Source organism: Camellia sinensis, chromosome 4 (assembly GCF_055761805.1).
Source record: "Camellia sinensis isolate YWXY chromosome 4, ASM5576180v1, whole genome shotgun sequence".
Classification (NCBI taxonomy): Eukaryota; Viridiplantae; Streptophyta; class Magnoliopsida; order Ericales; family Theaceae; genus Camellia; species Camellia sinensis.
Window position 1 is genome coordinate 155897160 of NC_138964.1, and position 72089 is coordinate 155969248.

The following is a 72089-nucleotide window of genomic DNA, read 5'->3' on the forward strand; positions in this document are numbered from 1 at the left end:
TAAGGATTTTTCAATCCTTGCTGGCACGCTCGCATTTATGATATTTTCCTTCGTAGGAAAAATAAGCCAACAATACGAAGGAAAATATCATAAATGTGAGCGTGCCAGTAAGGATTGAAAAATCCTTACAGATTAAATTCAAGCCAATTATCAAGCGATTGCGTTGATGGTTCTTTTGCCTTAACAAAGAGGACTTCAAAATTGCCAAGTGTAGAAAAAGGAAAAATTAAAAGAAGAATGAGGGAGACGAAAAAAGATGATTAAGTGAACAATCAAAGCAATAATTACTTACTTCTACTCCTATGCTTTGAAAATGAAGTGCATAAGATGCTTCAAAAAGGAAGTGCTGAAAATAAATGCTTCGAAATATAAATCTATATTAAACTACTCCTAAGATAAGGAAAATGACAAGAAACATTGAAGTCAATTATCTTTGATTTGAATTCTGGATCTTTTACAATGTAGCCATGAATGACTATTTATAGGCAAATATTTGTAGGAAAAAACTTCCAACAATAACTACCCAATAACCACCTAAAACTACCCACTCTTCCATTTTCATTCCCACAATGCCACATATCCTTCCATGTCTTCATAACTTCCTTTAACCTCCAATTCATGCTCCATGTTCTCTACTTTATTCTCCATCATTTTTTCGCATTTCATAACTTCTCATAACCTCCAAATGAGTAGGAGAATGCCACATGTCCTGCAATTATATAAATAATAAATAATAATAATAATTACAGATTTATGGTGCCAACATTACCCCCACGCGGCCTTTAAAAATGATGTTTACTTGAATTTTTGAAGGGCCGAGCTAAGCACATGACTAATCTAAGCAATAAAATGCTTTGAATAATATCAACAAAGTGCTTCGAATGATATAATATCACCAATAAAGTGCTTTGAATGAGCATGAAATTATGGCTAGATGTTGCGAATTATATATATAATTGAAGGGATATTATTACAGAAAAGCTTTGAAGGATAACCACATATTTTCAAGGCAAAGCTCATGATTCACCTTAGCAAACGGTTACACATGCTAAATAACCAACTTTGAAGGTGGTATAGAGGACCAAAATCATCATTCAGAGGTCAAAAGTGCCGACAAATGATGAATTACATCCTTGGAAATACTCAGCAAAGCTTCGAAAGTTTATAACCATCACTATTTTTTCTTCGAAGTTGTTAATGATGCAAGATGGAGTGCTTCGAAACTTACAAAATTATGACAAAAGGGCTTTTGAAGCAACTTGTGGCCAATATTGTGGTTATTCAAATTTTTTATATTTTAGTTCACACATAATTAATAAAAATATTAATTTTATGCTTCGAACCAATTATTAATTCTCCGAAGACACCAAAACCGTTATTCTTTGAACTAATTTTTGTAAAATACTAGTTACATTTTCATGTAACAAATGGCTATAAAAATATTTATCAGTAAAGCCACTAATTATCATGGCAAAATAGGCATTATTTGACAATTAATTAATTGCCATTTTACATATATTTGAAGGGAGGTACACATTTCGAAAGCCTTCTCGTTTCATGTTACATTTCGAAGGTGTTTATTGATGACAAAACCACCATTCGAAAGTCATGTATGTTATTAAAGGATCAAAGTTGTCCTTCGAGAGTGCTCACGACATCCCTTCGAACCAAATCCAAAGAGTTGGATTAACAACCCTCACATGTTCTTAATAACATGCTTCGAAGTGTCTTGGGACATGTTTCGAAGGTAACCACAAAACCAAATGGTGATGGTTTTATGGATCAACTAATAACCATATTTTTGGCCCAATATATTGCAATAACAAAATATTATTTGTTAGTCATTCCATCGAAGTCAACGTTTGATGTGATCCACAAATCCAATATGGATTTTGAAAAACAAAAATTATGGTATAGTGTGACCATGAAAATTCATACTTTTTGACATTTTGAAGAACAAAAATTTTGAATTCATGAACAGTGACTTGTTCATTCTTCTTGACTATGTTTGGTTTAAAAACATGACTTTCACCGAATTGATTTTCATAATTATTTAGCAAAGTGGGCTATTTTTTCATGTTAACCATTAATGGCTTATGAAAATCCCCCATAGGTATACTATTTTCATGACTTGACTCTTTAAAAAGTTTTTGAACCGCCCGAATCATGCATGGAACATTATTCTTAGCCAAATTTGGCTCAAAAACATGCTCTTTCATTATGTTAATTTCATAATTTGGCTCGTTTAACATGGGCTCTTGAACCCTCTGAGTCATTGATGAAATCAACTCTTTACTTTTGCTATTTTTAACCATGGAAAAATTTTAAAAAATTTCCCCAATTCCGACCATTAAAGCTTCAGTTAAAGACTTGGTAGTGAGAGTTGATAACTTATCATTCCATTGGCGAATTTTCATATTAAGTTGATGAATTTCTCCAATTAAATGGTGTCTTTTTTCTTCTACCAAATAATATTGTAAGGGATGAAAGTTTATTTCATCAAGAAAATGGATCTCTTCTTAAAGATTCAAAATTTTTTGTTTACGCCAATAGATTTTATCTAAGCTATTTGAAATGGATAAATCCAATTCATTTTTCATTTTTTACACTTGACATCCCACCGGGCGTGCCAAAAGTATATGTTGGTTTTTTAGCTTTCGAAAGTTATTATTGTAATTTTGAGCGTGCCTGTAAGCATCAATCAGTCGTTACAAAATATTAATTGCCAACCAATTATCAGACGATTGTGTTTTAGTTTTTTCAACCTCAATGAAGAGGACTTTTACTGGTGGCTTTGTTTAGGAGAATTAAGAAAACAACGATTAATATGAAGAACAATTGTAACATTTCATTAGGTAAAATGGAAGACTTACAAATATCCAAATTAGCCTCGTAGAGGTTTATAGTAACAAACTACTTGAAACTACTCCTAAGAACGAAGTGTAGTGCAGGAATTTGAAGTATAGAAATGTAAAGAACAAGAAATGTAAAAACTAGAAGGAAAATAAAGTAAATAAAACTGATTTTTTGGATCTGAGTCTGGGGGCTCTTTCTGGGGCCTTCTCTGCTATTTATACTTCTCAATGACAACCGTCAAAATGAACTTCTAACTGTCGAACCACCCCTCCATGATCGCTGGTGTTTCCTTACAGTTAGCTCCACTATGTCATATCTGCAGTTAAGCTACCCTCCTGATTTTGAATTTAAATATATGTATAACCGTTAAGTCACATCATCTTGTATCTCTTTGCTGATTCAGTGCTACATAGATATTTAATAACCAATACTAATTGTCACGTGTGTGATTACGATTGAAGATTTGAACTGCCTTCCTGTATTGCCCTTATCCTACCACGTGCTGGACTGTGATTGGCATGTACAAAGTATGTAGCCAACAATCGCTAACTGAATATAATGAAAATTAAAATTAATTTTATTTTAATTTATTATACTGTGTGGGATGATTAATATAATATCTCTTATTAATTGAAAAAAAAATGAAAAAAATAGCATTCTTTTATTTAGTCATTTTGATTAATTATAATTTTAGTATGGTTTTATTACTCCACATTTGGTTTTCTTAACTAACTTTTATTATCTATTTGTTATGTAATGATTTACATAATTTATAATAGTTTTCTAAAATTTTCTATGTTGTGAAGTATTAAAAATTTTGAATGATGTATAGTAAGATTTATATATACAAATTAAATAAAAATATTTTATTCATATTAGATAACACAACTAAATAGCATAATTTTTATTTTCTTTTATTTTATTCACTTTGTAAAATCCCGTGCTGACTACTAATTATATATATAAATGAATCAATTTAATTGTTTTGACACATCAATATGGACAATCAAAACAATCATATTAATCCATTTCCAGCGAGAGTCTCAATTTCAACATTGTTTATATATATCCAAAAAAAAAAATTGTACTAAATTATTATTCATGTCAACTCAACTCAAAAACCTCCAACAAATATAAACAATTAATTATTTAAATGAGTTAAAACAGCATTTATACTAGCATTTCAACATTACTAATCTAAAATAATTTGACATTGTAACATAAAATAATTAAAAATAATTAACAAATTTTTTAAAAAAAATTGTTAACAATATATTAGATGAACTTCACAATGTGAAACATAATATATTTAAATATAACTCGTGTAATAAACGAATTTCAAAATCTAAAATATAATTCATTTTTATAACATGATAGATGCCACATTAGGGCATGTTTGATTGGGTGGATTAGAGCATGGGATTAGGATTATTAATCCGTGGGCCCAATTATCTCATGTTTGTTTTAACATTTTGGTTTAGGATTATTAATCCAATGGATAATTAATCCAACAAATTTGTAGGATTATTAGTAATGGGGTAGGGGTGGGATTATTAATCCAATGGATATTAATCCAATTGGATAGTGAATCCTACACTAATTTAATAGGATTATTAATACTTCACTATTAATCTTTTGAATCAAACATGACCTTAGTGTATAAGGGAAACTTATAAACTTTTAACATAAGTAATTTTTTACCAAAAAACTGATTATAACTATATTCTCAAATATCTAATTTTGTAACAAGATTGATTATTAAAATAAAGATAAAATAAATTTGACTATACATATTACATAATAAAATTCATCTAAACCATGTTTCACTCAAATTATTCAATGTATAATTTATATGATTAATTCTATAATCGGTTATGGACTTGCTAGTTTTATGATGAGTTTTTATATTTATCTTTTTGTTTTTTTTTTCCTGACTTCATACATAACAAATTATAGTTTGACATAGTCAATTTTGACAAACAATGCAAGGGGAGAAAGAACATTCATTCCCACATAAACCTAAATGATTTGGTGAATGATTTGGGTTCATCATTAGTGACGATTTGGTTCACTAAAATCTTTCTCACCTACAGCTTGGAAATCTCAGCAACACCGCACCCCATCTGTCCAAAACACCACGCACGGCTTCTTTTTCCAACTCCTATGATGAAACCTAGGCCCAAAACAGCTTCAATTTCAGCAAAATCTGACGAATCTGAGACCTACCCATTTCATCTGATGCAGTTCTCTTGTCACTGAGTAGGCCATTTGTATCAGAAACCCCAAGGCAGATAGAGAAACAGCTCGTCTGTTTGCCTTCCCACTTCACATTCTTGGTGCAATTCTTCTTGAGGAATTGAGCTTCTAATCTTCATTGCCGTTAAGTGTCTTAAGGTTAGATTTCATATTGGTTGTCCTTAATTTCATGTGGGTTGTCTGCAATTCTCCCTTAATTTGGTTCTTCAATTTGGCCATGCACTGTTAGTGGGTGAAAAATAATGATTCTTTCTTGTTTACTACACCATTTTGGGATTAATTGTATATAACGTTGTAATTATTGTTTTTCTGTTAATGCTCTTTCTTGATTTTTGGAATATGATTCATTGATTTCAATTGGGGTTTTCATGAAATCTTATTATTATTATTATTATTATTATTATTATCATGGGTTTCTTTGCATTTACTTCTGGTATCTTTTTGAAGAGGAGAAGAAATGGTGATTGATAATTTTACATTTATTTGTGCATGCTATATCTGTAAATTCATGTGTCCATACTTGGTTACATATGTATGATTCTTCTAACTAGTCTTTCCAAGTTTTAGAGTTTCAAACTCCATTTCTCTAATTTGCATAATTGCAGGGTATGTGTGCGCACACACTCGTGTCTGTGTTGTATTGTATGCGACGGGTCCTATAGTTCACTAAAATCAATCAACTTGGATTTCCTTTGATTTCAAAGAATTAAACTGATTTTGTTTTCCTGTTTTTGCATCTTCTTTGAGGATTGGTAGGATAATTAATAAGAATTCCTTCTGAAATAATCTACACAAAACTATGTATGAAACCCTGAACAACTCTTCCCCCTCATTGTTTGATCTAAAGATTGTTGTTTATAGATCCTCAGCTGTCTAAACTAATTGTTGGCTTTTATTCCAACTTCTTCACACAAAAAAGGCAATGGAACACCTGTACATTTTCTAGGAAACTCGTCCTTTCCATATTCTGCAATTGTGTTATTCTATTTCTGTTTTTCTGAAAATGTTTTGTCATATAATCCATTTACAAAAAAGGGTAATGATAGCACCGGATCTTGAATTAATATACTCTTTTTGACTTTTTGTTGTAGTTGCTTTGACTGAGCGAGTTGGTGGCGCAACTGTTGCAATTGATCCACCAATGGGCTTTCGCCTCTCTTTTTTTCTGTTTCTGGCATCTCTTTCTGCAATTTGTGCTCAAGAAGCTGAAGATGCAACCATTGTAGTCAATGGAACTAAAGCAATTGCTAATACAGATACTAATTATATATGTGCAACGATTGATTGGTGGCCTCCTGATAAGTGTAACTACAACCAATGCCCATGGGGATCCTCATCCATTATAAATCTGGTAATGATTCAATGATTTTTAATATAGTTTGAAATTGATCAGCTTTCTAAAATTTGAACCATGTACTTCATGTTGATGAATAAAAACAATCAGAATATTGATTATTGTGTTTTCAATCTTGTCAGGACTTGTCACATCCTTTTCTTGCCAAGGCTATTCAAGGTTTGTGTTGCTGCTGGACCTCTGAGTTCATATCATTTAGGGTGGTAGCTGTTCTTATGATGATTAAAAATAAGCCCGATGAATAAGAATAAGAGTTCTATTTTTTCCGATATTTTCTGTATAATATTGCTACATTCGGGTAATATTCCATTTCTTCATTGGTTCCACAACAGCTTTCAAGCGTATGAGAATAAGAGTAGGAGGATCTCTGCAAGACGAAGTGTTGTATGATGTAGGAAATTTGAAATCCCGTTGCAATTCATTTACAAAGGCGGGAGAAGTGTTTGGATTTTCAAAGGGATGCTTACATATGGATAGGTGGGATCAAGTGAACTACTTTTTCAATAAGACGGGGTAAGATTTAGTCTCTTTCCATTTTTTCCTTCTGATTTTCTGTTTTGGGTTTTTGAGTTCAACTTGTAGTTTAATCCCTCGAGAGAGGGGGGGAAATCAGATAATGATGTGGTCAATTGGTATAAATTATCTTTCATAATCATTTGTTCTTCCATCATGATATTTGTCGAAAAGCCTCCATTGGTGGTCTGTTCGATTTAATGCGATAGAACAGTTCTTAATTGTCTCATCAAACTTTCTTTAAAAGACCTTTCTTGTGGCTGTGAGTAGTGCAGTTTCTTAATGGTGCATGTTTTTCCATTCTACCACTTTCTTTCAGAATTAGCTTCTGAAGGGGAAATGAGTGTTGTTGTGACCAATGCTGTCCATTTAAATTTCTTCAACTCTGAATCTTTTTTCACTACGCATCCCATCTTAACTTGTTCTTTATGGGACAGAGTGTTGGGCAACTAAGAAATAACATGTGCATAAATTGAGTCCAGTTGAGATGAGAATGATGGTTACATGGTTAGTTTAGAAAAAGATAGAATTGGAAATAAATATATTCGGGAAATAATAGGTGTAGCACCTATTGAGGATAAGTTGAGAGAGAAAAGGCTTTGATGGTTTGGTCATATACAACGAATACTTGTAAATACAACGGTAAGAAAGACTGATATGATCACCATAAATGGAGATACTAGACTGAGGGGAAGACCTAAGCTACATGGAATGTGGTAGTGAAAAAGATATGAATTTATTTACTCTAACTGAGCATATAGCCCTCGATAAGAGTTGAATTGTGAAAAATATTCATGTAAGCAATCTCAATTGATTAGAACACAAGGCTTAGTTTGGTTTCCACTTTCTTTTAGAATTAGCTTATGAAGGGGAAATGACCAATGTTGCCCATGTAAATTCCTTGAACTCTAAATCTTCTTCCATTTTGATTGTGCTGTGAAGACCTCTTCGAAATATCCCTATTCCACAGATATAAAAAAATTTCTAAGTTGCAAACTATTAAATCAAATGTTACAGATGAGGTCGTGTGAATGCTTAATATGGTGTGATTGTTTTTAAATGTCTTTCTTACAGAGTACTTGTGACATTTGGCTTGAATGCACTGTATGGGAGGCAAGAGATAACAAATAAAGTCTGGGGAGGGGATTGGGACTCCAGTAATGCCAATGATTTCATAAATTACACAATTTCCAAGGGCCACCGGATAGATTCATGGGAATTTGGTAACGTATTGTCCACAAATTTGTTTTCCTAACTTACTGTAATCTGCCTTTTAGCTTATCCTTGCATTCGCTGCTGTCAGGTAACGAGTTAAGTGGCAAAGGTATTGGCGCTAGTGTTGATGCTGCACAATATGCAGCAGACCTAATCAAACTTAAAACTATCATCAACAAGTTGTATAAGAACTTCCGCCCAAAACCTTTACTCGTGGCCCCCGGTGGATTCTATGATAAGGAATGGTACAATAAGCTCCTTCAGGATTCAGGTTCACTCGTGATCAATGCTATGACACATCATATATACAATTTGGGTGCAGGTTGGTGAATGGTTCAACTTGTTAAGATCCCACTATATCTTTTGTAATTGACATATGAACATGTTTTTGGTATAAACATAGTAACTATTTTATTACTATAAAATATAAATATTTGGGCAATATCCATTTTATCCCCTTGTAGTTTAGGCCATTTGCACTTCACTCCCTGTACTCTAGGCAGAGAGCCCCCTCGTGGTTTTGACTGTTTAGATATCTAAACTAGTTATACTCAATGCTAATCTGGACTTTTCATGTGTGGTAACAGTTCAAACTAGGGCTTTTATATATTAACGACAAAGCCTACGAAAATAATTGTGTCCTTCCTCCAGCCATTAACTTGTAGTTTTACTTTGTTTCAGGTGTTGATCATGATCTTGTAAGTAAAATTTTGGATCCCAATCATTTGAGCAAGATATCACAAACGTTCAGGAATCTTAACCAAACCATTCAAACGTACGGTCCTTGGGCTTCTGCTTGGGTTGGAGAATCCGGAGGAGCATATAACAGTGGTGCCCGTAACATATCTGACACCTTCGTAAACAGCTTTTGGTAATTCTTGATTTTCTCATTAATTTCATCAGTTCATTTCTAAGATTTCATGCTTCTTAGAAAATTTATTGCAACTCATTCATATATGAAATTTAGGTACTTGGATCAGCTTGGAATGGCAGCCACATATGACACTAGAGTATATTGCAGACAGACTTTAGTTGGAGGAAACTATGGTCTCCTTGACACAACCACCTTCGTCCCCAACCCCGACTATTACAGGCAAGGCTATTTATATTTTCCCTTATAAATTTTTTACTTGCTGAATATTGAGATAAATTACTTTAGAAGTTTCTTCATTTGTATGTGAAATGCACATCTAACGCCAAACTCTTGCTTCTACTGGACATTTTGTTCTCTACAGTGCCCTTCTATGGCATCGGCTGATGGGAAAAGAAGTTATTTCTGTTAATAGCAGCGGTTCACCATATTTACGCTCCTATGCCCATTGCTCAAAGGGAAGAGTAAGAACACTACTGTAATACAATATGTCTATAAGTAATCGTGGTTCATTACACCATCACTTGATGATTTTGACCACGATGTTATGGTCAACCTACAAGATTTATACATGCAACCATTGAATCCCATGGAGTTTTATCATGAACACTCGTAGGTGGTACCATATTGTGTGTTGGGTCCTACTTATTGCATGCTCATTGAACATTACATAACTTTAATTATTCCAAGTTGCCTGATGGGTGTGGTGAGGGGGATCAAGTATGAGGGAGATTGAAGACAAAAAAACACGAATGTGTACAGAAACGCTAATCGTCACCTAGGAATTGGGACTTCTTAGATGATACAAATCTCAAATTTGACCATCTGATTGAGAATTAGTCAAAAAAACTCGAGTTCTAAATAATTGGCTTTTAAAGCATGATGTCAAAACATGGCACGAATATTATATGGAAATGCAAACGTCACGTAGGTTGCGACCATTGCGACCATTGCTACTTGTTAGACGACACAAATCTTGAACTCTACACTTTGTCTTTTTAAAGTATTTATGTCATTTTTCTGCAATACAGCTTTTCTTGCCTTCATTATGATTCTTTGAGTAGATATGCATTTTTGGAAAACATTTTATTAAAATTCTTTTGTTAACAACATTTTTGCTATCTTTTTACAGTCTGGTATAGCTTTGCTTCTGATCAATTTAAGCAACCAAACCGATTACAACATCATGGTTCAAAACAGTATAAACATCGACTTACGTGTGAAAGACAAGACTGATGAGAATAGAAAGTCTTTCACACACGTTCTTAAGAGAGCTGTGTCATGGGTAGGAAGCAAAGCATCAGACGGGACATCTTTCAGAGAAGAGTATCATCTAACTCCAGAAAATGGTGATCTTCAAAGCAAAACCATGTTACTAAATGGGAATCCGTTGCAGCTTACAGATGATGGTGACATTCCGAGTTTGAATCCAGTTCGTGTTGCTGTAAATTCTCCAATGTCTGTCCCTCCTTTGTCGATTAAATTTGTGGTATTCCCCAATTTCGACGCGTCTTGTTGCAAATGATTCTTTACAGAAACCACATAGTGATAGGGTGTTGTTTTCTGTTATATATTAGTTGCAGAATCGCAAGTTTCTGAATTGGATGTAATTGTAGCTTGTAATACATTCACAATATTTTTCTTGTGGGAATTATAAGAATGAATACATATTTAGCCTCTGTTTATCAAATTAGTTTTTAATTATTTTTGATTTTTTTTAAAACTAATTCTGAAACCAAACCATTGTGTTACTTCTTCCAAAGGGTTATCCTTGTTATTCAAGAGTAAGTTATACTATGGGTCTTGTAAAATGTCACTTTAATTTTGGTAGTTTCAATTTAAACAATTTAGTTCCTCTACTTGCAATTTTGTTGTATTGTGAAGTATAATGATTTTGACCGACTTAGGCTTTGCCTGTGACGTTGGGACCATAGCTTGGGAGGAGCTTTGCGTGCAACAATGCTTGAACCCTTCATTTTCAGTGTAGTGTAATGATTTTGGCCAACTTCCGCTTTGTTTGGTTACAATTTTTTAAGCCACTTTTTTGGCTATTTAAACCCCCCAAAAAATATATATTATTGTTTATTTTAAATTAATTTAGTTGACAATTGAGAGAAAAATATATATATATATATATATATATTCTAACCAGATTTATTTTTATTAGGCAATTTCTAAAATAATCACATTTTAAAACTAACCTTTACTGAAATTATTAAAATTTTGTATTAAAGTTTAGAAGGATATATAAAGTAAAAAATATATATATATATACATATAAAAAAAAAAAAACACTAAAAACAAATATATATATATATATATATATATATGGGGATTTGATCAAAACTCCTCATAATAAAACAATGCATTAAGGACAAGTACAAAAATTTTGCTTTAAAAAATTCAACACATATCACTATTATTACAATATAGGAAAAATTATTTATAAGTCCCATTAGGAAGACTTATGCTACATATGGTCCTACTAAAAAACTTATGTTACCATAAGTTTGTTAACACATTTACCCTCAATATTAGTTGTTAATATCATAAATAATAGTAAAACCATATATGGGAAATTGAATATTACCATAGATTATATCTATATAAACGTAACGTAACGTGACACTTACATAAACGTAACGTGACATCTATACGTAATGTGACACCTACATAAACGTAACGTAACACCTATAATCTATGGTAACATGCAATTTCTTATATAGGAAATTGTATGTTACCATAGATCATACCTACATAAACGTAATGTAACGTGACACCTATGATCTATGGCAACATTTAGGGGTGGTTTGGGATGTCATAAATAAGTGCACTTTTTGACTTTTTACAAAAAGATGTGTAGAAAAGTAGAGAGCAGATGTTGATTGATGTGACCCAAAAAAAATAAAAAGATGGGCTAAAATAGGTTATGCAAAACCACCCCTTAATTTTCTATATAGGAAATTGAATGTTACCATAGATCATATCTACATAAACGTAATGTAACGTGACACCTACATAAACGTAACGTGATACCTATGATCTATGACAACATTCAATTTCTTATATAGAAAATTGAATGTTGCCATAGATCATATTTATATGAAACGTAACGTGACTTCAACATAAACCAGCAACATTTTCACATTCAATTTAAAAAAATAAAAACTCATTAAGTTTGCAAAACGTAACGTGACACGTTACGTTACGTTTATGTAGGTGTCACATTACGTTTATGTAGGTGTCACATTACGTTTATGTAGGTGTCACGTTACGTTACGTTACGTTTATATAGATATCACGTTACGTTACGTTTATATAAGTGTCACGTCAGGTTATGTTTATGTAGGATCTTGTGGAATATATTTCTATCTAAATAGGACTTGAGACTCTATAAGAAATTACATAGAACTTAGCCTACCATAAGTGTTTGAAAAATGACTTATAAATAAGTCTCCCTAAAATATACTTAATGAGTAATTTAATATTTTAAACTTTAAAATAATATAACTTTTGATCTAGATTTCGGTTGTTAATAAAATTAGTATTTTTAGAATCCTCTCATCAACATTTAAGATCTATGTTAATAAATAAATAAATAAAACCTTTGAAATTGATGTAAACATGTTATTCTGATTTACGGTAACATTTTACTGTTACAAAAATAGAGTACATATTAGATGAACCAATAAAAAATACACATAACACAACATTTTTAAACTTGTGTAAAATAAAATAAAAGTGTTGCTCGTCAAAAGAAATTCTGTGAGATACATATATGCATGGATAATATTATTCAAGAAAAAAAAAATTTACTCTGCCCTTTCTCAATTATGTGCCTTCTCTTTAGGGAGTTTATGAAGTAAAACAAATTGAGTTATCATTTTCACCAAATAAGGATCCAATAGAGAAATTTTGGTTAAATTTCCCTATATATACATCCACTTATCTAAACTTTTCCAATAACAAAAAAAAAAAAAAAGGCAAACTTTAGAGCATTTCTAACGGTATATCTTTCTTTCTTTTTTTCTTTTTTTTTTTTACTAAATTTGAGTAAAAATTTGAATTAAAACTCCATTTGATATCAAGTGCTTTAAGAGAGGATTTTCAGCTTTCATCAAAATACTGGTCGATCAGGCAAACGATCGAACGGATGTCCAGCCCATCGATTGGTCAGTATATTCTTTTTACAAATTTTTGTCTAAAGGTGATCATCTGGGAGATATCTGGTAGTAAAAATTCAACGGCTATGAACAGTGATTTGATGAAAACTTCTAGGCGTTCTCAATTTGGTGAAATTTTTTTGATATCCTCAATTTAATACTAATTTGATAAAACTATTGAAGTAGGAAGAAAATTATTTTTTTATCAAATTTAAATTTCATAAAAAATTAATGAATTATTGGAGATGATCTGACAACCATTCGTCAACTACATCAATTGTTTTAATAACTTTATTTTCAAAAATAAAAAAATAGTTGCTAAACACAATCTTAGCATCAGTTGGCTTTGGTGTATGGTCCACACAAAGTTTGATTTGTTAACATGGTTTGTAGTCATGTTTGTAGTCATGAGTTCTAACATGGTTTGTAGTCACTTTTTTTGGTTAGTAGTAAAAGTTAAAAGTTGGTTTTTTTGTCTTTTTTTTCATTTGGGAAGTTGGTTTTTAGCCAACGGTGAAATTACAATTTTACCCCTTATGGGTCAAAATGTGTTGCATAGATGAAGTTGAAAATATTTTAAATAAATGGGGATAGTTTGGTCATTTTATTATGATTTGACATCATAAACAAACATTAATAAAAAAAGTCAAAAAGTCACTTTTTACCAACTTTCCAAATCATTTTTCTAAAAAATCCAAAAGCTTGGTTAAAAGCCAAAAAATCACTTTTTACCATCTTCTCAAAATAAGCCGTCTATTGTTTGGGTTTTAAATGCTAGGATGAAATATTAATAAATCTCAAATGTGTAATGTTAAAGATTTTAGAAGTTTTATTAAATATTTTATACAAGTGTGGGATCCACGTGGTAAAAATTTTGATAAAACTCATAAGATTTCTAACATTTTTCATCTCATATGGTGATTTTATAAATTGTTTAGTATTTTTTTTTTTGAATTTTTTTATTTTGTGGACTCAAAGATCTTATTATTCTAGTGTGAATTATATAAAAGACCAAATATAAAAGTACGTGTGTTATGTCTTGAGGAACAAATGTAAATTTTCTCATAATGTTAAAATTACTAAACGTAATACTTAAAAAAAATTCCATAGTGCACTTTTTTCAAAATGTAACACTCTAAAAAAAATTTAATATACTTTTCTCAAATGTAATAACATCAGTGTGTTTGGTTTCAGTGTTCTGAAAATGGAGTTTTTGTTTTTTCGTATTTTTTTTGTTTTTAGTGAATATTTTTAAAATTTTAAGCATTTTTTTTTCAATTTTTTTAAATGCACCTTACTTAGATGTATATAAAAAAATATTTTAAAAAATTAATAAATATACAAAAAAAATGAAAAATATACTGAATTTTTGAATTTTTTTTTATATTTTTCGTATTTAGTGAATTTTAAAAAAAAATCAAGAAAATTATAATTTTTAAATATATTTATGTTAGGTGTGTTTAAAAATTTTAAAAAATGCTTAAAATATTTTAAAAAATCAGAAAAAACAAAAAAAAAATATGAAAAATAAGAAAGTAAAATTTTTTGAAAAGTTTTTTCAAAAAACTAAAAACAAACTTAGTGATTAGTATTCTTTTTCTAAACATAACACTCCAATCAATGTAACATACAAAACTACTTAGTATATTTTTTTTTCCAAATGTAACATTCCAAAAAAAGTCCTTAATGTATTTTTTTCAAACGTAACATTCTAAAAAAACTCATTATTGTATTTTTTTCAAACGCAACACTTCAATCAATGTAACACACAAAAACTCTTTAATGTACTTTTTTCAAACGTAGCACTCTAATTTAACACCAAAAAATTACACTAATAAAAATGTAGATTTCAACGCTCAGCAACCAACACTTCAACCACCAATTCACTCAAAAAGAATCTTTCATACCTCACCTTTCCATTTTTATCCCAAAAATGAATCAGAAAATTAGAAAAATGAATCAAAAAAGGGTATTTACTTAAATTTAAATGGCACCAAATCAAATAAATAAAACTTTTCGAAACAAAAAGGACTAACTAATTTATAAAAAAAACTCTTAGAACTAAATGAATTAATATTCACCCATATGAAATTTATGGATAAATTTTTCTAAATTGTATACATTTTATTTTTATTTTGGAAAAAAAAAATACTGCCTACTACTTTTCTTCTCATTTTCCTAACTCAATTAAACAAAATAACAGAATTTAGGATTCTTGTAAATTTTTGTTTCTGTTTTTTGTTATTCAAATCAACACCCCCCCCCCCCCCCGCCCAAAAAAAAAAAAAAAAAAAAAAGTGGAAGCACAGAAAAACTAATTTGATAAATTGAATGTTCCAATCAAATTAAAAACAAGTTACAATTAAAATAGTAGTAAGAGTGATACTACATACCCAAAAAAAATCATTTAGAAAAACCACACGCCAGAGAATGAATCTTACTTAACTATTAGAGAGAGAGAGAGAGAGAAGGGGGAGGATAAAGGTAAGTGGAGAGAGAGAGAGAGAGGGGGGGGGGGGATAAAGGAAAGTGAAGAAATTATTTATTTAAAAGCCGGGTTGCAACTTTTGATATGCCAATAGAAAAATTGCACTCCTCCCTTGTATTTGTAATTATTTTTGTCTTCACCCTAATTTGTAATTTTCTCAAAGAAAATTAAGAAAAGCAAGAACAAATAAAGCATGTCTGATGTCAGATCGTCTTCTGCATAAGTTTTTCAGAGTAGATACGAGATTTAAAATAAATTATTAATAAGTCCTAATAATTAGACTTAATTTTGATCAAGTCTTATTAAAAATAAGTCTTGGTAAAATTGCCATTAAAAATAATTTTTTTTGTGACAATTTTTTATATACATCACTAAAAATTGACAATTAGTGACTTTTTTTCATGATTTTTATAAATTGTAGCTAAAACTTATAATTAGTGACTTTTTTTATGACAAATTTTTTTTATAGGACCTAGGAGATAATAAGTCCACTTATTAAGATTTACACGAAAGATTTATTACTCAAGTAAATGGTAATAGCAATTTGGGTAATTTATAAATACACTTACATCCCACCTATTAAAATTTTTTTAATTTCAACTATTTTTATTAATAAATTATCAAGTCAATTAAATTTTTTTAATAATATCATAAATTTATTTCAATTAATAATTTAGATAATTTTATTATATTATATGAGAGCTGTTAGAAATTTTATTTTTTCAATTAATTCTGTTAAATACAAAATTCTGATAAGGGAGTATTTGTAATTTTTTAAATCACAGGAGACAATTCATATTTTAAACAAACCTTAGAAGTGTATTTGTAATTCACTTTATAAATTTTATTGAGAGAATTACCAGAAAAAAAAGAGCCCTAATTTATGACCTTTGTAACAAAATAAACTTTCAGTTTTTAATTTTAGTAATTTCTGTCAAGTAAAACTTAAATAGAAAAATAGTATTTTGGTCATTAAACTCAATGTAAACATACATAAAATATTTAAAATACCATTTTCGATTGAGTTTATTACTAAGGTACTCTTTTTCCTTTTGGTTTTACTTGACAGAACTAAGTGGTTTAAATTCAAAACAAATCAAAAGATTAGAGGTTAAATCGCTAAAATTAAAAACTAAAAATTTATTTTATTACAATAGTCAAACTCTGGTTTTTTTTGTAATTTTGCAATATTATTTTACTCTTAAATTATCATTCAAAAATCAATTCAATCATTCTTTCTTCAATTATATCAATTTATACCCAAACTATTCTACTTTTTATCAATTTCAACCCTACTATCAATTGTCATATATAATCACATGAAATTTGCTGACGTCACATGAAATTTGATTTTACTCTTCAAACTATCCATCAAAAATCAATTAACAAAATTAAAAGAAAGGTTTATAGATTTGTTTTTTACAAAGGTTATTATCTTTTTTTCCCTTTTCCTACCCGACTAAACAAAATAATGAAATTTATTGTGCTTCTCGTATCAATATATCATTTTTGTTTTTTCTTTTCTTTTCTGTTGTGTGTTCTTCAAATCAAAAAGAGAGATATTATTTCATTTTTACTCCTATACTTTATCACGATTTTCAATGACCCTCCCAAACTACTATTATTTTCACGCGTACCCCTATACTATTTAAGTTACTATCGATTTTGCTCTTGCCGTCAGATTTGAAAAGGAAAAAGTTAAAAAAATTACATTTTAGCCCCAAATTTCAAAAGAAAAATGCAGACCCACTCTTTCTTATCAGCAAACTACCACCAACAACCGCCACTTCAAACCCTTCTATCTCCTTCATCATAACTCCGTTTCGCCTCATTTTTACGTTGTTAGATTCAACTCATGGTCTAGTTTTCGTATCACATTTCACACATCTCGTTCTTCTTCTTTTTGCATGCTATCGGAGCTCCGAAAGTTGATAAAAAAATAAGACTTTTCTTCTTGTTTTCAACTTTTCTTCGAGTCATCTTTCGGACTTCATATCTTTCTCGATTCTTGATGGTTCTACTTCATTCTATTGCCATTCTCTTCACCTCACTTCCTATTTCGCCCTACACTACCTCGCTTTCTCACTTCTTCGTGTAATGGGCGGTTTTGGTATGCCGAAAGTTATACGAAAACTAATTTCAAAAATTTCAAAACATTCATCTTTTGTTTCTTTCTTCTCCATCTTCCTCATTCTTCTTCTTCACTTATAACATGATATGGAACATGGTTCTAAGTGGTAATGGAACTAGTAATGGTGGTGATGGCGGTAATGTAGTTTGGTGGCGGTGAAGTTGGTGGTTCGAGTAGTGATCTTTTTCTTCTTCTTCAATTATATGTGTACATATCATCTTTCCTACTGGAATTTTCTTAGTCCATTTGAATGGAACACCGTGCCCATTCAAACTTGGATTGTAAATGAGATGAAAACCTCAACTGTTTTTCCAAGAACAAAAGAAATTTGCATTGTTAAGAAAAATCTCATAGCAAATAGTTGATTTTGTATTAGAAGAAAAGTTTTGTTGTTATAGCCATTGATGTCAAATTACAAATTAATGAGCACCTATTAATTTCTCAATTTGCTATGACTACTTTATCATGATATGAATCTAAACATGTGAAATAAGAGTTTTTCTCCCAATTGAATATCCTCTAGGCTCTCTCTCCGAAATTACACCTATTTTCAATGCAACATCATACACATTACAAGCACTCAACCGTCTGCCTTGTCGATTGAACTTACTAATCAAAATGTCGAAAAAAATCTTTGTGGGGACTGAACTTCCTCAACGCATGAGGACTAATACCGACAATGCCTCCATTTTTCCCACGACACAAAGTGCTCGAATGACGTTGAAAGTGATATTCTTCGGGGCATATGAAATATCAACCATCAACTTCACCAATATCACCACCCAAACCATCAACTTCACCGCCACCGAACTCCATTATTGCCACCATGAGTATTACCATCACCACCACCTTATAACACCAAACCCACCACCATTGCCGGACCACCACCACCATCATCACAAGTTCCCTTACCACCTAGAACCATGTTCCACATCATGTTATAAATGAAGAAGAATAATAAAAATGAGCAAGATGGAGAAGAAAGAAACAAAAGATGAATGCTTTGAAAATTTTGAAATTAATTTTCGGACAACTTTCAGTATACCAAAATTGCCCATTACACGAAGAAATGAGAAAGCGATGTAGTGTAGGGCGAAGTAGGAAGTGAGGTGAAGAGAATAGCGAAAGAATGAAGTAGAACCGTCAAGAATCGAGAAAGATATGAATTCCGAAATATGGCTTGAAAAAAAGTCGAAAATGAGAAGAAAAGTCTCTTCTTTTTTTTTTGTTAATATCAACTTTCAGAGCTCCGATAGCATGCAAAAAGAGAAAGAACAAAATGTGTGAGATATGATACGAAAACTAGACTGTGAGTTGAATCCAACGACGTAAAAATGAGGCAAAATGGAGTTATGATGAAAGAGATAGAAGGGCTTGAAGTTGCTAGTGGTGGTTTGCTGGCAGAAGAAGGTGGGTCTACATCTTTCTTTTGAAATTTGGGGCCAAAATGTAATTTGTTTAACTTTTTTCGTTTCATATCTGACGGCAAGGACAAAATTGATAGTTACTTAAATAGTATAAAGGTGCGCATGAAAAGAAGAGTAGTCTGGAGGGTCATTGAAAATCATGACAAAGTATAAGGATAAAAATGAAATAATCTCCAAAAAAAAATCTAAAACAAAAAACTAACATGAAAAACGTGTTTTATATATAGTTTTTGAGTTTGGAAAAAAAAAAAAAAAAAATTGAATACAATCCTTCTTGAAAAACACCTTCAAGTCATTTTTTAATTTTAATTTTATTTTTATTTTTTTATAAAAAAAGGACAATATAAAAAGAATGCGTATTTTTTAATTTTTCAATGTTTTGTTTAATTCACTTTATTTTTTACATTTTTCATTTTATTTTTCTTTCCTTGTGCACTTGAACAATTTGGAAAGTTTGTGTTTTCATTGATATTAATAACTTAAAACTAAATAGTAATATATTGGAGGATTGATAATATTTAAATATCACATTTCAATTGTACTTTTCATTAAGCCATATTTTTTAACTTTTCGATGAAATAGTAAGTTAATATTTTTTTTAATTACCTAATGTTTGAATTATTGCATTCAATCACAACCTAAATGAAAATGATCCAATCAAAACAAAAACAAATTGCAATTAAAACTACTTTAAAAACCATTTAAAAAACCAACGTCAGACAATAAGCCTCACTTGACTATTAAAAGAAAAATAAATACAACACAAATTAATAAAGCGTGTTTAAAGAAGATAAAAACACATAGAACTCAAACTTATTAGGCACCAGACTGTTCTGTGTGTACTTTTCTAGAGTACATAGAATTTCTCTAGTAAATTGCAATATTCCACCAAAAAATAGCAAAAATTTAAAAATGAACAAAAATAGCCAATAAGATACAGTTGGGACCAAATTTAAAATAGTATCAATAATTTCAAATTTTGAATAAAAGCACTTTAATTAATTCCCTCCATAACCCAGTTCTTCCATTGTATCAATTTTCCTCTCTTATCTTCCATTGTTCTCCATATTTCCATCTCTTTAATTAAATAAATGAACCATAACAACAAGAATACAAGTAGCTTATACGAAAATTATGGCCTATGCGTTAGGTTCCCGCCGAAGGTACATTCTGTGGGCTTGTGGGATGCTAAAGACCCCTTCACGTATGCATTGCCGGCGTTGGAGGTCCAGATGGTCACCATTTTCTTTCTCACTCAGCTCCTCCATTATCCTCTCAGACGCTTCGGCATTCCCAGGATTTTCTCTGAGATCATGGTATGCTCTTTTTTTTTTTTTTTTTTAACCTTTCGTTTTTGCCTTTGTCCTTTCTCTGCTATGCTCATGAACTTCAAATTTCTGTCAAGAAAAAAAAAAATATTGTTAAATTTACATTTCGATTTTCCTTCTAAACAATTCATGTATTCTAACATGTGTTACAATAGTATGGATGATAAGGCAACCAAGGCAAGAAAACATAATAAGCTCTTTATTTAATAATATAAACATAATAAGCTACTAGTACAAGAGTTATGAAATAAACAGTCTGTTATGTTCTTAGGTTAGAGCTCTAAATGCATTAGTTTGTAGTCAAATGCATTCTTAATTTTAATTAACAGGATTGTCTTGTTACCCAGAACTCCATTGCTTCATTAGGGGACCAAGAATTCAAAATTTTGTAAAATATATGTTTTGCTTGATTTCGTTATGAATGTAATTTATTGAATTTCTCATAATATGATACATTGATAAATTCAAAAAATGTATTCCTAATTTTATGTTGAAATGGTGGTTTGACCAAATAAATTTGAAGGGACAATCTAAATAGGTTGTATTGGATCATGAATTTGGATTAGAATAAAGAAAGGAAAACATAAGGGATAAGTGTGAAAAAATAACTTGTGTTTCATTCATTTTTTTCTATTCCTTATTTTTTTTCCCTTTTGCAAATTCTTCCTCAATCTTAGAAATTTCCCTTCTCTTTTTAATTCCCTCTATACATCCCTCCCCAAATCCCAAAACCCAAACAGAACCAAAAAAAAACTAATCCGAAATTTGGATTCGAGTGGTTCTCACACGAAGATTGAGTTTGTAATATGAAGGTTTTTCCATAAAAGCAGGATTTTAGGAGAACAAGCCACAATATAAGCTAATTAAGGGGAGTTCTTGACTGCTTAGCTTAATTTGAATAATCATTTTTTGGCTAATAAGAAATTCGATAAGCAAATCCATTGTGGACCCTTTTGATGAAGCCCAAAATTGGACTTCTCAATCCTTGGATCACTCTTGTTATATCTATTTTTGGGATAAAACATCATAGATGTGATTAACTATGTTAAATTGTTTACCAGTTTGAATTCTCCATATTCTCTCTCTCCTAAGTAAACCTTGGCAACACGAGGAGAAATTTATTAATAATCTAAAACCAAGAGGGTGAAATTTTTCATGCAATACAAGAAAAAAAATGTACACAAAGAGAATCAATACTAGTAGACTTGAATATTCAAAATACCGAAAGCTACGAGACCCTTAACCAATACACGAAGCTCTAAAAAAGTAGAAAAATAAGAATTACCATAATCACAACCCCAATTAACTAACGCATTTGCAACACTATTTACTTCACAGTAGCGAAGAAGAACTAGAAAAACCTCGTAGTCTCACGTTGTGTTTGGTTGGGGAATTTTAGAATGAATTTGGAAAAGAAAAGAAAAAAAAAAGTGAAATACAAATTAAAATATATTTACATTTCACTTAGTTTCACACACATTAACCTTTTCTCTTTTCAAATCCCTTTGCAAATCTCCCAACCAAACACAATGTTAGTCTCAAAAAGATACAGACGCATAAAGTTCTAGACCAGTGTATTTTTAATGCAAATTTTGATTAACAAATCCTGGCAATTCCTGATCATCTTGCACTTTATGCATACTGAAATCTCATTTGGCAACCTTCAGTTTTAACCAAAAAGTAAAAAAGTCACTATAAATTGTCATATCACTCTCTCTACTTTTTTACACATCTTTTCGTAAAAGTTAAAAAATTACTAAAATAACCTGTTCCCAAACGAGGCCTGAGTAACTTATAAGTTTATTAAATTTGTGCGATACTCTTATGTTTTTTTTTGTTTATTTTTTCTTTGATTGTGAACTAGGTTGGCATAATCCTTGGACCCACACTACCCCAGAGTTTCAAAAATTTTACGAAGAGATTGTTTCCTATCGACACCCAAGGAATAATTAGCACGGTATCAGTGTTCGGTTACATGTTTTTCATGTTTCTAATAGGAGTGAAAACAGATTTGTCTGTACTAAAGCCAATAGGAAGGGAGGCGCTTATAATAGGTATTTCATCCCTAATTCTCCCTCTAATGATTGGTATAGCAATCGTACAAGTGTTCATAGGAGAACTTACAGGAGAAAAGGAGGGTTTAGAAAAGATTTTATACCCTGCAATTTTTATACAATCTGTGAGCCCATTTCCAGTCATCGCTCTCTTCCTCAAGGACCTCAAAATCATCAACTCAGAGCTTGGTCGATTAGCGGTATCTTCAGCTGTCTGCAGTGAAATGCTAAACATCTCTATGGTTTGCATTATTAAGATGTTTAAATCATTCATGGACCTCCGACAATCAGCAGCAGGTATAATTCAGAACGTTGGATTAACCATTGGTCTCGTACTCATCATCGTTGTCATTGTCCGGCCAACAGCGCTCTGGATGATCAGACAGACACCAGAAGGTAGGCCTGTCCGGGACTCGTACATTTACTCCATCATCCTGGTTGTTTTGCTGGCTGGTTCATTTACTCAATGGATTGGACATACTCCTATATTAGGGGCCATTCTCACGGGATTCGCCATACCAGATGGACCGCCACTCGCATCTGCATTGTCTGATAAGCTCGATTCCTTCGTTTCCGGTTTGTTTTTGCCGATTTTCATAACCTTGATTGCCTTGAGGGTGAATCTGCTATCCATCAATCTGCGTAGCCCTTCCGCGGTTTCCACTATCATCATGGTCCTTGCGACTTTCTCAGCTAAGGTTTTTGCCTGCATGATACCGGCATGGATTTGTAGGGTGCCCTTTAAGGATGCTCTTGCCCTCGGCTTCATCATGAGCTCAAAAGGCATTGTTCAGATGTCCCTTTATAGTATGTTCAGAGACGAACAGGTAATGAATCCAAGATCCAAATGCAACCATAAAATGAAAAATGATTGCTTTGTTTACCCCCCTTTTCCCTAAAATACATACTTATTGCAGATTTTCAACGAGGAGATTTTTGCATTGTTGGTCATTAGTACAGCAGTGCTAGCAATAGTTGTTCCAATCCTTGTAAAACAGACCTATGTTCCATCAAAGAGATACACAGGGTACCAAAAAAGAAGCATTGTGGATTCCGAAAATGACGAGGAGTTAAGGATGGTGATGTGCATCCATAGGCCAGGCAACATCCCTGCTTTCATCAACCTCCTAGACGTCTCATGTCCGAGTAGAGAAAGCACCATCGCAGTATTTGTACTTCACCTTATTGAGCTTGAAGGCCGAGCCGCTCCTCTCCTCATCACACACCACCTTCAACAGAAAAATGACAACACCTACTCTCAAGATGTCATCTTTGCCTTTCGTAAGCATGTGAGGCAATACCACGGCACCATATGGGCGCAGGCCTTCACAGCAATCTCTCCACGCAAGCTAATGCATGAGGATATATGCAATCTTGCTCTTAAGAAAGTAGCTGCCCTCATAGTAATCCCATTTCACTGTAAATGGGCCATTGATGGCTCCATTGAGATGGAAGACTTCAGCCTGAGATCCCTCAACTGCAAAATCTTTGATGCGGCTCCTTGCTCTGTTGGAATCCTCATAGACCGTGGTCGTAACCAAGTGCAGCAAGCCTCAACAACCCAATTGTCATCACAACGCGTTGCTGTGATCTTCTTCGGAGGAAGAGATGACCGGGAGGCATTGGCTTTCGCCATACGCATGGTTGGAAAATTGAGCACTCACCTAACCGTGGCTCGATTCACTACTACGGTAGGTGGAGCATACAGTGACAAGGAGGAAATACTTGACTCCGATGCATTGGATGATATTAAAAGAATTGGCAGGGACAGTGTTCCGTATGTCGAGCAGGCGGTGAAGGATGGCCCTGAAACTGCATTGATAGTTCATGACATGGTGGATGAATTTGACCTCATAATAGTAGGGAGACATAAGAATGTCTCTTTCCCACAAATATCAGGTCTAGAAGAATGGAGTGAATTTCCAGAGTTGGGGGTGATAGGAGACTTTCTTTCCTCATCTGATCACAAAGGTAGAGCATCTGTCTTGGTGGTGCAGCAACATCGACACAAGATCCGCTAGTGTGCAGGAAGACATAGCAAAAGCTATGTACCTTGAAAATGTAATCTGAAAAGCACTCTAAAGTAAAGTGTATGGCATAGATTCAAAATTAGTGTGGTGTGGGGAAGGGCGGAACTAAGATTATATCATGGGGGTTGCTGCCACAAAGAGAAGGCAAAACAGGGACTATAATTGACCATGGTAGGCGACGATGGCAGGTTTCCTCGAACAACATTTAAGATAGTGAGAGATTCACCTAGTTCAGGAGTGACTAGTGTGATGTTGAGTTTGAGCCAAATAAAGATTATATATTGTTTTGATGTATCTCAGACACCAAATAAATTATATACCTAGACAAATATCTTGTACAGGCACATTCGCTAGAAAATAAACATTTCTAACCTCTCATATGAATATGAGAGAAATTCTTCTTTTTTTTCCAAAATCTTATTTAATTGCAAGTGCATTTCTATATTATTTACAACATCTTTTCTAACAATACTATACACCACCGAACGTCCCAAAACTTCAATGTAAACATTCAGAGGCAAACATATCATACTTCTCAAAAAATCTTGAATTTGCAACTGCCATGAATCCGAACGATTTTAACCCACATAGATGCACACACACACGATTCTAACAACAATAAATATAAGCTATGAAAAAAGTAGATAATTTAGAGAACCAAAGTTCAATATCTCCACCATAGTCTTACCAACTACACTTTTTATCTAGAAAATAAAATGAACCATCTATGCACTATTTCCCTTCTTCAGTTGATGCAGAGCATTGAAGAAAATAACAATAAAATCCACAGGTGTATGCCAAGAAATTTTTTCTCAAACAGAACTCATAAAAGAAACCCAGAAAATTTTAGCTGATATTTTTTCCATCTTCATAAAACATAGGGACCTGCAGACCTACAAGTATATAATCCGCCATACGGCCCGCCCCTGCCCACAGATGTGATATCTGTATCAGTTAATCTATTAAATATTATGCTCATATCATACCTCCAGCTCCAAAACAATCGTTTTCAATTACAATTAAATAAATTTTCACATGCCTGAGATCTCCATCCAAGTTCACACAAAACCACTCAAACAAATATAACACCCACAAAACAAACCTTCCCCACCAAAACACACACAGTGCTCTACCCCCAAACCAGTCCATTGAATGTGAAACATTACGTGCCAAATATATTCAATCTGGGCTTTTGCTCAAAACTTCTAATGTCTAGTAAGGAAAACAACAAACCATTCAGAGTTGGTAATACTTTCAATCACTTCCCTACACAAAGGATGTGTTTATGTGCATCCAGAATTCTAAAACCCTCAAAACCAAACCAAATCAGTCATCAATAAAATCATAAAACGTAAATTTCGTGAATTTATTATTATCATGCCAGAAATATAAATTCTCACACTGAAAATTCACATATTTTCCATATATCCCTGGCACAATCGAGCTCTATAACGTTGGGTACTAAACCCAGTTCAGAGAGAAATCAACAACAAAAACCAAGCCCAATTAGTCATCAACAAATTCAAACAACGTAAATTTCTTGAATTTATTGTTAAATTCTAACACTGAAAATTCACAGATTTTCAATATATATATATGCCAGACAAAATCGAGTTCTATAACATTGGGTACAAAACCCAGTTCAGAAATCAATCAAACCACACACACACACACACACACACACACACACACACAAAAAAAAAGGCATTAAAAATTACCATCTAAAATAGTAGGGCTATGATGGTGGTCCGATTCAGTGCTTGATCTCCATGACGGTCTTGAACTTGGGTGCGTAGAGTGAATACACGACAGACTGTCTTCGGGCAACCTCGAGCTGAGACTTTCCGACGGAGAAGGCAGCGGAGATGGCCGAGGGGTCAGCGAGGTCTCTGTGAAGTCGAAAAACATCGATTGTTCGACGCTTCGTGTATTCCTTCATGTTGTAGTCCGCGAATTCACGGGCTATTCGGAGGAGAGAGCGCAAGAGTGAGACTACTTCGGAGCGCCCGCCTGAAGTACTGCCAGTGACATTTCTAGAGAGCCAGAATGAGTTACAAAGAGAGGAATAATGCTTGGAACCCTTTCTGGGTCACCCACCTTTGCCACGTGGCGATAATTGGTGGAGCAGAAAAAAAAGAAGAAAAAAAAAAAAGAAAAGGTAGTCAATGAGAGAGAAAGAGGGGGTCAAAAGGGGTAGGGGAAAAGGGAGGATGAATCATTACTCACAGAGAGAGAGAGTTCTTTACAAAAAGGAAAAATAACTGAAAGCTCAAAATTCGTGGCTCAATTTTGGCTTTTGCCTTTTTTTTTTTTTTTTCTTTTTCTTTTTCTCCGTTTTCTTTCTCTTCGTTTTCTTTATTTCTTTTCTTCTTCTTCTTCGTTGAATACAAGCGAGAGAGAGCAGAGCAGAGACGAGAGAGAAACAGAGCTCGTCGGACACAGCTCGTCAGCGTCGTTGAACACAGCTCGTTGGCGTCGCAGCTCATCGCTCGTCGCTCAGTCTCGCCTCCGCCTCCACCTCCGCCTCCACCTCAGATTTTGATAGCCCCTCCAGTCCAGTTTTTCTTCTCCTTCTTCTCTTCTTCTTCTTCTTCCTTCTTCTTCTTCTCTTCTTCCTCTTCTCCGAATTCGGGCCAAATTCGAGCTACGAATCAGAGCTCTTACAAAAATCAGAGCAGCGTTTGTTTGAGTTTTAGAATTATGATATGTGAATAGTGTTACACTTACTTATTTTGATAATTTATTTAATTATATTTTAATTTATTTGAAAGAGTTTATTTAATTATATTTTAATTTATTTGAAAGAGAAAAATAAAATTTAAAATTTATTTTGATGATTTATTTAATTATATTTTAATTTATTTAAAAAATATATATAATCAAAATTTATTTTGTCTCATTATTTCTAACCTAAACCTTTCTCCTAAATATTTTTAGAATGTATTTAATATTTGATTAAATCAAGAGTTCAAACAGCCCAAAACAAAAGTTTAAACAGCCCAGCCCAGCACAGCAGCAGGCCAAAAGGTTCAAAAGGTTCAAGTGGAAGATATTTAAATTTGTAATGATGGGAACAACAACTATAAATTCAAATGAATACAACGGCTATAAACGGCTATAAGTTTCATTATATATACCAAAGCCTCTAATGTAAACAAGTTACAAAAAAAATCAAAAAATATTCTTTGATTTATAATCACTCACATCTATTCTCTGAAAAATTCTTTGAGGAGTGTTCTTCAATTTTTGTTTACATCATCTTTCAGAAATTATACACTGAGATATATAGTTTTAAGCCTATCTTTCCTGTGTGAGGTTTACAGAAAAATCAGAGCTTCATTTTGTATATTTATCTGAGAGAAATATTTATTGTAAGCTTTCTTTGAAAGCAAAAATGTCATTTCATCTTGTAAAAGTGTTGCAAACACTATGTTCTTGAGATCTTGAGAGTGATTGTGAATCACCTAAGATTTGCAAGGGTTTGGACATGTGAAGTCTGTGTAAAATCTATGGAAGATTACTCCATGTTTATGAGGTTACTAGCACCCCTGTGAAGCTTGAAGATAGTGAAAAATTTCAAGTGAAACTTGAGGAGTGGATGTAGGCTTGGTTGAAACCGAACTACTATAAATCTGTTTGTCTCATCTTCCCTAATCTCTTTATTTTCCTACTACTGCTATAGCTATTTAATATTCACGTGTTAATCATTTGATTTACCCTGTATATTAGTTATACTTCATTGTTATTTTGCTTGATCATTTACTGCTAAGTTCATCATTGTGCTTGTTAATAATTTGTTGTACTAGTAGTTAATTTTATTGGGGTATTATTAATTTTAGGGAAAATTACATATACCCCTCGAGATTTGGCTAAATTACAAACACCCCTAAGGTTTGAGAAATTACAAATTTCCCTCCGAATGCTATATTTGCATAACAAATTATGGGGTAATTTGTTATGAAATTTAAACCTTTAGGGGCAAATTGTAATGAAAATACAAATCTCAGGGGGCGGGATGTAATTTTCGAAATCTCAGAGGGGTATCTGTAATTTAGCCAAACCTCAAGGGAGGTATATGTAATTTGCCATTAATTTTAATTTGTAAAAACCTAATTCACCCCATCTTAGGTTGCTTTTTGGGTAACAAATAGGATTAGTATTTTGTATTTGTGAGTTTTGAAATTATGATTTGAAAAAAGAAAATTTGTTGGTTATGAATTTTGAAAAGAGTTTTGAATTGAATTTTGAATTGAGTGTTGAATTTTTTAAATGAGTTTTAAAATAATAAAAAAAGTTGTTTGATTATGAATTTTAAAAAGGATTTTAAAATTTTAATTTAAAAACTTATAACTCATAACCAAATTCACAACTTAAAAAAACTCATAACTAAATTCTTTTTAAAATTCAATTTTAAAAAATTACTATTGAAAAATTTTATTTAATTTTTTTTCACATAATAGCTAGAAAAAAAAAAATCACTGTTACAATCAACCGAACGTCCGAAATGATGTTTTGGAGGATGATTGGGTACATTCAAAAATTCAAAAATTGTTTGAGAGGATATCCGGACAGACAACCCGTAGACCAAATTTCGAAATTCAACATTCAAATACTTTGTCTGGCACCTATATTCAAGAAAGAGTTTTCAAACGTAAATGTAAAATTAATTTTTAAAAATTATATCCAAACACAACACTCAAATATGAGTATAAAATCATGATTACAGCTCTACACCAAACACTCAGGTCCCCAAGTTAAAAGAAAAATACTCATATTTGCACTTATCAAAAATTTCCTAAACAATAAATGTACTAATCAACACATTAAATAATTTTAAAATTTGGGATGGGACGGTCTCCTTCCATAATTGAATTGGACTGGACTAGACTGTTCACTCCGATTTAATAGATTTAATTTTCAACAATGCTAGAGGGCCACAATTTTTGTGGCCACAATGGCTCAAAACTATCAAAACGACGTCGTTTTGACATGTTTTGCACCCAAAACGACGTCGTTTTGACAGTTTTGAGCCACTGTGGCCACAAAAATTGTGACCCTCAAACATTTTCCTTTAATTTTGAGTTTTATTTTGATAATTTAAATTATTTATATTTTAAAATTCGTTAAGTATGTTAATTTTTTTTTTTTTGTAAAATATCAATTGATTTGATAACAGAAACTACGTATCCGAATCAATTTTATATGAATTATTTATTTTTTTACCGTCTATTTTTTTTTTTCATGTAAAACTAATCTAAATACATAGTTGCCGTTATCGTATCGACTTGATTTTTTACAAAGATGATATATTTGACGAATCTTAATGTATAAACAATTCGAATTATCGAAACGGAACTCAAAATTAGACCCACAAGGCCCAACAACACCACTCCAATTCGATGAAAGACCGGAGAGAAGCCATAGCCTTCAAATTTAATATTTTATTTATTACACAATTATCTCAAAAATTCTTCCACTTTCTTTTAACTTTCAAACCTTAACTTTGAGGAAAGATTATGGTACACATCTGGTTTATTATATACATTTTGTAACTAAAAAAATAGCATAATTCTATACTTTTTGAGTCCTAACTAAAAAAAATATAAAATTATAACCAATATCACACGACACATAATCAAAAATCTCACGAGTCATAATTAAAATATTGTGATAACTAAAGAAAAAAAAGTAACCATTACTATAAAAAAAAATAACATAACTAACAATGCATAGAATACATCTCTTTCAAGAGATGTGTATTGTAAAATTTCCCCTTAACCTTGACACCATTTTTTGTTCTCTTTCACCTTCGCCACCTCTTCTCTCGACCACCACTATCTACTTAATATCTCTCACCTTCTGTCCGATATGCTCAACTAACCAAATTTATTCAATGATGGTACTTTGAATAAATATTATTGGCTCAATAGTTAATATCCCACCAAATTTTATTGCTTTGGTAATTAAAAATGAAATTATCAGTGTTGTTATCACATTACAATAACCTTATTACTACTTTAATTAAAAAAATAAAATTATCCTCTTCGTCTTCTTCTTTCTCTCTTTGCCCTCTCTCAAAATTAGTCACTGAACCGCCACCACTAATGACCCATCATCACCCAACTGCCACCACCATTCTCACTTCTATTCCATGTCACTCACCTCCTAATCATCACCTTCAACCCCTATCATTATGAATCCATCACCTCTCATCCTCTTTCTGATGAGCCACCATCACCCAGCACCTACCTCCCGTATCACCAGAATTTGCAAGGGAAAGAGAGCCACCATCCTCACCAACCAAATCAAATCCAAACTTCCCCAATCAAACCCCTAGAAAACAAAAGATTTGTTCACACTAAAAGTCATCCGCTCATCAAATCTTGGTTTAATACTCACTTGTAAATAAATAATTAATGTCAGAAATTTTCAAATCAAACCCGTTAAATATCAACGTGAAGAAATGGTGGTGATGCAAGTGTTGAGGCATTTGGCATCCAATAACAAAGATCGGGTGACGATGCAGACACAACTGTGATAGGAGTCATGAGAAAGGGAAGGCATTGTGGGTTTTCTCACGTAATTGAAGAGATACTACGTCATTGTATTTCACAAGGGTAAATTAGTATTTTCACTAATTTATTGTTGGCACAAGTAAAATCTATTGATTAACTTAACAATTTACAAATAAAAAGAAAAAATTGTAATGCAACTCTAAACTTGAGAAAAGGGATCTAATTTGTCGTGTATTTTATTGGAAAATTCCATTAGTAGAAAAATCTGCCTACTAATATTGAGCAGTTTGCAAAATTTCACATTTTTGTAAATCCATATATTTATGCTGTCTTTGACAGGAAGATTTAAGGAAGAATTTGGAATGGTAAAGAAAAAAATTAAATGAAATGTAAATAAAATATACTTAAATTCACCTAATTTCACACACATTTTTCTTTTTTCTTAAAAAATACTTCTAAATCTCACAACTAAACACAGCGTTAAAGGATGCAAGTTAGCATCTATATTCATAATACAAATCTAATCTCAAACTTTTAGCTGTATACAATACAATATCACAAGAAGAGAGTTAAAAAATTAAAATAATAATAATAATAATTAAAAAGAAAAAGAACAAATGGACTATGCAAGTTGAGCAAAGAATGAAGAAAAAATGGCAGTGAAAGAAGGCAAGCGAGGCAGCAAGCCAACGTCCAACATCAGGTGCGAAATCCATATGCAGCTTCTACTTCCCAAGCAAACGACGTGCCCGTCGATTGCCGTCTAACACACGTTGATTTACCACATCCACATCCTGCTCAACGTGACTCAGAGCTCCAATTTGCCTGCAACAATCACCGCATTTACAATTAAATTGACAACAAAAGTTGGGGCATCACTATACCTAACTAAATGGCCGAAATTCAAAGTTCAAGACAAGGCTATATATATATATAGCGAGAGAGGGAAAGAGATATGAAACTAACCTATCAATTTCAGATCCCATGTCAAGAGCCATATCTTTCAAATCTCCCAATAGATTACTTAGATCTGAAAGCCCATCATCTTGCTTTGCCTTCTCTTCCTGTTGCGATTATACATTTGATCAATGATAGACTTTGATACATTTAATCAACTGATGATAGATTTTGCCCCTGTTGGGAATCAGCATACCACAATTAAATAATTTTAGATCCATTCATCATAAACCATTGATTAGGGAAGAGAAGTTTTGCATCCTAATTATTGCGTGGGAATGAGTCATTTCCAACCTCACTATTCAACCAAAGAAGTCAGGCTTTAGATCAAGCAAGGCTACTAACTCCAAGAAGAGTGTACCCAAAGGCGTGGAGGTGGTTCGGGTTCAGTGTAGTTTATTTGCTCTTATCCCTATTGGGATTGTGAGGGGCATTCTTTTAGGTTAGGGTTTTGGAGCGTGGATTTTTTGTTGGTTGGTGTGCTTGGCTATTTTGTGTGTGCCCGTTTTGGGTTGTGTGTTGAGCCTCCATATATATCTTTTCTTCTTCTTTTTTTTTGCTTCTCTTTTTTTTTTTTTTTTTTTTTCTTCTTTTTTTTTTTTGTATCAAGCGCACGCTTACCAACAAAAAAAAAGTGATTAGAATAACGTACGAACAGAAGGAAGAAGGTGCTGGCACCATTCCTTGAAACCCTTTAGCGAAACATACGTCTATTTTCTCCAGCGTTCATCTCAGGGTTCATCAATTTAAACCCATTTTTTACGGTAAAAATGCTCAGTGGCCACTTCAATCCAATCTATTGAGCATCTTGAAGTGATTTAGTTTCGGTATTTAGAATACACAAAACAAACTGATGTAGTTCCATAAATCAACCAAAACACATGGAAAAACTTCATTTCCTGCTCTGTCCATATTTCAAATAAACTTTTTTTTTTTTTTGTTGGCTGAATCAATAATCATAAATAAACACAAACCTCAACTTTCTGCAATGCATTAGCGGGTTCAGGAGGTGGTGTCCGCTTATTTGACTGTCCCTTGGATGTAGGGCCCAATCCCAATCTCTCCCGCTGCTCCAAGTGGTTACCCTTTCTATGCCCTGGATCATCTGCAAAAACCAAAACATAAATCAAACACAAACGGCAACCAATCACCCACCAACTTCCAGACCACAAGTGGGCAAACAAAAAGACTTGATTTTCTAGCATAGAAAGTAATGAACAAGCAAGAGAAGAAACCTCTTGTGATCACAGGTCCCATTATTGGAGGAGTCCTTTTTGGCTTCCATGTCTTGGAGAAGACACCCCCGAGACTTCCTAACAGCTTCTCACTCTGAACTCAAACATCAAAACAATGCAAAGTGTCTTCTAAGCAATAACAACCGGTGAATTAAACTAAACCAGCACAAACACCTTAACAATTCTTGAGCATAACGGGTGCTAAAAATATACCTTCTAGGTCAAAAAACAAACATACACTGTATAATCATCCAATTCTTCATGGACTAAAGGACAATCTAATACAGTTTGCAGCTAGGTAGAATAAGTGCCTACTCTCTCTGTTGTGTTTTCCTTTTGTATGTTTCATGTGGATCACCCTTTTGTTTTTCAATTTTTTATTTCATATTTCCAAGTTGTTAATGGTAATCTCAACAAAGTGCTTATTTCATTTAGCAGCAAAGGGTAATGGCACAGTGTCATTCCAAACTTTAACCAAGTATTTTACAACACTGGTAATAGTTCTCAACATAGGCATTAATTGAAGTAAATGTTTGTCCTGGTTACAATCATACTAAACACAGTATATACATTAGTCATTAGTAACTGCTTTCCTTTTCCCAATATGGGAACAAGGTCGAAGCCACATAAAATCAAACTTTGATAGACAAGCTCACAAGTTCTAAATTTTTTGTTAAAAACACTTCATAGTATCCAAAACAAACCAGTAATTCAGAAAATTTAGATCTCCATATACTAATTAGGAACTTGAAATACCATCTTGAAACATAAGACTTCCATCTTATGCTATATGGCAACTTCATATTTTTCTTAGCTCCTAGTTGTACCTATTAACGTCAAAACTAGGCAACAAAATAATATTGAAAAAGTGCATGAGCCATACCCTACTAAGATCATGATCGATGTCAGCCGCAACCATGTGAGTCCTGGAGATTTGCTCCCCCTGCTGATGCAAGGCGACCAAAGTCTTGGTAGCATCCTCTCTCATGTCCTCCGCTATCTTCAGGCAACTGTTGACTGTTTTTGTAGTCTCCTCAGCTTTGTATACAGCATAATTTTCCAATTCTTGGACACTCTGATTCTCTAATCCTCCCGAATCATGGAAATTATTCTTGTATCTATTTCTTGCTGTTGAAGGAAGTGCATAAGAAGACGAAGAGGTCCTTTCTCCTCCATTATCATCAAAAGAATTGGCCCTGGATTTTGGGGTATCTAGCGAAGGTTCAGGAGGAGTTCTTTGTGTGGGTTTACGGGTGGTTTTGTTATCTAACTCATCATCAGAATCAAAAGGGTTGGAGCTAGAATAGCCAGGGTGTTTAGGGTTAACTGAGTTTTGTTTAGCATTCTTGTTCAAGGGAGATTCCTTAAGACCGAACATTTTCGAGTGGCCAAAAATGTAAAAGTTGAACAATTGTTTGAAAAAACTGATATTAGAATTAGGCAAAGGTTAACCAAAATTGATACACAGACTTCGCTATGTGCCTGAGCAAACAGAGAAGATCAAACTGTGAGGTTTTGTGTGATACAAAAGTAACAACAACAACAACAACAAAAAAACAAGGACCAAATAATGCATTTTGTTAAAAATGAGTAAGACTAAAGGAGATACATATGTTTTCATCTGTTATTAGAATCGTATGATTCATAATTCGAATTGTACGATTCGATTCAGTGGGTAATCGATAAAAACTAGTTGTGAATCGCAAATAGCTATGAATAGTAGGTGAATCGGTGAATCATGAATAGATTTGATTCACTGAAATCAATGTTTGACTTTCTTTGTCTATTTTTTATTGTTGGAAAAGGATTCACACAATCTTTTTGAAGTCTTTGAAGTCTTTAGGATTACAATATGCTATCTTTTGACTTTCTCCCTCCTATTTACTCATAATACACCAAAACTGGAAAACCCAATATAATCAAGATGAAGCAACATAAAAGGGGATGAAAAAAATGATCCAAAACAAAACCCAAAGCAGAAAAGGCACATACAAGAAAGAACTTGAAAGTTGACAATGTTTTCTTAACATTCCTCAGATTGAGGGAAATAATAATCTAGATGGTGATGTAAAGTAAATGAACTCAACCCCAAATACAAAATTTTAAAAAATAAAAATAAAATTACTGTACTGAGCTCCATTGTTTTTGCCCATTGTAGAAAAAGAATAGGGTTTGGGGGATAATTTATAAAAAATCACTCAAAACACAATTCAAGTCAAAGCCAGGCAAAACCCAAGATGCATAATTTTCTTTCTTTCTTTCTTTATTCAATTCTCCTGATTTTTCTCAGAAACCAAACATGAGCATATAAAGGAGAAAAATCAAACCCGTGTGAAGAAAAAAGGTAGCTGAAACTCCAAACTACAGTACAAAGACAAGTTCATGGAAATATCAAATACACATAATTATAAATAAATCAAGAAAAGAAAAAGAAAAAATAATAGGAAACATATCTACATAATCTGATTAATTGAGTGAAAATCGAACACCAAATTGAGCGTACGACACTTACAAGAAGAAGAAAATATGGAAAATTTGAAGTGACCCAATATACACAAGATAAAAAGGATTCAATTTGAGATATTCAAAACCCAGAAAGAGAATCATCAAATGAAGAATCAGCAAGTAGAAAGATTAAATCTTGGAGGTACCTGAGAGAACCCACCAAAACTGGAGAAAATCTTGGAGGGTTAACGCAGACCCAGGTAGAGATAGGCAATCAAGAAAGAGAAAATCTAGAGAGATAGAGAGAGAGTTGGGAAGATACAAATGGGGGAAGAAGGAGGAGGACACGTATAATGGGGAAAGAAGAAGGGGAGGACACGTACAAGAAGCAAGTCTAGAAAGAGGGTTTGGAAGCAGACTTTTCAACTTTTCCACAAACCCACCCCCCTCTCAACATTTGACAAAATCAAACCGTTTCCATTTACACGCTCAAATTAGGATAAAAAAATAGAAAAATGCTTCGGACCCACTAGGGGTCGACCCCAGTGAAGTGGCACGCTGTAATTGGATAAAAAAAATCTGTTTTATTTTTTTTTTTTTTTAAGTTTCAGCCAGTAGGGGCTCGTCACTTCACTGGGGTGCGACCCCCACTAAAGGTCTCCAGCATGGTTGAAAAAAATAAAAGTAAAGTTTCTTTTGGTATTAGCTATGATAGTTAATTTTTTTTGTGTTAAGGATTTTTTAACTTAACTTTTTTAGTTTCATTTGATTTTTGTTTGAGTTTTTTTTTTTTATTTTTATGACAAAAAAATGTAATAATTATGATTTAAATATTATATTTTGTCTTATTAATTTATATAACTTATTTTATCTTTTGTATTTTTTTTAGTCTCAAAATATTTACCAAACGAGGACTAAATTATACTAAGTCCATATAGTTTTGAATTTGCATTATTTTGGTGTTTCATTTTTTAATTGTGATATATTTTATTCTAAATTTTGAATTTTGTTTCAAATAAGGATAATTAAATATACTATTGCTCAATTTTAAGGATAAAGTTGTCAATTTGATAAAATATAAACTAATTTAACAAAAATAAATGTCAACAAATTATTTTTTAATTTTTAAAAATTATTTTTACCTACTAAAGATAAAATTATGTAAAATTAATAATTTTTTTACCAAATTAATTTTTATTATGTGTTTGGATAATGATCATGTAATGGATGGTTGTTTTTATTTTCATTAAATTAGTTTCTATTTTTTCAAAGATCAAATATGACAACAACTTGGATATCATTATTAAAACAAGAATAATGCTATATGTGCTAATTAATGTACTAACTAGTATATAAACAGATGATGTGACATAATTTTAAAAATTTTGGATATTTGTAATTTATATAATAGGTGGGGTCAATAATAATGGTATAACATTAGTTGGTACACTAGTGTGTACATTAATTGATATATGTAGCATCATCGTTAAAACAATCCATTAAATTAAATCATAAACCAAAACTAAAAACATTTATATTAAATATATTGATTACACATTAAAAGCCTAACAATCATTCATTACATGATCATCATCTAATCACATAATAAAAATCAATTTGGTAAATAAATAAATAAATGTGTAAAAGATTTATCAATTTTATATAATTTTATCTTTAGTGTGTAGAAATAATTTTTAAAAATTTAAGAATATTTTTTTGACATTTATTTTTATCAAATTAGTTTATATTTTATCAAATTGTTACCATTGAAATTGAGCAATGATATATTCAATTGTCCCTATTTGGAATAAGATTCAAAATTCAAGTTCAAAAAAGTCAAGGACTAAAGTAATATAAACCCCAAACTATAGAGACTATTAATGTAATTCGCCCAAAAATAAAATAAAATAATTTATTAGTTTTTTTTTTTAAACTTTTTTTTTTTTAAATTTGTAAAAAAACATAGAGGGGTGATACCATTCAAATGAGTTAGTAAAACTTTTTCCTAGTTGCTAAACAGCGCTGCTACGTAGCTCAAAAGGCAACTGGCCCGACTGACTCGAATCCAAAACGACATCGTTTTAATTTTTTTTTCCCCCAATTTCTTTCTTTCTTTCTTTCTCTTTTCTTATCTGTTTCTTCTCTTTTTCTTCTTCTTCTTCTATTCAATGAATATTGTTCATCTTTTCCTCTATTTATCTCTTTCTCTCCCTCTATTCACAATCACCAAACTGAAATCAAAATCAAATTTTTTTTTTCTTCCGACCAACCAACAGTCTACAAAGAATAAGAAGAAAGAAGAGAGGAAAGAGAGAATCAAAACCAAAAAATTAATCAGACAAATCAAAACCAATCAGACCGATCAAAACCAAAAAATCAATCAGACAAATCAAAACCAATCAGACCGATCAAACCCAAAAATCAAACTCACCCACCGAGAGAGAGAAAAAGAGAGCATCAACATCAACGATAACACATCATCATCATTATCAACAACAACAACAACACGTCATCATGATCATTATCAACACATCATCATCATCATCTTCCTGTATCTGTCTTGCTCTGTTTTTTTTTTTTCTTTTCTTCTTCCATAACTCAGAACAAAGAGAAAGAGAGAGATACAGAGAGAGAGAGAGGGGTACACAGATCTATACAAATATGTGTATACACAGATTTGTATATACACACAGAGGATGGCGGTGCCGGTGATGGCAGTGCCGGTGATGGGTGCCTTTCTCTTCTATCTTCCTCTCTTTTCTCTCTCTTTCTCTTATTCTCTCTTCTCTCTTTTCATCCCTCTGTTTTAGCGATATAAGAGGGAAATGAAAAAAAAAAAAGAATACCCAAAACGACGTCATTTTGGGTATTCAAGCCATTTCGGACCAAGTTTTTTTCGAGTTATAAAGGATTATTCGTTGCCAAAATAGGTTTTATGGTTGCAATTTTTGAAGGGTCCTACATTTTTTTATTCTAATAATATATATATATATATATATATATTTGAAAATTCTATAGAAGGGGTTTGACGTGTCAATAAAATATAGGTACTCATATTTTCTTATTCAGTGCTTAGCTTTGACTTTTTATATTAGGACTGAGGTCTCGTTTGGGAACAGGCTTTTTTAGTAACTTTTTGATTTTTTGATTAAAATGTGATGTAAAAATAAAACTATATGTTTTGGATGACTTTTTAACTTTTTACGAAACGATGTGCAAAACATAGAGAGAAAAGAGAATCTTTGACTTTTTGGTATAGGTTATTGGTTTTTTGATTTTTTTAGTAATTTTTTGACTTTTTGATTAAAACGGACACTTGCCAAGCGAGGCCTGAGTATAGGATTATCTGACCTATGAAAATCACCTAACCCGAACTGTCCGCACTTGTTTTGGCGGTTTCGCAAGATTATTAGAATCAAATGCGGTTTAGGATTTTTCTATTTTGCGGGTCGCGGGTTTTACCCTCGCCTGTTTGCATCTGTATACAATTTATTTTATTTTATTTTAAAATCTGAACTATTAGATTTTTTCGTAAGTTTTGTAAGTGTGTAACTCTAATCTTCTCTCCTGTCACTCACTTTAATCTAATTATCAAACCTATAGGCTCTAACATTATAACATTATAATAATATCACACACTGCCTTATTTGAAATACTTATTATTCAATTGAAATTTTTTCAATTTTTTACAAATCTAGTTATGTGATTTTTTTTTTTTTTGTATTAGTTTTTATTTAATTTTTTATAATCCAGTTTTAATGAGAATCTCCCGCAATAAAAAATATTTTTAAAATAGAAAAAAAATTAAGTCAAATTTTTTTTTTAAAGGAAAAACTTCAATTCACAAACTCCAACAACCGTCTGCACATCTACGAATCCTATTCGCACAAATTGCAACCTGCATTATGGGCGATTGCGAATTCAATTTTTTCCAAACCGTAGACATGGGAAGAAGTCCAAATCGCAAACCAAACAATTAAAAATTAATCCATGAGCAACTCTACTTCATATACATTTTAGTAAGGTTAAAATTATTTTTTAGTGTTAGCTTTCGCCTTGATATAAATGTGGTGAGTCTCCTAATTGTTATTGTGGTGAAATAGATTTAGAAATATTCCGGTCCAAATAGACCTTGATCCTCTCTTTTCTAAGAATTTGATTATGTCTCTCTTGATCTTTTTCTTTTCTCCCCAATTCTCGCTCCCTTCGTAAGATTATGGCTCCAATTCTAGAAAAAGGGAAACAATTTTTGGGATAGGCCTTATTCAAGTCCATGAAGTCCACGCAGACTCACCAGGATCCGTTTTTCTTCTTTACAACAACAATGTTGGACATCCATGTAGGGTAATTCACTTCGCGGATTGCTCCGGCCTCTAACAGCTTATCAACTTCTGTAACAACGGTCGAAGTATGCTCAGCTGTTGATCGGCGACTCTTCTGAATGACAAGTTTGGCTTTTGGGTCTACATTCAAACGGTGTTGCGCCACGTTGGGGTCCACTCCCGACATCTCATAAGGCGTCCAGGCGAACACATCAATATTGCCGAGTAGGAATGCGACCAACTCTTGGCACTCATTGGCGGTGAGACAAGTGTCGATCAAGAAGAATTTATCTGGTTTGTCTGTGATTCCAATCCATTCGAGATCCTTGGTTGCTTTATCGGTGGGGGGTTTTCCAACATCCTCAAGGCTTTCTCGGTCTATAATTTCAATTGAGTTTACTTCAATCTCCCTTGGGTTTTTTGTTAAAGCAGTACGATAACATTCTTTTGCCGACTTCTGAGAGCCTCGAATTTGCTCAAGGCAATGTTACGTTGGAAAGCGGAGTAACTGATGATAAGTACTTTATATGGCTTGTATTGCGTGCAGCTAGGTTCTCCCCATGATTATGTTGTACGGTGATGGTAGCTTAACGACCAGAAACTCCACGTCAAGTCTCCTAGTGCTCGCACGCACTGCAACTGTGACCTTGTCTAGAGGGTATTCAGGATTGGCATTGAAGCCGAACAAGGGGTATTCTGCTGGCAGTAGGTCCAAATCTTTGAACTCGAGCTTAAGAAATGTCTTGCAGTACATTATCTCCAATGTGCTCCCTTGATCAATCAGAACACGTTTAACAACGAATTTGTTTACTCGTAACTAGATGACAAGGTCATCGTTGTGAGGAAGGATCACCCCCTCGAGATCTACGTCGTCGAAGTTAATTAGGCCGTTTGGCTAGTATGGATGGCTTAGACGGGCATGGTTGTAACTGAATTGTTTAGATGCTGTTTGACAACGGAAGACTGTATATCATATGAATTACACCTAATGGGGGTGAGTTTGGGCACAAAGCCACCATATTTGGTGGGTTGACCTTGTAAGGGAGGTATTGAACTAGTCGGCCATCCTGCACTAGCTCCTCAAGATGGTCCTTCAAGGCGTAGCATCTGTCGGTTTCAGGTCCATGGCCCTTGTGGTATTCACATTGCCGATTCCTCAGTCTTGTGTAAGGGGGTCCAATCATTTTGGCGGGCCATTTAAAGAACAGTAGATGCTGGACTTTAGGAAGGATCTTGCTAATCGGCTCGGTTAATTCAATATACTTCTTGTCGGATCGCCTAGGGCGCCTGCTTTCCATTTGATATTGCTCGCTCGATTGGCATGAATGTTGTTCCCTCGATCGGCGTTGATCTTGGCGGCTTTCCCATTTCGGCCTACTACATGGCTCAGGGCTCTTTTCCGGTGGTACAACACTTATCGGTTGTACCAAGGTAGGTACCGCCGTTTCTATGACTTTCTGACCAGCTTTAACGCGAAGGGCATCATCCTCCACCTTGCAATATTCCTCTACCATCTTCATTAAGGCATAGACGGTTTTAAGAGGTCATCTAGTCAACGAGCTCCTAAGCGGGCTATCGGGGTGCAAGCCCATCTTAAAGGCAGTGATGGCCATGGAATCATAGCAGATATCATCAACCAGGTTGAAACATTCCCAATAGTGCGTCGAATATTCACGGAGGGTTTCTTTCGGCTTGATTTGCATTGCCCAGAGCAAGTCAGCTTGCTTAGGCTGGATCTCATTGGTGATAAATCTTGCCTGGAAGGATTTCTAGAGCTAATGGAAACTCTTGGCAAAGGCTGGTTTAAGCTTATAATACCATCTGACGGCTAACGGCCCCAAGCTGCTTGGAAACATACGGCACATAAACGCTTTATTATCAGCGTGCAATGCCATCGCCTGCTTGTAATGGCGAATGTGATCCATAGGATCCGATTTTCCAACATACAACGTAAACGTTGGCGCTTTGAACTTTTTAGGCAAGATGGCCCTTACGATTTGTCGTACGAAAGGATCATGTCTGTCATTTTCATCTGAACCACCAACTCTTTTTCCTCGCCTATGTCGCACATATCAGCTTCCTTTAGATGAGCTAGACATGCCAACTCGTCCTTTTTTCCTGAGCTCTTATGCTAATGAGTCAGAGGTGTTGCTGCTATTATGTTTCTGATGCTAACATCATTGATTATCCTTTTTCTGTTTTGGTGACCGACCCTGCTCGTGATGTGGTGCAATCTGCTGAGATTTGGCTAACTCCAGAGCCAGCTTTTTACGTAAACGTTCGTTATCAGCCGCCATATCTTCCAAATGTTGTTCATTTCGTTTTGCTTGGTCCACCATCGTTTACATGGTTTCCTGCATCGAGGTTGAAGGTGATGATTGAGCTACTGGGTCGAAATTCAAGGCTCTTCGTGCGGTGATATTCTCCGGACCAAGCATGGTTCTTAGAGTAACATCTTTTGGTGTAACATCGTTAGCAACCAGAGGAAGATCATCTGTTATGTCTGCCATGAACGCGCTAGTATTCCCACAGACGGCGCCAATTGTGATGCAATGGTCCGGTCCAAATAGACCTTGATCCTATCTATTCTAAGAATTTGATTATGTCTCTCTTGATCTTTTTTTTTTCTCCCCAGTTCTTGCTCCCTTTGTGTGATTATGGCTCTTTCTTTTATAATGTTTCCCAAGGGCCCTCCAAGGGCTCACTTCTTTCTTTTGGGCCTCTTCCTCGTCCTTGAGCCTCCATACAGCCCATGGGATATACGGTTCTAACGACCCTCTAACTTTGGTTTTACTCGGCTACGACCCTTTCCTGATGGACCTGTCATGGGCCAACTTGTATTCGACCATTTTTTCCATTGACGCATGGGCCGGTGGGCCGTCTACTTGCCGATTTATGCACGGCCTTTTCTTCAATTGGTCGACTTATGAGTTTTCTTTAATCTCATTTATTCGGCCACCACAGTTATATAGTGTTAAAAGATAATATTCGTTGATAAATATACGAAATAATTTATTTGCATATTTATTTTGAAAATCAACTATTTAATGAAACAATACAGAAAGAATTCAAAATTGTGGTGTCATGTTTTTAGAGAATAATGTTATATATATTAATTAGTGTATCAATTGATGATGTGGTATAATTTAAGAAATTTTTAATATTTATAATTTATATAATAGGTGAGGTTAATAATAATATCATAACTAGTATTAATACACTAATTAATATAATAATTGATAAACACCATCGACTTCTTTAAGGTAAGGATGGAATTGAAAATTTTGATTGGAAGTAAAAGTGAGTGGAGTCATAAATAATTGTCACTTTTAAAAATGACGATACTATGATGTGACATACAAAGTTAAATTGCCAATCCAAATCTAAAACTTATTTGGAAATAAATTATTTTACTTAAAATATATATATATATATATATGATAAAGAGTTGATATAATTTAAAAAATATATATATATATAAAATATATTATTTTAATAATATTTCAAACAAACTCTGAGTTTGTCTACGGGCTAAAAGGCTGACGGATTGATCCGGCCCAATATGAAAAAAAAAAAAAATCTAATTTTGATTATATCACTTCTCTATTTTTTTATATATATATTTTTTATAAAAAATTAAAAAATACACTTATTTAGAATATTTCAAATCACCCCTTAATTTAAAAAAGATAAATAAATAAAAAAATTACACTTTTGTTGGGAAGGTCAAATAATACCTAAACTTAAGAGATGGAAATTCAAACTTATTTTGAACCTTTTTATTTTTTTATTTTTTTATTTTTTATCACCCCTCAATTGTATAAGGTTCAACTAATGAGTGATAAAAGTTAAATTGATTAAAAATGACAAATCAAAAATGCAAATATTTTAGCATTTTAATTTACATAGAAATTCTCTTTATTTTTTTTGAAATCTATTTTATATTTTGATATATTTTATTAAATGACTTATTGTAAAATATAAAATATATTAAACCTTATACTTCCTTATAAATATATATATATATATATATCTGTTTCTAACAAATTAATCTTTATATATACACATGTACACGTTAAGGGTTATTTTACTCATACACGGTTAGAATTTTTTTTTTGTTTTTGTTTTTGGATTGAACAAACTGCCATCTCTATGCAACACTGAGATGTGATAAGTTAAAATAGTTAACAAAATAATTTTGTCAAATGAGGTTGAATCGTCCAAATTGCCTTATTTGAAAAATTATTTATTTTAGTTGGTTATTTGATTTTTTTTGACTATTTTAATCTGACTAAAATAGTTGTATTTGAAAAGATAATTAAATTTTTTTATAATTGATTTGATAGTTGAGAAAGAAAAATAAAATGATCATGGATTGAATACGATATTATTAGTTATTTTAGCATATTTAATTTTTTAGCGAACTATTTTAACCAAACTCTCATCCCAAACAAATATAAGTTCAACTCAAAAAAATTCAAGATTTGAAATAATATAATTTTAAATTTCGTCAAGATAAAATTTGGGCACAACTTAAATGGCAAGTCTTACCATTCAAATAACTCGGATTTCACTAATATTTTTTTTTAATAATTGATCGGGTTCGAATTAATTTATATGTATTTCAACTAATCTCGAGATCTATGCAAAGAACTTCCTTTACGGAGATCGGATAAATCTCGTGCAAAATCCACGGATGTGACCTCAAAAAATTAATAACACTTAAGTGAGAGTTGAACTTATAGGATTTGGAGGGAGCATACTCCAAGCCCCAAGCTACACCCGTTAAGCCAATCCTTGGGGTTTTGAATTTTACTAATATATAATTATATTTTATAGTAAATAATATAAGGAAAATTTACCCATAAGTCCTAGCTTCTAAAAAGTTGAACCATTTAGTCCTAAAAGTTTTCTTATGCTCCATTTAGTCTCATTTGCACATCAATCTAATGTTTGAAACATTAATCTGATGTTCGAAATCTAATGTTCGAAACATTAATCTGATATTTGAAACATTGTAATGGGACCTTTCAGTCTATAAGAAAACTTTTAGGACTAAACAGTGTATAAGTTATTAATTTGGGATTTATTGGTGCATCCCCCATAATATAATCTAACAATTATTATAAAAGATTTAGAGTAAATTACAAATACTTCTATTTGTTTGAAATATAAATTATTTTTTGTAGTTTTAAAAAATTACAAATACTCACATATTAGAATGCGTCATTTAACAGAGTTAACAAAAAAATAAATAAAATTTCTAATTACTTTCTTATACAACAATAAAATTACTAGAACTTTTAATTGAAATACATTTCTATTATCATTAAAGACAGTTAATTAACTTAAAGATTGATTAATGAAATGAGTCATTTGTTATACAATTAAAAATTTGAAACGGTAAGATGTAAAATCTTGAATTAAAGTGAACAATTTGTATTTTAAACAAATTTTAGATGATATATTTGTAATTTGTAATATATCCAAAGATTTTAAAATTGGAAAGAAAATGAGAAGATTTGAAAAATTGGTTAAAAAACCAGACAAAAACGGATTCTTCTTGTCCAAACAAAGCCTTAAAATTGTGCTGCAAACCGTCACACAGCGAACCGGATCGCGAAGAGGTATGTCCTAACATATAGACATATCAGGGGCAGTAGTTTCAACGTATCTGTGACACTGTGTTTCTTGCTCTGTTCTATCATCCCATCTTCAAGGCAAGGCCCTCTATCTCTCTCTCTCTCTCTCTCATCAAAGTCTTTTACATTCAAATTAATTAATTACTTCATTCTGTGTATGCATTGATTGATATATAACTTTTGGACAGTCTTTAATTTATGAGGGTTGAATTGGAAAACTGTTTAGCAAATTATTGGATGCGGAGTTCTACTTACTAATTTTTCGAGTATTTGTGACAGAACTTTTGAGAACTCACAACATGTTTTATAGGTTACCTTACGCAAATTTGTGTTAAGTTACGTAATTTTGTGAAGTGACTTACCGTATATTTGCGAAAACTTATGCCAAGTTGTAATTTCTCAAATTTTTATGAATTAATTTACGTGAATTTGTGTTTAAGTTACACGATTTTGTGAGATGACTATGCATGTTTGTGAAAATTTACACAAAATTATGGAAATCTCAAATTTTTATGGGTTAATTTGCGCGAATTTGTGTTTAAGTAATGAAATTTTGTGTATATTTGTAAGAATTTATGCAAATTACATATGCCCTTACATATGGTGTTCAACCCTACCCAAACACTTCCCTAATTAATATATATATACTGAGATGGACATATATGCAATGCGTTTACAATTTACATCTAAGAAGATGAATTGAATTTCATGATTTTTTGCCGTTATTTTTTGAAATAGTTAACAATATGGACAATTTTGGGATTTTATTTATTTATTTTTTTAATACAAAAATTCAGAGACTGTTGAGATGTACGCTTATATCCACGTAATTAGATAAAGAAAATTAATGAAATGATTTTTCAGTATGTGGAAAACATATGAAGATGTTAGGTGTAAAATGAAAAGTTTTAAGACCCATTAGAGTGTTCCTTAGTTTAACGATTGTCATTCTTGGACTATCAGTACAACAGCGTATGATTCTACTATTTAACATTTTCTAACAGAGTGACCAAAATGACCCTTAATTTTACATAAACAAAGAAAGAAAATCACAAAATTTAGTATATATTGTATATATATGGCATCGCTTTCCATTTGGCATGTCTCTTTCTAGTTACGCAAATATATTTATGATACAATATCTCTTTTCTTTAATATTTTCGTATCATCAATTTTATTGATACCACCACTACTGTTGTTACTGACACCACACCACCAACTCCACCACATTGCCGCCACCTCTACCCTGCCTGCAGCCACCACCAATCACTAATATAAGTTTCAAAAATGCAACCAAATATAAAAAAACCTCTTTAAAAAAATTTTAAAAAAAATCTGAATTTTTTTTTGATAGAAAATATTTTCCTCTAAAGCAAGCGTAAAACTCACCCTAACTTAACTTTTGTTAAAATTTGTAAGTCTCATAATAAATTATTTTTTAAAAAAAAACAAACTGCATTAAATTGACATTGTGGCAACATGGAAGCAGAGGATTTGGACAGGTAATGAAAACAGGGGAATCCAAAACTTCTTTCCCTTTTCTACCCATTATTTTATAATTGTCTCTTTCCAAATCTGTCCTTTTCAGTTTGTGACCTTCCCACTTCATTCCTTGCTCTCCAAGTCCTAATACTCTTTACCCCTCCCCCTCCCCTTTCTCTCTCTGTATATATACACTATACTTTTATATCTATACTTCTATCCTATCTATCTATCTATCTATCTATGGTATGAACACGTTTGTCACAATTTTTCTCATTTCTAAACTGTCCTTCTATAACTGTAATTGTCAAATTCAAACAAACCTATGAATTCTTTTAATATTTTATATATTTGGGAAAACATCTAACCTAATACTGCACATTGAAGGCAAACTTAATACCAGTGTGAATGCACTTACATATCTATAAGAAGCTTACTAATATTGGTTGATTTTGGCCTTTAAAGCAGGTTTGATGTCATATTGGTGATAGACTCAGATAACACACAATCAATCAGTAAAGAAACACAGATGGGTCATCAAAATCACCAATATCCTCTGTTCCTGCTTCTTTTTTTCTTGTTTTCACAGAACTCTCATTCTCATTCATGGAGTTGGTTCTCTTCCACTAAAGAGACTCTTACCGAGAACCCTTCAGAGAATGGAGCAATTTTCAATGACGTGGTCGGCGACTTCTCCATGGAAAGTCTGAACAACCGAAAGGGAATCCAACTAGTTGAGAATGCTAGAAAAAAGATGGTTGCATCAAATTCGTGTTGGCAAAATGCGTACCAGAATCTTTTTGCTGGATGTTCAGAGATCCTAGCAGGTGAAGAGAAGCGGTCTAGACTCGCTTGGCATCTCAGTGATTGCTTCCAGAAAGACTCAGGCAGGCCTCCTTTTCCTCATTGCGACACAAAATCTAGCATGCTGAAATGCCTCACAAAATTGGACGAGGATGCACGGAAGATCTATCTCGAGTTTTATCTTGAAACCAACTCCATCTGCCATCAATTACAGTAAATCATATATGTATAATTTATGTATATCCAAGTTCATTGGTTTTGGTAGAGTCACTAACTAGAATTTTGATTTCATGGTATTGAAGGACTGATGCATTCAAGCGTCAAACAGAGAGATTGGTGAATGAATTAAAAAATTCAGCTCAATTTGCAGAAGACAAATTAGAGACCATAGAAGAGAAAGCAGAGGGTCTGTTGCAGAATTCGCACCTTATACATGATTCTTTGGCTTCGATTGATGTTCAAACCCAACAAGTGGCGAAACTGACACAGAATGTTGAAGATCAAGTTAGCCTCGTGTTAAGGGATACAGAAGCAGTTTATGAGCAATCCAAGGAAATTGCAGCTTCTCAATCAGAACTACAAGAAAAACAAGCAACGATGAAGGACAAGTTAGAAGAATCAATGGCAAAGCTGCACAAATCTTCCAATAAAGTTGGCGAAGAAATAAGTAACTTGAAGAATCAAGCTATTGAAATTGAGGAGGAGATCAGTAAAGTTGGAAATGCAATGTCTTCGAAAATGAACACTCTGCAACAAAGAGCCGATGATATTGGTAATATGGCTGGAATTTCGTTGGAGAAGCAAAAGCAAGTTCTAGATGGGCAGTCATTAGCTTTTGAGGGTCTTCAGTCACTAACTAAATTTCAGTTGCAGGCTCTAGAAGAGAACAGGTAAAAAAAAAAAAAGAACATCAAATTCAAAAAAGTTCCATCAAGATCCTCCCTATGAATTTGTTATTTTCTTTTCGGTATTTACAGGGGTACTCTGCAAGAATTTGCTGAACTTGGGAATAGACAACAAGACGAGCTTCTTAGAAGACAAGAACTGCTTCAACAAGCCCATGATCATTTGGTTGAAAGTTCAAAAACAATATTGGCAGCTCAGGTTGGTGTTTCTATAAACCACTCATTCTTACATTCAAATAGCTGAATTACTAGTGAATATTACTTAAAAGGTGATTTTTTTCTATTGAAACCTCCATGCCTACTTACAGGAAGCTTTTGAATCAAAGCAAGCAAGCATGTTTGTGGCCTTAGATAAGCTCTTCGCCTTGCACAATGCCATGCTGCTTGAATCCCGATTCATTAAAGCTCTCTTCATTTACTCTATCTCAATCTTATTCCTCTACATGTTCACTAGTACAAAGCAAACCTATGCCGTGAGACCCAGGCTTTATATAGGTACCACATCCAGGTTACTGGTTTTCTATTTTTTCTATTTTTCTTAAATTTAAATAAAATTAAAACTATTGGTTTTGGGTATTTTCATTTGTAGGGCTTTGTGTCACGTTCTTGATTGAATTTGCAACAATAAGGTATGCACCGGATGAAATTGAACAACAGGCTTGGATAATAAGTGTGGTTAGGTCACTCGCTGTGGTTCTTGCATCAATCCAGCTTCTACATGCTATTTGTACATACAGGTATGTAGAATCAGATGTCCTTTGGGTTATAAAGAATGCATTCACAGATCTTAATTTCCATAATTATGGCTTGAATATTATGCAGGGATTATGAACTGTTAAACTACCAGATGCTAATAAAACTAAATGAAAATCTCACTGAGCAGTTTTATGGCAAGCAAAGAAATAAAGAGGAGTTGTGGGATGTGGACATGGATAGTGAAATGAACTGGTCTTCTTGGGTTGACACTGAGTTACCAGAAGATCTAGACAATCTTGAAGACCCTGACTACATACTTCCAGAGGAAGTTGGGGAGAATTCAGTTGCAACAACCATAACAACAAAAAAGTACAATCTCCGTAGTCAGCAATATCATCTGTAATCTTATCAGTAATTTCACTAATTTCCCTCAAAAGTCTTGACCTATGTTGTATCTATTTATCACTTGATCTCATTTGTATGCACAGTAATTTAACATTTTATGAGTTCACATTAAACAAATTCTGCTCATCTATTATCCTCTGTTTTAGTTATTTTTTAATGCATGGGATTCTTGAAATCTAGGAAGAATACAACATTATTTTCTCAGTTAATTCATACTATCATGGATTATTACAGTTCTGGGGGTTGCCACAGCCAAACTAGGTCAATTAACTGGGATATCATTTCGTAACCGTACACAAGCATTCCAATTACATTTGAAGTCAAGAAAAGGGTACAAAGAATATAATGATTTTCAATTCGTTTTCAAGTCTAACACAAAAGTCACCTACCTCCACGAGTAGAGCATATGAGGTTAATTAGAAAACAGCTGATTACAGTGATGACTATTATGGTGAACAGCACATCTCACTCAGCTGATCCATTGACAGTTGAAATAGATCAGCTGAAGAATACAGAGAACACTTGTACTTACTATAATGGTGTCACCAACAGTAAAACTTGCAGGAGCGCATCCCTATAATGGTGCCATCAACAGTAAAACCTTGCAGGAGCGCATCCCTTTGTCAAAATGGAGGAACTGATTTGTGTCCCTTAAAATACTCAATCTCAAAGTAACTAGATACAATCTTCAAACCAAGACTGAAAATCTACCAATACACCTAGATTCTTTGTGATCCGAATTGATATTTCCAGATTCGGTGTGAATGAGTCCACCATTGTTATGAGTTGTTCACTATGTCCACAAATCCACATAGCCTTCATTTCATTGTTTGCATCATGAAGCCCAGCTTCAGTATCTGGGATGCGTTTACTTTTATCAATTCGTTCCACGCCACCTTATACTCATTTAAACTTCAGAATTCGAAAGCCCCACCAGCCACAAAAGTGTGTAATATTCCAGCCTCCTGGATTCCCTTACTTTTCCATCATCTCTCTCACCGTCTGAACACCCTCCAGCATTTGTATAAATGTTTGGCGGCATCACATAATTCCCTGGATTGTTCGGGTTCATGCTCAAACAACTGCATTGCAATATCCTCTGCAAGAGAAACATAGTGACCATTTGCTGCCACTCTGCTTCACAAGGATATTTTCAGTGTTTCACTACTTCCAACACATCCTTCATTCTTTCTGCTCTACCCTATTAGATATCTACTAAAAAAGCGAAAATTCAGTGTTTATTCTGTCAAACAATGGTTGAACATCATTTATAAGCCCTGCATGGCTGTAACCTAACAAGAAGGCAACAAGTTTGAGCAGGTCTAGACTAAAGCCAGAACAGAGCATCTTATCATAATCATACAACTCTTATCGCATTTATCATATGCCTGTCGATTGCATACCCTGTGATCATAGTGTTCCACAATCCCAAATCTTTTAATTTGCATTCCGTCCACATTTCGCTTACATGTCCATCAGCTAGTTTAGCACCAACACCACATCTGGTTTTCTGGTTGCTTTTCACAATTTGGGCATATGATGTGCTTGCAACTGTCAGTGCAGCAAATTGAGCACAGACCGGCAACATCTCTCATTCCCTCAAGTAGTTTGATCTTTCTGAAGAAACCCAACAATCAATAGAGTTCAAAGAAACAATTTTTCATTCAATTATTTATTCAAACAACATTGAGCACCTCCTTGAAACACCCTGCACTCGGTAACTCAACAAGAGCATTGCACACAACTTTATCTGATTCACATTTCCTCAAATAGTTTGATCTTTCTGAAGAAACCCAACAATCAATTGAGTTCAAAGAAACAAATTTTCCATTAAAGTATTTATTCAAACACCTTGAGGACCTCCTCGAAGCACCCGGCACTCGATAACTCATCAAGGGCATTGCACACAACTTGATCTGATTTCTTTTTAATGCTTGATTATCAGGGCATGAACTTCTCTACCAACCCACAATTCAGACAATTGCCACGGCCACCCAGACAAATTCAGGGATGGGTTCATCTCAAGCCCATGTCCCCTTTATTTTACTACTAGTGATGTTCCGTCGTGCGATACACGATTAGGCATGCCCATGTTCAAGTGAATGTATAAGTGTAAAAGTTATAGATGTATTTTACCTTATTGTAAATTGCCCAATTGGCCATGCCAATGATTGAAAAAAAGGGTTGTAATCAAAGTATCACATCATATTTGTGTCATTTAATGTATGAAATACTATAATGTAAACAAAATACTATAATGATAATAAAAAAAAAAATTATTCAAAAACATAATAATAAAATAAAATTTGTAAACAAAAGTAGTACTGTAGTAGGCATACTACATGAAAACAAGATGTGCAGAAGATTTAGTTAATCAGTGAACAAAACCACCACTCTTTAGTCATTGGAATTCAAATCATTCCAATAACAATCTAATGCACTACTTACCCCCCCCCCCCCCCCCCAAAAAAAAATAAAATAAAATAAAATAAAATAAAATAAAATTTCCAACTCATTGAATATATAATGGCAAAAGTTACATACAATTGTGAGATAAAAATGTAGCAAAAATATTGAGTCCAGTACTTAAAGAACACTGGATTGAATGGTCTAATCATGGAATGTAAAATTAGAATTAAAATGATTTCAAACTGATTATGCAGAAAGGATTTGAGGAACAAACAGAACAAAGAAAGACACAAACACATAAGTCCCAATGCAGCAGGCTTATAGTGCAAAAACTTTGGTACTATATTGGGAAACAAATTATTTGACAAATTATTTGACCATCTACACAGGTTTAGAAATTTAAACTCGAACATAACTATTAACCAATAAAATGGGAAGTGATATTCAAACAATATAAACATTATCAAATTTAAGTCACTCTATACAATCTAAAACTAAAACATATTTAAAAACCAAAAAAAATTATGTTTAGAAAGAAATAAACCACACCATACATTTTCTCCCATTTTCTGAATTTTGTTCTTTCAAGTATGTTCTATTATTCTTCGGCTTCTTAAACACAGTGACCACCAAATCACTATGAATCGATTTTGTAGCAAAGTTTCATTGACCATCAAATGCATTTGCAAATTGGTTCAACTAAGCATAAAAGGTTCAAGACACAATAGCATAGTCCAATAAAAAGGGAAAAACCGAAAAGAGATTTTGCTCAGCTCTCAAGTTCCAAGTAGTATTATAATCAATTTCTGGGATATAGAAAGATTTTACTACCTTACTCTAAAACTCCTAATGAATGCTAATCCAAATCCTTCCGCAAAATTCACTCCAAAAAGTCAATACCAGAATCCAAAGAAATTATCAAACAAAACGCTATACTATAATCAATTCTTTGAGTCAGAGAATGCTATGCCACATTAATAAACAAACACATGCCAATGGGCACACACATACAAACATGCATAAAAAGCTTATTTAAAGAAAAGTACTCGAAGGCCTTTGCAATGTAGAGTTATAATGGGCTTGAAATCAGTACGTATATGCACGTAGACAAACAAAATATTGTTCTAACATAAAACTCTAGCTCACAATTTGATGGTAAGAAAAACACACAATAAATACATAACATTCATCCACCAGTGCAAGGTAGATTCAAAATAAAAAATAGTGCAAGAAATAAAAATTCACTCATGTAGGCTCTTATGCATGTATCTGTCCAGTGTGTTTACCACAGCATGGTATGTATGCCCTTCACAAATTTCAAAAATAAAAACTCTGCTTGGCAAGTTGTGAAGTTGCACATCAATCATGGAAAATCAACGACAAAGTACACAGCTTTCCTAAAGAATACCTTCTAAGAATGAGATATGGCTTCCTCATTCTCAACGTAATTAAACCTTTGCTCATCTCAGAGACTAATCTCTCCACCTTTTCCTTGTCTACTCCCATTTGTAATAGATATTGTTTGATAACGCATGTCTAGGTAAATCAAACTTTCAAAGGCGCCTGCAAGAAAGACACCAATTAATAAGCACATATGGCTCTTCTAAAATTGTTTCTTGCTTGCAAAAGCATAAGTAAAAAAACAAAAAACATGCAAACAGTTTCCATACAAAGATCCCAACGTGTACCCATCTCCTTCTAGATTGCAGCAACTCCTGATCAATGCATGAATTTGTTTATCCCAAAGACAATATGGCATGTTTTGCCTTGTTATGTTACAATCGTTTACTCAAAATTTCCCAAAAGTCCGTAGTTTCATTAAAAATTGTTCCAAAAACTAACTTGATATTGAAAAATTATAGAACCTGGTATGGAAAAATTGTTATCATTTGTAAAAGTAGGTTTTACGTACTAAAAAAAATTTAAATCATAAGCTATAAATAAAATCCATCAACAAGATCAACCATTAAAAAGCAATAACTAAGACAGAACAATGTCAACTCTACTGTTCAAATAAAACACACACAATGTACTTTGTCAAGTCTACTATTTTGTCATTGTGTGTTTTTTATTTGAACAGATAGATAATTCTTTCTTTCACACCAAACCTTAAGCAAAATATGCAAGTTAATTCTTTCCTCAAATTATTTATAAAAAAAATAAAAATAAAAAAATACACCCACAGCCTAATCAACGTCCAGAACAGACTGCAGTATAGTTGGTAGATCACCAATATTAAGTCCTCAAGGCATGCAAAGTTAAAAGTATATTGTCATTCAAATTGCACACACAGTCAATGAACATCTAAGGAAAAGCCACGGATATCATATCAAAAGGATTAATACGAATTTCTATCAATTCACACTTCTCTTGTTTTGTCTCCTTTACTTTTCTTTTCATTTTTGCAAATTAAAATTTCTGCAGTGTCTTATGGAAAGTCTCTTTTTAAGTTGACAAGCAGAGGCTCCCTAGAAAGGTCCTTTGAATTTGAATTCCAGTAACTCAAACGATTACCAACTAAACAAAGATCATAACATCAATTCTTTACAATAAGGTAGAGAGACTGATAAATGCATTATTTAACATTCAAGTATAAGAAACAAAAAATTAAAAACATTAGTTATATATTGTTTTATTTGTTCAATTTTGTTGGCAATCAAATAAAGCTGAAGGAGATAATTAATAATTGAAAATGAAAGGAAGTAAAAATCACTTCTAGGTTTAACATAAGGAAATTAAAGCATTTACAATATACCCGAAACATCTAACAAAATATCACTTCTAAAGAAAGAAAATACACAGCTGAATAATCCATTGAATCTGAGTAGAAACCTCAAGCCCTTGCTGCAATGCTCAACACACCCAATAGAGAGTCAAAATTAAAATAAATAAATAAACATTACTACCACTATACAACACACCCATTCATTAACATCAAAACTGAAACCAAAACCCTAAAAACAGAGCCTTAGATTTTCCTTTTTGCCACTCACTTATTTCTCCCGTATGCTGTGTTTGGTTGGGCGATTTGAAGAGCAATTTGAAAGGAAAAATGGAAAAGACAGGTGAAATATAAATAAAATATACCTATATTTTACTTAGTTTGACACGCCCTTTCCCATTCCAAATCCCTTCACAAATCCTCCAACCAATCACAACATTAATAAATAAATAAACCAATCACATACCATCATGAGAAGCAACAACAACAATCTAAAATACTAAATCAATAGCATAGACCTGCAAATGGAAATGATTATTGAAAATTATTAGCAGCATGCACTCAATTGCAGCCTGGGAAAGAAATAAAAATAAAAAGAAAAAACTAAACCCTTCAGCGTAAACAAAATTACCTGAATGCAGAGAAATCCTATGTAGAACTCACAACAGACACCTGATCAAAATGCAAGAAAAGAAACGAAGAACAAAATGTATAGCAAAGAGGAGACAAGAATAAGAGAAAAAGAGAATAGTCGTAAAATGCGAGAAAAGAAACCAAGAACAAAAAGTACAGAGTAGCAAAGAAAAGAAACCAAGAACCCAAACACAATACACCCCATATCAAATTACCAAATAACCCGCAAGTGGTTCAGTTGCATAAAGGCTCGATGAGGGCAAAATGAGAAACAAAAACGAGAGCCTCATTTACTGTAGCATTATTAACTCGTTCTTATATTGGCCAGTTTTGACTATTTTAATACGTTATTTTAATTTTTGACGATTTAAAATTTTTGTGTTGTAAAAGATGATTGGATTTTTTTATAGTTATATGTGATGTTTGTAAAAGAAAAAATAAAATAATTATAAATTTAATGTGATATTTTATTTTATTAACTATTTTAATTTAATTTTTTTTTTTAATTTTTGTCAAAAAAATAAAAGTCTCTCGCCAATGGGGGCATTTTAAAGGTTTATATATCACCTTTAATTTTTTTTTATTCTTTTTTCACTTATATTTTCAGATTTTGTGAGTTTCTTCGCAAATATTTTCACTTGTGTTAGGCTTGGTTTGGGGTACATTAAAAAGTCACTATCCTATTTAAGTTACATCATCTTATTTAAATTACATCATCTCTCTAACACATCATATCAAACTCAACCTAAATCTAATCTATATAAGCCAATAAGTCAAAAAGTATACTTTTTTTAGAATATTCCAAACCAACCCTTAGCCAGCACCCTATATTAGGGGTGGGCGCGGGTCGGTTGCGGCCACGGAACCTCCAATCCGCCATCCGTCCGCCAGATTGGCGGATTGAAGAAAATCAATCCGCATCCGTCCGCCAATCCGGCGGATGTGGATTGAGCGGATTGGCGGTTTGGCGGATGGATGCGAATCGGTTTGGCGGTTTAAAATTTTATAAATTTTCAACATAATTCAACTTGTGCACTTCCTCAAACGAAAAAAGAAAAAAAAGAAAAAGAAAGTATTACAATCAATGACTTAAAAAAAATATTACAATCACTGTATGCCTTATCCAAAGAAAAAAAGTTTGAAACTTTAGAATATCATGATCACTGCATGCCTCATCCACATATTACAATTACAGTATGATTCATCCCCATAAAGTATTACAATCTGTGATTCTTAAAATATAATAACAATTCAAATCACCAAAACCATGAACAGAGCAGTAGTAGAGATTGAATGTCTCTGTATTGTTACATCTACATATGTTTTTGAAAACAAAAACCAACCAGCATATATCATATTTTCTATTTATTATTTTTAGAGTTACATTTAAAAACTAAAAAATATATATGAATAATACGTTTATTTTTTTCAATTCAAAAAATATATTCAAGTTGAAAACTTTTTTTCAATAGAATATTTAAACTCTTTTTCAATTGAAAACACAAATATAATATTTAAACAAATTAAAAATACAAAGTCTTATAAATTACTAGGGGTGCTCGCGATTTGGCGGTTTGGCGGTTCGGTTGCGGCCAAAAAATCTCAAATCCGCCATCCGTCCGCCAAATTGGCGGATTTGAGAAAATCAATCCGCATCCGTCCGCTCGTCATCACGCATCCGTCCAAAATGCGGCGGATCGGTTTGGTTCGGTCGGTTTTGGCGGATCGGTATATCCGCTGCTCACCCCTACCCTATATTTTCATTATAATCTTATTTTAATCCTTTTATTTTTATTTGTGATAGTCAATTTGTTTGTGTTTTAAGTCAAATTGTAATGTCATCTTAATCAAAATTAAAAGTGAAGGGATAAAAATAATTTTAGTGAAAATGTAACGATTAAAGTAAGGGGTTGTTTGGGGTGTCTTAAATAAGTATATTTTTTGAATTTTTTGAATAAAAAGTCAAGGGAAAAAATATGATTGTTTGGATTAATTTTTTGATTTTTTATAGAAAAATGTGTATTAAAAAATTGTATAAATTAGTGTATAAGAGAAGATTTGTTTTTTGGGTTGTACGGTTGTCCTTGCATGAGCAGGCTGAATAGGTGGTAAGGGTAATTGTCTACTTTTAAGGCATTTCATTGGACGATGCTTTTCAGCTGGTGGGAGCCATCATGGGTCCCGTTTTGATAATCTGAACCGTCAATGTGTAACACTCGTCGAGTACTATATGCCTGTTAAAAATGGCGTTGATCAGATATCGATAGCTATTTGATCAGTTTTATTTTTTTAACCATTAACTATAATACCATCCTTTTGTTTTATACAAAACTAATTTGATCATATAATTATCGATATCCGATCAACGTGATTTTTTACAAACATATAGTAATCGACGAGTTCTACACATTAAAATATTCAAATTATCAAAACAGAACCCGTAATGGGTCCCCATAGGCCGAACAACGGTGTGTTCAAATTGACACCAACTGTGCAATTTTCCTTTTGAACCGCAGGTTGTTTCTGACTTTATTGTTATTGTGATTTACTCCGGCTGAAGAGTTGATGATTTGTTCAACTGCGAGGTTCCAGCCGAGATGATTTACTCCGGCTGACGGGTTGATGATTTGCTCAACTGCGAGGTTCCAGCCGAGATGATTTACTCCGGCTGAAGAGTTGATGATTTGTTCAACTGCGAGGTTCCAACCGAGATGATTTACTCCGGCTGACGGGTTGATGATTTGCTCAACTGCGAGGTTCCAGCCGAGATGTTTTACTCCGGCTGAAGAGTTGATGATTTGCTCAACTGCGAGGTTCCAGCCGAGATGTTTTACTCCGGCTGAAGAGTTGATGATTTGCTCAACTGCGAGGTTCCAGCCGAGATGTTTTACTCCGGCTGGTGAGTTGATGATTTGCTCAACTCCGAGGGTCCAGTCGAGCTGATCTTGTCCTCCAAGAAAGAAGTGGCGGAGCGGACCTTGCTCGCCTTCTTTGGAGTTCCTTGGCCGAGCTGATCTTGTCCGCCAAGAAAGAAGTGGCGGAGCGGACCTTGCTCCCCTTCTTTGGAGTTCCTTGGCCGAGCTGATCTTGTCCGCCAAGAAGGAAGTCGCGGAGCGGACCTTGCTCCCCTTCTTTGGAGTTCCTTGGCCGAGCTGATCTTGTCCGCCAAGAAGGAAGTCGCGGAGCGGACCTAGCTCGCCTTCTTTGGAGTTCCTTGGCCGAGCTGATCTTGTCCGCCAAGAAGAAAGTCGCGGAGCGGACCTTGCTCGCCGACCTTGGAAGTTCCTTGACCGAGCTGTTGTTGCTCGCCAAGAAGGAAGTCGCGGAGCGGACCTTGCTCGCCTTCCTCGGAGTTCCTTGACCGAGCTGATGTTGCTCGCCAAGAAGCAAGTCGCAGAGCGGACCTTGCTCGCCGATCTTGGAAGTTCCTTGACCGAGCTGATGTTGCTCGCCAAGAAGCACGTCGCGGAGCGGACCTTGCTCGCCGACCTTGGAAGTTCTTTGCCGAGCTGTTGTTGCTCGCCAAGAAGCAAGTCGCGGAGCGGACCTTGCTCGCTGACCTTGGAAGTTCCTTGACCGAGCTGATGTTGCTCGCCAAGAAGGAAGTCGTGGAGCGGACCTTGCTCGCTTTCTTAGTACGGTCACCATCTTGCATATTGAGGACCGAGGAAGTATTACCCCGAGCAGGATAGGTAATCCCAGTCACGCTTCAGCGGACGGAATTAAGGGGCAATTGAGAGGGAGATTAATGATATGGACTTTGTGCCAGACAGATTTGGGCCGGACAGAGTTGTGCCAGACAGATTTGGGCCGGGCAGAGTTGTGCCGGACAGATTTGGGCCGGACAGAGTTGTGCCGGACAGATTTGGGCCGGGCAGAGTTTGGACTGAGTGTGTGCCACCCCGGACCGAACAGAAACTGCTCGGCCAGGAAGTGACCGGTCAGACCAGGATGCTCGGTCCGAGGATGGTCGAAGCCAGACAGACCGGGTGACCGGCGCCCGGAAAGGCGTGGTCAGCCGAGGTAGTTGATTGACCGGCAGGAAGGCCGACCAAGGGAGGTACCCGGGCTAGGCTTTGCCGGGATGCTGCCTAGCCCGGTCCTCCATGTGTTTGTCCGGTTAGGCGCATGGGTATGAAGCATGGCATGGCCGTGGTAGAGCAGCTCGGCTGCTGAGCTCCAGCTGTGAAGTCAGGCAGTTGAGATTAGGTGATGTTCAGCAAGGTCTATGCTGACAGATGGGATAGCAGAGCCACGTGTCAGGAGATGACTGGGAGTGGGTAAGGGGCTCAGAAGATATATAGGCATGTCTGCGCCCCCCATACGCGACACACGAACATATCTGTAAGAAATCCTTACACTAAAACACTCTCTCCCTTCTCTCTATTCCCTCTAAGGTGTGTGCTAACTTGACCGTCGGAGGGTTTTTCCGGCCACACACCGCCGGGTAGCTCACCATTATTTGCTCGCAGGTGATCGGACATCGACGGAGCTCGGAAGAAAGGAATACGGGCACGCCGGAATATTTGCTCCCCGTACAGGTCCCCATAAGCCGAACAACGGTGTGTTCAAATTGACACCAACTGTGCAATTTTCCTTTTGAACCGCAGGTTGTTTCTGACTTTATTGTGATTGACGAGTTGTAATTTTGTGTGTAAAATTATTTTTTTAATATTTTTTTTGATGAATAGTAATTAGTGTGTTTGGTTTGAGTTTTTTGGATTAAGTTTTTTGAAAATTGACTTTTTTGGTTTTCGTGTTTTTTTATTTTTAGTGAATATTTTTTAAATTTTTAAAAAAAAATTATTTTTTTTGATGCACCTTACTTAGATATATCTAAAAAATAAAAAAATTGTGATTTTTTTTTTAAAAATTAATAAATACATAAAAATACAAAAAATGTACTGAATTCTTATTTTTTTCTATTTTTGGTATTTAGTGAATTTTTAAAAGATTTTTTTACTTTTTAGGTGTATTTATGTTAGGTGTGTTTAAAAAGTAAAAAAATTGCTTACAATATTAAAAAAATTCAGTAAAAACAAAAAAAAAACATACGAAAAATAAGAACATAGAATTTTCTGAAAAGTGTTTTTTGAAAAGTGGAAATAAACAAGGTGAATAACTTTTTAACCACCCAGAGGTGAGTGGCAACCTGGTAAGGGCCTGGGGTTTAAGCCCCTAGGTCCTGGGTTCAACTCCTCTCTGGGCCAATCTCTTGGGCGTAGTACAGTTGGTTAGGAGGTTGCCCTCAATGATGTCTTATCAGCTACTTGGTGTGGGTTTAATTCTCCCCCGCTGTGCGAGTCCTGACTTAAACGGAGCTTGCCTTGGGAGGTCGGGACAAGCTTCCAGGTTATAGTCTTTTACTCGAAACGGACAACAGGACACTCTGGTGATCTCCTCAAAGGGGCGCTGCCTTGGACCTGCGGGAGAGTGAGAGGATTTTTCTGTAACAAAAAAAAATAAAATAAAATAACTTTTTAACTTTTTAAATAACTTTTTGACTTTTTATTTTTTTTTAGACATGTCAAACTTGGTCTAAGATTTTTTTTTTAAAAAAATATAGCAGTGCTAATGAAACGAAAAATGTCACGTTTAATTCACTTGACTAGTTTTGTTAAGTAGACAAAAAGATGATATTGAAACTTGATTTAAAGTGTTAAGGGTTTGATTGTTATGAATAAAAATGAAGTGATCAAAATAAGATTGCAGTAAAAGTATAAGAGTGTTAAGTATAATATGTTTGGTTAGAGTTTTTCAAAAACTTTCTTCATAAAATTTTACTTTCTTGTTTTCCGTGTTTTTTTATTTTTACTGATTTTTTTTAATATTTTAAGCAATTTTTTTTTACTTTTTAGACATACCTAACATAAATATATGTAAAAAGTAAAAAAAATTTGAAAGAAGCCTTTTAATTCACTAAATACCAAAAATATAAATAAAAAAAAACGAGAATTCTGTACATATTTTGTATTTTTATGTATTTATTAATTTTTTAAAATATTTTTTTATAAATTTTTTACTTTTTAGATACATCTAAGTAAGGTGCATCTAAAAAAGTAAAAAAAAATGTTTAAAATTTTAAAAATATTCACTAAGAACAAAAAAACACGAAAACCAAAAAATTCAATTTTCAAAAAATTTAATCCAAAAAACTCAAACCAAAAACACTGATTTTTTATTTTAAAAATATTGTTAATATTATTGTAAATATATTTTTCTGTAAAAGAAAATTATAAATATTTCATAGATTATTACACTTGTGTGATTTTATTTTTTTTATTTTGAACTATTAATTTTGATAATTGACATTTTAAATTATTAAAATTATTTTATTTTATCCTAAATCATAAACAACATTTTAATTTTTTTAACAAAAAAATTCACTTCGTTTGGGAACAGACCTTTTTAGTAACTTTTTGGTTAAAATGTGATGTAAAAAAAACTAGTATGTTTGAGATGATTTTTTGACTTTTTACGAAAAGATGTGCAAAAAGTAAAGAGAAAAGAGAATCTTTGACTTTTTTGTATGAGTTGTTGGCTTTTTGATTTTTTTAATAACTTTTTGACTTTTTAACTAAAAAAAACACTTGCCAAACGAGGCCTTAGCTTCTAAAATCATCAGCCTTATATCTGTTTACATTGAATCATTAACCATAACAATTAAAACTTAAACCATTAAATTTATGGACATTTACCTACAAGTCCTAATTTATGAACTTATATTCCATTAAATCCTAACTAAGATTTTCTATACCTTCAAGTCTCATTAAATTTTTAATAATAGAAATTGCTCTTCAAATAATGATTTTTCATCATTTATGATTATCTATGAACATGATAATTTGAATTTATTTTGATTTTCAAAACTTTAAAACATTATTTTTCAAATTGAAAAAACTACAAAAAAAAACTAAAAAAACAAACTAATCACCTTGCTTGTTTTCACTTTTTAAAAAACACTTTTCAAAAAATTCTACTTTCTTATTTTCCGTATTTTTCTTGTTTTTACTGAATTTTTTAAATATTTTAAGCAATTTTTTTACTTTTTAGACATACCTAACATAAATACACCTAAAAAGTAAAAAAAATTGTAAAAAAAATCTTTAAAAAATTCACTAAATACCAAAAATATAAAAAAAAATACAAGAATTCAATACATTTTTTGTATTTTTATGTATTTATTAATTTTTTAAAATATTTTTTCATAAATTTTTTACTTTTTAGATACATCTAAGTAAGGTGCATCTAAAAAAAGTAAAAAAAAATGTTTAAAATTTAAAAAATATTCACTAAAAACAAAAAAATACGAAAACAAAAAAAGTCAATTTTCAAAAAACTTAATCCACAAAACTCAAACCAAACACACTGAATGTTTTTCCTTTTTTTTTAAAAAATTGAAAAAACTGAATTATTTTTTTATACAAAATTGAAAATTTTGTGTCTACAAAGGAGTATGATGATGGAACATTGATGTGCAAGACTTTAAAAAAAAAAACAAAAAAAAAAACCTTCAAAAATGAAAAATTGATAATGTTTTCAGTTTTAAAATCTAAAAAAGTTGAATCAAACCAATAAGGAGAAGAATAAAAACCTTTAATCTCAAATTCTGTTTTTTTTTTATCAATTAATGAAATAATTATCGAAAACATTACTATGCAAAATTGGTAATATTCTTAGTTTTAAAAATTGAGAAAAATTGATAACATTCTTAGTTTTACTAAATAGGACTTATTAGTTCAAAAAATCTTAGATAAGACCTGAATTATCATAACATTTGTAAAAAAGACTTTTAGGTAATTAACTCTTAAATTTAAGTGTCCAGCTTTTCTCATGTTTGAGATCAAGATTGGCCTGTTCAGTACAGCCCATGGGCCCATTTTGGGCCCCGTTTCGATAATACGAATTGTTTATTATGTAGAACTTGTTGAGTATTATATCCGTGTAAAAAATCACATTGATAGAATATCGATAGTTATTTGATCAGACTAGATTTTTATCAAAAGTTTATTTTTTCACTGTTTATTTTTTTAATACAAATCTGATCCGATCAAATAGATATCAATATCTGATCAATGTGATTTTTTATAGACATATAGTACTCGACGAGTTTCACACAATAAATAATTTAAATTATCAAAACAAAACTAAAAAATAAACCTATAAATCAGACTGAATGATCTAATCTTGATCTCAACCTTGAGACAAGATAGATCTTAAATTTTAACTCACTTCACATCAAATTGTCAACAGCTTTACTTCACTTCAAATTGTCAACGGCATTACAATTTTATTTTTATTATTTTAATTTTTTTACATAGGACCCCATGAACCATTTGATGATGTAAGGGACCCTAGAGGGAAAAGAAAGTCCCCCCCCCCCCACCACAAATGATTTAGGGTAATAAAATTTTAAATATTTTAAGGCGTTAATTATTGAATTTAGGTCAAGTTTGACATGTTTGAAAAAAAATAAAAAGTCAAAAAGTCACTATCTTAGGCCAAGTTTGGGAAGACTAATAAGTGTACTTTTTGACTTTTTATGAAATATGGGTTAGATTTGGGTTGGGTTTGAAGTGATATGTTAGAGAAGTGATGTGACTTAAATAAGATGATGTGACTTTTTGACTTTTTGAATTTTTTGGAGGATGCCAAACTTGGCCTTATTTAAGTCACATCATCTTATTTAAGTCACATCACCTCTCTAACACATCATTTCAAACCTAATCCAAACCCAACCCCTATTTCATAAAAAGTTAAAAAGTACACTTATTTAGATCATTCCAAACAACTCCTAAGTAATTCATGGGTACATTAATACAATTGTGATAGTTGATGGGACAAATGATTTTTTTTTTTTAAATAATAAAAAAAATGAAGTACCCCCCCGCCCCGCGGGGGACAAATGATTTAGGGTAATAAAATTTTAAATATTTTAAGGCGTTAATTATTGAATTTAATAATTCATGGGTACATTAATACAATTGTGATAGTTGATGGGACAAATGATTTTTTTTTTTAAATAATAAAAAAAGTGAAGTAAAATGGTAAGGTTGATTATATGAATAACTTTCAACTATTACTAAATTTTATTTTATCATTGGCAGTTTCAAATTTTCACCCCTCTAAGGAGCAATTGTATGATTTTAATAATTAAATGGTCTAAATGCGAATTTTTAAATTAAAGGGGTAAAATGATATTTTTGTAATTGTTTGAGAGAATGTAATAAAAGGTAGAAATTTGCGACGCGACACGACAATACAATTCGAACTGTACATGAAATTAACGGGCTAAGGTTGATAATTTCCTGACACAAATACATATATGATACAATCCAATAATATGAATATGTAACAAGTCGCACTGCAACAAAAATATACTTTAGTGGCACTACACAAATAGCATATTTTTAAAAAATGCCACAAAAATGATATTTAGTGGCACATTTTTAAAAAATGCCACAAAACGACAAACATAAAAGGCTCTAGTGACATTTCAATGAACAAGTGTCACAAAACTACAATAAAAAGACATTTTAGTGACACTATACTAGCGGCATGTTTTTAGAAAATGCGACAAAAATAATATTTGGTGACACATTTAGATAAATGCCACAACCACAAACGTATAAGGCTCTAGTGGCATTTCAATAAAGAAATGTCATATCAATTTTATGGCATTTTATAAAATAATGACACAAGAAATTTTTTTAATGACATTTGTCAAAAGATGCCACTAAACTTTAGTAGCAATTACATTTTTTAAAAAATGTCACTAAACTAGGTAGGTGCAAGCTACTTTTTATGGCATTAGGTGAAAAGTGTCATAAACAATATTTTATAGCATTTTGAGAAATGCCACTAAGCTAAAAAATTTCCAACCTATCTAATGGCATTTTTTGAAAAAACAAAAAATGCCAATATATTTTCAAAATTTATTTCAATTTCTTATAATTATTGGGTAAATTACACCAATAATCCTTATATTTTGTTGTTCTATATAGTTTTAATTGACTAAATTTTGACACTTAATTTTAGATTTTACGTAAATTTAGTTCAATTGATGTAATATCTTTAGGGTCTTTGATAGAAAATTTTCATTAAATTGGTTAAGATTAAGCCACTGAATTGACCAAGTATTTTATTTTATTCCTAAAACGATGACAGGTTTCATGTGTCATAAAAAAATGCTATCAATTGCACTAATTTGAGACAAAATAAAAAATTCAAGGTTAAAATCGATTCAATTGAAATTACGAAGACTAAAATCACATAATAGCCAAAATAGAGGGACTAATAGTGTAGTTAGCCCTAATTGTTAGCATTTGTTAATGACTAAGCGACATATGTCATTTTTTTAGAGATAAAATAATAAATTTGCTCAATAACAAATTCAGTAATTATTTTTAGCATTTGTTAATGACTAAGTGACATATGTCATTTTTTTAAAGATAAAATAATAAATTTGCTCAATTCGTTGAGTTGGCCTCAACAAATTCAGTAATTATTTTTTATCAAAAATATTAATTGTATTATTAATTAACATAAAATTTAAAATTAAAGTTACAATTAATTTAATAAAAAATATAAGGACCAATATTAATATTTACTTTTATATTTAAAATATCAACAAACTCATTTTCCACTTATTTTTTTTTTTCCTTTTATGTTATACAACAAAGGAAATAACACAACTGAAAAAACAAATCAAATTTGATACAGCAAAATCCGCATACCAGATCGACCTAGAGACCGAGAAGGAAGTCCAAAAATTCTGAATTTGGTGAAGTAAATTTGATTTTGGCGGGTCAAAGAGGCGGGAGCCAAATCATGAAGCAAGGGTTTATCATTCTATGTCTTTCATTCCATCCTTATCTATCATCTACACCACAAATTCGCTGTGTTTTCATCTTCTACGATCAGAGTTCATTAGGTATTCGTTCCCTCTTTCTCACACTCATCAAACACACACAATACCTCTATCTTTCTCACTTGTTTATGATCTTCTTGTTTTAGGCATAAAACTTGATACAATCTAAAAATCTAATTTTGTAACTCATAAATTTATTAATTTTCATCTTTTAATATAAAAGGTTAGTTGTAATTTATTATTATTGTATTTATGTTGTGATTGTATATAATGTCTTTCAAGTGTTTGTTTAAATGCTTCAGTGAAATTTTGCATTAGGTTGCTCTGTTTTTTTTTAACAAATTACTCAGTTAGATGAACATGAATTTTGATATCAAAAATCCCGTATTATCTAAATAAATGTTTTTGTCCTCAAGTTTAGATTACCAATGTTATGAAATGAAAGGACTTATATCTATTTAATGGCATAAATGAATTGGATTTAGTGGCATTTATGAAGGTATTATAAATATCATTTGTGGCATAATAAGCGTCATTAAAAATCCAGATTATGGTATTTTTTAGATTGCAAGTCTTCTTTAATGGCACTTGATAGCGTCACGAATAGTATCTACCATGACATTAAAGTGTCACTGAAAAGTTTTAGTCTTGATGGTGTAATGACACTTATAAGTGTCACTAATTCTTTTTTTAATGGCGCTTGATAGTGCCACAAATAATATCTACCATGACATCAAAATGTCATTGAAAGTTTTTAACCATGATGGTGTCGTGGCACTAGTATCTACCGTGGCACGGATACATATGGCACTTGTTCAAAATGTCACAAGACTAAAAAATGTCATTAAATCAATAGTTTTGTGACACTTTCAAATGTCACTAAACTAAGAAAATGTTGTAATGTCGGTTAGTGTCAAATTTGTATAATATGAAATTGATATAAATAATTCATATAATGAAAAATTAGTTATACATTTTAATATTATTTTTACTAAAAGGTATCATGACATTTTTTAATCTCTTACATAATTATATCTAATTTATTACAAAGTATGTAAAACACGATTTTAACTTTAATATAAGTTTGTTTTGCTTTTAATTGAACTTAATGTATTTTTTTTGTCTATTATTTGAGTTAATCTACTAAAAAACATAATAATAAAATAATTTTTTTATAAATTAAGAAAATAAAATTAAGTTGAAATCAAATATTTTTATAAATAATTTCATTTAATAGAGATTAGTTTCATTAAATTTAACTTGTAAAGAAATTTTTAAATTTTTTTCATACATTTGATATTTTTTAGTTAATAGTGAATTTTTTTGATATAACACGATAACATGACACGAACCAAACACAGATCGAAAATGACAAGACATAATAATACGAAATAATAAACGGGTCAGATCAGTATTGAGATAATTTTAACTTGAACACAAGATGACATAACATGAACACAATCCAACACGACATAATATCCATCTCTAAATATAATGAGAAATAGATCTTACTATGAAAAGGTATTTGGAATAACAGGACAAGAGAGTGATATTTAGGATTATTTTGGACATGATTTACAATATTTTTTTTTTGTTTATTACGAAAAAAATGTGTAAGAAAGTAAAGAATTAATGTAACTTAAGTAAATCAATAAATCAATAGATAAAAATTTTGGATTAATTACCTCAAAATCCTATCTACATATTTAGTAGTAGCTTAGGTCCTGTCAAAAAGTTTTTGAACCAATAAGTCTCATTCACAGGTAAAAAGACGTTTTGCCCTTTTAACCCAAACAAGTGTATATATAATAGCATTGCTGTTTAACTGGATCAACGTCAAAACTGAGAATGTTCTCAATTTCAAAATAGAGAATGATTTCAGTATATAATTATCAAAACTAAGAAATTTCTCAATTTTTTTTTTTTCTAAGTATGAATTGAGAATATTATCAATTTTAAAAAATTCTCAATTTTTTTCATGATTAAAATTGAGAATATTATAAACTGAGAATGCTCTCAAGTTCAAGACAGAGAATGATTTCAATTTATAATTATCAAAACTAAGAAATTTCTCAAATTTTTTTCTACTATTAACTGAGAATATTATCAGTTTTGAGAAATTTCTCAATTTTTTTCATGATTAAAATTGAGAATATTATCAATCTTCTCTCTCTCTTACATTTACCTTCTCCTCCTCCATCTACACTTTCCAGATCTAGAAATCTCCTAATCTAGTTCTAGATCTGGTATTTCAAACGACAAGTTTGAAATGCCTTGTCTCTGACGAGAACGGTTTTCAAAACAACATCATCGAGTTGCCACAATCACACCATCAACAAAACACTTTTGGTCATTCTGTTAATAGTATCATCATCGACGATGACGACCATCATCAAGCAGACAAAGAAGAAGATGATGATGATCAAGTAGTAGAATGCCCTATCAGAAATAATGTTGCTATAAAAACTCCAAGTCTGAGGCAGCGGTGTACTCGAGAACGGCTACGACGTTTCCGTCTTTGCAAGAGACGAATGATGTGAGCTATGGTGATTGAAAACTTTCTATGCTATGGAGTTTTGAGAGAGAGAGAGAGAGAGAGAGAGAGAGAGTCTGTTTGGTTATTGTCATTGGGGAGTGGGTGTAAAAGTAAGAGAGAGAGAATGAAGATAGCAATTGTTGGCAGCAATGGAGGAGATTTTGGAAGGGTAAATTGGTCTATTAAAAATTAATGAGACTTGAAGAAGCAAATAATTTTTTTCTAGGACTTAATGGATTATAAGTTCATAAAATGAAACTTGTATGTAAATGTCCCATTAATTTTTTTACATGTTACCAAAAAAGTCTAAATATTGATATAATATAATATAAGGCTTTGTAAATTAAGTCAACCTTAAAAATAGCAGAGCAAATTGGCAAGAGACTCGTAAGTTTAATCCAAACGTAAAATAAACCAATTTGTGTTAGAATTTGAGGCTTGTGCATCAATCCTTAAAATCCATGCATAAATCTAAGGCCTCGAAACAAATTTTTTTAGTAATTTTTTTGACTTTTTAGCTAAAATATAATGTGAAAAAAATTAATATGTTTGGAATGATTTTTTACGAAAAGATATACAAAAAGTAGAGAGTAAAATGAATCGTTAACTTTTTAATATAGGTTGTTAGTTTTTTGATTTTTTAGTGATTTTTTAAAATTTAAGTTAAAAAATAATGTTGGCAAACAAGTCCTAAGTCAAACCCTAAAGTCATGTTATTAGTGGAGTTAAAGTCTTTTAATCCAGTCATACTCATGTCAATTTTAATTAAGAGACTAAAGAATGAGATGCTCATTTAAATCTTACCACTGCATAGCGCAGCTTGTCCTTCCCTTATGAAACTAAACAAAAAACAAAAGAAGAAAGAAAGGAAAGTTTCGAACTACACCAATCAGATCATACCTTGAAAAGGCTTTGGGGATCTATAAAAGCATTCCCAGCAATCCCCCCAAACCCACCCCTTACCTATATTTAAGGAGTTGAAATTGTTTTGTACACCTCCAGCATAACCCCTAAACAATTCCCTAAACTAATATTTGCTACAGTATAGAGAGTCACTGTAACTCCCTTATATCTGAGTGAATTAATCAAAACTGTAACTCCCTTATATCTGAGTGAATTAATCAAAACTTGCTTGCCGATTGTCCACCCGGACATCCAGCCGGTCGACCACCCCCTTCACTGCTCTTTACTCTGTCTATCCTCAACTAAACCAAATAATTGAAGCATATATTATATAGATATACACAAACAGTGATAGATGGAGAGAGAGAACTTGAGTATATATATCAATTTGTCAAAGGACCTGGGTATATATATTTCAATTTGTCAAAGAACCTGTGAGACAGACCCTGGGTGAACACCATCCCAGTTCAGAAAATCGAAGAAGAAGATGAAAAAGTAAAAGAATAGGGAAAAAATATTTTAATAATATTTTAGGGAAAAAATAGGGAGTTTATTAGAAAAAGTAGATGAAAAAGTGATTCTTAAAATAGGGAATGAATTTTTTAATAATATTTTAGAGTAAAATTTAAGTAGGCTGCTGGAATGCTCTAATAATAGAAATTAAATATTCAACCAAGATGCAGCTTATATGCGACCTAACATTAAAAATGATCCAATCTCTCTCTTTCTCTCTCTCTAGAATATGATCTTTCTATCTAGCATAGTCCATGAAATAAAGATATGTTAACAAGACTAGTACACTGAGTTGAAGAAGAAGAAAGGGAAGTGATATGAGTTGTCATGTTTTTATGGTAAGTGACTAAACAACCACCATGAGCTCACATGCTATCCTTGTTTACATTATAAAAATGCCTTAATTTCACCATGACTCCACATTTCAACACCTCACTCATTTCTCTTCACTGCGAAGAAAAAATAATTGCCCCAAATCATTGTCAACTCTCAAGAGAAATGTTAATTATTCAGTAGTTTTAGAAAACAAACTTCGCATATTGAGATAGTGTTTTTAATCAATAAGAGCACTCTACCTAACTCACTTTGGTTGCTGTATAAGAAATAAGGTTATACTTCTGAATTTGTAAAAGCAGTAATCACAAAATGAGTAATTCTACCAGACTCTCCTCGGTCAGTTGGGTGAGGAATAAAGTCATGCTTCTGAATAAAAAAAATAGTAATTATAGAATTAACAGAGTCAACTTAACTCACTTTAGTCTGTTGGATAAGAGATAAGATCAAACTTCTAAACCAATAAGAGCAGTAATCACAAAATGAGTAGAGTTTACTTAACTCACCTTGGTCTGTTAGATGGGAGACAAGGTCATCCCATCTATCCCTTTTTATGCTATCTCATTAGTCAAGAGCATCACGTACACATGTAACGATAATATTCTTGAACTACTGAATAATATTACCACAATAGAAGTTGAAAGGGCAAGTCAAAACATGTAATTCAATCACAGTAACAGAGTTTTGAGATAAAATCATATTAATGAGCTTAAATTTCACAAAGTTAAAATTATTCTCTTAACAAACACTTAAAAAACAAGCAAAAACTTGTGTAAATAACTCTTGAAGTTGAAGAGTGGCTGCTACTTACAAGCTGCAAGCAGCAAATGGAATTGGTGCCTGGGAAAACACTCAATTTATGTAAAGAATTAATGAATCTGTACACTCCTGATCAAATCTTTGATGAAAAACCAAGGCTAGGGCTAGGTTGATCAGTTAAGAGATCAAACCAAACAGAGGCTCATGCTTGTGATTTCTTGCAATTTCAACCCACCATGGTTTGAACCCAACTTGCTCAGTACTGCTCTCTTCTTCAACTGGAGCAGGCAAATTCAGATCAAGAACGTCTCGAATCT

General features: G+C 32.6%; 5 protein-coding genes and 2 long non-coding RNA genes across 10 annotated transcripts in view; 3 read left to right on the forward strand and 4 right to left on the reverse strand.

Annotated features, from left to right (window-relative positions):
* Positions 1–4609: 4609 nt before the first annotated feature.
* Positions 4610–10755, forward strand: LOC114285617 (heparanase-like protein 1). Its single transcript, XM_028228673.2, has 10 exons — positions 4610–5250; positions 6204–6463; positions 6589–6625; positions 6799–6979; positions 8054–8202; positions 8283–8516; positions 8876–9065; positions 9162–9287; positions 9430–9529; positions 10198–10755. The coding sequence occupies exons 2-10, from the start codon at positions 6254–6256 to the stop codon at positions 10588–10590; spliced, it is 1620 nt and encodes a 539-aa protein (XP_028084474.2). The 5' UTR covers positions 4610–5250; positions 6204–6253; the 3' UTR covers positions 10591–10755.
* A 9496-nt stretch (positions 10756–20251) lies between these two features.
* LOC145789616 (uncharacterized) lies at positions 20252–26781 on the reverse strand. The gene is made up of 2 exons (XR_014327720.1): positions 26405–26781; positions 20252–20671 (listed from the first exon to the last, which is right to left on the reverse strand). It is a non-coding gene; the product is annotated as an uncharacterized LOC145789616 (long non-coding RNA).
* On the forward strand, positions 20366–25048 carry LOC114285636 (cation/H(+) antiporter 15). Its single transcript, XM_082866629.1, has 3 exons — positions 20366–20590; positions 22467–23483; positions 23574–25048. The coding sequence occupies exons 1-3, from the start codon at positions 20366–20368 to the stop codon at positions 24675–24677; spliced, it is 2346 nt and encodes a 781-aa protein (XP_082722755.1). The 3' UTR covers positions 24678–25048.
* A 4900-nt stretch (positions 26782–31681) lies between the features above and the next one.
* LOC114285618 (SNAP25 homologous protein SNAP33) lies at positions 31682–36325 on the reverse strand. Of its 2 annotated transcripts, none has more exons than XM_028228675.2 (6): positions 36059–36325; positions 34277–34875; positions 33394–33487; positions 33133–33263; positions 32168–32265; positions 31682–32026 (listed from the first exon to the last, which is right to left on the reverse strand). In XM_028228675.2, exons 2-6 carry the CDS (start codon positions 34769–34771, stop codon positions 31927–31929), a joined length of 918 nt encoding a protein of 305 aa, XP_028084476.2. In that variant the 5' UTR covers positions 34772–34875; positions 36059–36325; the 3' UTR covers positions 31682–31926. The 2 variants fall into 2 exon arrangements, with proteins under 2 accessions (XP_028084476.2, XP_028084475.2); XM_028228674.2 differs by having other exon boundaries at positions 36045–36321.
* Positions 36326–46851: 10526 nt separating this feature from the next.
* On the reverse strand, positions 46852–56009 carry LOC114291694 (uncharacterized). 3 transcript variants are annotated; one of them, XR_014327723.1, is made up of 7 exons: positions 55857–56009; positions 55692–55743; positions 55304–55347; positions 53912–54066; positions 48515–48664; positions 48075–48286; positions 46852–47052 (listed from the first exon to the last, which is right to left on the reverse strand). It is a non-coding gene; the product is annotated as an uncharacterized LOC114291694 (long non-coding RNA). The 3 variants fall into 3 exon arrangements; XR_014327721.1 differs by lacking the exon at positions 55304–55347 and having other exon boundaries at positions 55857–56001; XR_014327722.1 differs by lacking the exons at positions 46852–47052; positions 55304–55347 and adding an exon at positions 47708–47990 and having other exon boundaries at positions 55857–56001.
* Positions 47503–50220, forward strand: GEX1 (gamete expressed protein 1). The gene is made up of 6 exons (XM_082866630.1): positions 47503–48301; positions 48391–48978; positions 49066–49192; positions 49302–49488; positions 49583–49730; positions 49816–50220. Exons 1-6 carry the CDS (start codon positions 47814–47816, stop codon positions 50090–50092), a joined length of 1815 nt encoding a protein of 604 aa, XP_082722756.1. The 5' UTR covers positions 47503–47813; the 3' UTR covers positions 50093–50220.
* A 15686-nt stretch (positions 56010–71695) lies between the features above and the next one.
* LOC114291696 (uncharacterized) overlaps positions 71696–72089 on the reverse strand; it is a 2539-nt gene continuing 2145 nt past the window's right edge. Inside the window, exon 1 of the mRNA XM_028235559.2 lies at positions 71696–72089. This exon is cut by the window's right edge and continues 2145 nt beyond it. Within this exon, the coding sequence (XP_028091360.2) occupies positions 71950–72089 (140 nt within the window). The 3' untranslated portion in view covers positions 71696–71949.

Bases quoted from the DNA above. Each gene is read 5' to 3' on its own strand.
- GEX1 (XM_082866630.1), top strand. From the start codon at position 47,814: ATGGGTCATCAAAATCACCAATATCCTCTGTTCCTGCTTCTTTTTTTC. The intron at 48,979-49,065 runs GTAAAAAAAAAA...CGGTATTTACAG, and splicing joins CAGGCTCTAGAAGAGAACAG to GGGTACTCTGCAAGAATTTG. The intron at 49,193-49,301 runs GTTGGTGTTTCT...GCCTACTTACAG, and splicing joins AAACAATATTGGCAGCTCAG to GAAGCTTTTGAATCAAAGCA.
- LOC114285617 (XM_028228673.2), top strand. From the start codon at position 6,254: ATGGGCTTTCGCCTCTCTTTTTTTCTGTTTCTGGCATCTCTTTCTGCA. The intron at 6,980-8,053 runs GTAAGATTTAGT...TCTTTCTTACAG, and splicing joins TACTTTTTCAATAAGACGGG to AGTACTTGTGACATTTGGCT. The intron at 8,203-8,282 runs GTAACGTATTGT...CGCTGCTGTCAG, and splicing joins GATAGATTCATGGGAATTTG to GTAACGAGTTAAGTGGCAAA.
- LOC114285618 (XM_028228675.2), bottom strand. From the start codon at position 34,771: ATGTTCGGTCTTAAGGAATCTCCCTTGAACAAGAATGCTAAACAAAAC. The intron at 32,266-33,132 runs GTTTGTGTTTAT...TAATCGCAACAG, and splicing joins ATGCATTGCAGAAAGTTGAG to GAAGAGAAGGCAAAGCAAGA. The intron at 32,027-32,167 runs GTTAGTTTCATA...TGATTGTTGCAG, and splicing joins ATGGGATCTGAAATTGATAG to GCAAATTGGAGCTCTGAGTC.
- LOC114285636 (XM_082866629.1), top strand. From the start codon at position 20,366: ATGAACCATAACAACAAGAATACAAGTAGCTTATACGAAAATTATGGC. The intron at 20,591-22,466 runs GTATGCTCTTTT...ATTGTGAACTAG, and splicing joins GGATTTTCTCTGAGATCATG to GTTGGCATAATCCTTGGACC. The intron at 23,484-23,573 runs GTAATGAATCCA...TACTTATTGCAG, and splicing joins GTATGTTCAGAGACGAACAG to ATTTTCAACGAGGAGATTTT.